Raw genomic sequence first — 72,089 nt, forward strand, 5'->3', positions numbered from 1 at the left:
GGTCACTCGATATTATTATTATATTCTTATTGTATTATTATATCCTAGATTTCCATTTCGTCTACGTATCTCACATCTTATGACTCTATGAACTATATTTGAGTGTAACATGAAATATTATAAAAAAGTGAGAGTATAACTTAAATTATTACAACTTACATTTTTAAATTATAGATTTATATTAGATGTGAACAAAGAATAAGAAACACAATGAATATTCTCTTATTTATTTTATAAACATCTATAGTATATTTTCATAAATTAGTACAATAGAATACAAAATGAGATAAAAGTAGGCTATATCAGATACAAACTTCTGGCTAAACTAAGTAGCCTGTAACTATAATTTTGTTGTCATTCAATCATTGAGAATCATAAAGACGTGGACATCAACACAAGTTCCCATTCATTTATTTACACATCCTGTTTAATCAACAAAGTATTTTTAAAACTATAGATCGATGATACATCTAAGAAATATACGTATTGCTATTCCTCTAACCATGGATGCACCTTTAAACTTATCCAATATATTCTTGCTGGCTTCAACTCTCTACTGTAATGCAAAAAGGTGATTGAACTTTGGAGAGATAATCATCTTGATGAAATGCCTTAGTTTATGCTCATCCTGAGCATACTAAGAGTATACAACTGAGAAATATATGAACTTTCATGTTTTCTCCATTTACATTGAACATTAAACATTCAAATTTATTTTTCTAAAGAATTTCAATATTAAAACATTATTACTCCCTCTTCAATACTATTTGCTCATATCATATAATATTTCTCCTATATTATTTAAAATATTTAAATAATATTCTCTCTTTTTTCACGTTCCACGTTATATGGATTAATTACAATTCGAATAGTATGTATAACATCCAATACCCAATATATAGGATAAAATGCATGTCAGAATATGCATATTGAGACAGAATTCTCAAACTTATACTGTATTATACCAAAGCAACATTGGAAACTGACGATCTAATTGGCTTACAATACATTGGCTGTACATGAATCAATAATGTGAGTTCTGATTAGTACAATGAGAGAAAAGATAGCATAAGTAATGTACTTAACATTATCTTATATAGCCTATATAGCATATATAGCCTATATAGCCTACTGTATATAGAATAAGAAATAATGAAAATATACTCATGCTACCTACCTTTTTCTATGGTAATACTGTTCCTTATAAGTTTTCGAATCAATACGAGAACTAGTCACTCTATCATTCGCAGATATTTAACTGATTTAAATATTTAACTATTTACTTATTTAACTAAATTCGAAGTCTATGAATACAGAGTTTTGCAATTTAAACACAAATTTTCTTCGATTTAGCGACTGAATAAGCGATGGCACAGAAGATGATTGTCCAGATTGTGCTGGAGATGTATCCGGAATATACATTGGGGTGTGTGATGTCCCAGTTCCTGTCCAAAATACTTCTGAAACTCTCGACCGTGGGTTGGACTGGGATCGCCCAGGCTATCGACCGCAGAACTGTGTTCATACCTTCGATAGGCCACACCACTCCTGAAAAAATACAAATCATCAATAAGTTAAATATTACCTATAAATTAATTAATTGCAAAAACAGAATCCATATCACTTCCCAACCCTGCCTATAACATTCCATCAGAGACGAAATAGGTAATGTAAAATAATTATTCAACGGAATTTATTAAGTTTTTAGACCAATATTTGCAGTATCAGAATTAGTCTTTATAGTTTTTATTTATATAGCTTCCATTGGATGTTTGAAATAATAATTATGCAGTAATAGGAATGCATTAGCATTTGAACAGTTCGAATTAGCATTTCTATCAGAGACGAATAACTATTTATACAACAACAACAACAACGACAACAATGATAATAATAATAATAATGATAATAATAATAATAATAATAATAATAATAATAGTTACTGTAACAATGAAATTCAGTCTGCAGACCAGATTGTGGTAGTCCTGCTTGAATTTAAACAAAAAAATGAATTTATTCAAGCACCAATAGGGCGAATTGTTATAGAATGAAAAAGACTAAGAAATTGTCAAAAAGCCACTGATTTATTGATAATTAGAAAGATCGGTTTCGGTTATTACACCATTGTCAATCTCTGATAAACAACAATTATATTGAGTTTATCAGAGATTGACAATGGTGTAATAACCGAAACCGGTCTTTCTAATTATCAATAAATCAGTGGCTTTTTGACAATTTCTTAGTCTTTTTCATTCAATATGAATAATTACCACAATATCAACTTCTCAACTACACAAAAAGCGAATTGTTATGGCACACCTATCTTTCTAAAGTGGAAAAAAATGTTAAAACTGGATTGGGAAATGGAAAATTGTAGGCTACTAGAAATTTGAATTTCATATTGCCAAATGTAATAGGCTACCTAGGATTAGAGAGGCTATTGGAAATGGAGATCTTAAGACTAAGAGTATTAGTTAGAGAGCTATTAATTTATTATCAGTAAGACTCCTGAAAGTAATAGAGATATAATGATGTCCATATGAATGCTCTTCTATATCGACTACCTGGTATTGGGAAAAATTAATTCTTCAATTATTGTTATTTTATATTGCTGGTAATATTCTTATAATAATAAGATATCTATAATATAATACTGACCGCAAGTCATAAACATCATGACGACTGTTCCAATGCCAGCATACGTTGCAATAGCTTCCTTATCAAAAACGACGGATAACATAAAACCTGAAAATAAAAAAATTGATTGTAATGGGTCATTTAGAAAACTAATATCATTGATATATTTATTTTACAATCACAATATTTTTTTGTACGGTATCTGACGTGTTTTCTGCACCCAAACTTCAGATAAGCAACATTAGATACATGCATTTCAATCAGTCCATAGGCTACCTACTGATTTCAAAAATTGAAAATCAAAATACCTATTTCAATATAATATTTTCATTTTTCACAATATGTTTCGGCTTTGAATTCATTTTCAAGTGAATGAACAATAAACGAAAGATGTAAAATAAATTAATGCTATCATCAACTTTTTATTTATAACCATGGCTTAAAAGCCCAGACATCTTGTATTTCAGTTGTATTAATAAACATTATTAAGAAGGGTAGGTGGACTTCTTTGTTTTTCAATTAAATAAAAGTAACCCTAAGCAAGAAAGTAGGAATAGATTTTAAAAAGTATGTTATTTTGGTGTATTTAAATGCTCATCACACACTGTTCGTTCTTGACTATCAAGTCACACAATATTTTCAATTAAAAACAAAATTCAATTAAATTGAATTTGATGAATCTATATATCATGGGAAATTATAGGAATTATTAATTAGTAGCCCACTTTCCAAATATTTAAGGGCTACACTCAAGTCTAAACCAAAATTTCAATTGAAATAATTTGTTTACACAATATTTTGTGTAAATTATTTACAAAAAAATTATAATTATATCTATTTAATACTCATTTTCAGACAATAGTTTTGTGAGCTTCAAGTTCTTTTGTACAATTAATAATTTCATTCTTGTAAATATTAGCCTATGTGATTGTATGTATGAATTTCTACAAGGAACAAATAAATTTGAATTTGAGAAATTCTCCTGAAGCCGAATAGACAATAACTTACACATACATGTCTACTTAATTTTTATTAATTTCAATTTCTATATTTTTTATAATACAATTCAATTTTTACAAATTTTCATTACATAATATTCCACATGAAATTGAAAAACTTTACAAAATGAGATCTTTAGGTACTTGCGAGTGAAACTCACCGTAAGCCATTCCCATGATCTCGATCAAGAAGAGAAGTATGATGGTGAGAGTGATGCTGCCGTGGAATGGATAGCCAAACACATAGTAGGTCAGGAACATGGTGATGAAGCTCTGTGTGCCAACCAGCATGAACATGATCACTCCGTGGGCAGCCACCACCTCCAAAATAGTCATACCTAGAACAAGCAAAATCAAAAGTTAAATTATCACAGCTCAAACTACAATATAAATAGGGAGTAAAGACATTGGAATGAAAAATTGTATTGTTGAACTGAAGGTAGTTTTGGAATCAACCGAGCTGAGAAGTTATAGGCCTACACCTCTATGATGATCGACCTACACTTTTGCAGATCTACTCTTCCATTATAGATAATAGTAATATAATCATATAATTAAAAACAATTAAAAAGTATTATTAAGTAAGATGAAGAGAGATGCGGAGCTAGTTAGCAATGAGCTACAAAGTAATTACATGACCAAATGATTACTATTTATATGGAGAATGAAAATCATAAAACATCATGTTCCATAGCAGTTGAAGTTATCTAGCTTAATGATGTAGGTACATTCAAGTTAATTTCTGCAACCCATTATAGAATGGATTGCAAAAACCATTGTATAACTTATATATCGTGTGATGTTTCGAGAATAAATGTTTTTAAATTAAGATCACTTTCTAGACTACCAGTACTCCGGGAGTAGTACATTTATGTTTTTTTTTTCAAATTTACATTGATAGACTATATTACGAGTATAATGAATTTTTTTGAACATTTCAATGATTAAACATTTATAAATTCTATTATTTCTTGTTATTTTGTAATACTTCTCAAACTGTTTGAGTTTTTCAACAAGAATTTGGATTGCCCATACCCATACAGGTATGATGTTAAGATTCTATCAATAGATAGTATTGGAGAAAAAAATGTAATTTATCTAATTAAATAAAGCTGGATTTGACTTGACTTGACTCTCTTCAATTGAGATCTGCATCATTTTTGGTGAAGAGACCATTCCTGTTTTTAATAAATCATTGATAAATTATCATTTCAAGATATTTTTAGTTATAAAAAATACTAGAGATAAGCTCATATTCTAAACCGTACCTGCTACAAGGCTTCTGTCCAGCCCGACAGAGATTTCAGTCATGATCGATCCAACTGTGAACAACACTGCCAGGTAGAACGTGAACCTGCAACAAAATTGGTATGGTGAGTGAATATTAGTAAATATAATAATTTAATGTACCGTAGTGGCGTAGCCTACGATATATTGTCAAGAATTGGGAATATCTTATGCTAACAACTTACAGTTTCAAAGAGATACTCTTGTTATAATATTTAGAAAAAAAATCTATATTATTTTTACTTGAAAAAGAAAAAAAATAACATCAAGCACCCTTTCATATTATTCTATCTTATAAATTTTACTCCAATTATTTGTTCCATTTCCACTTGTGTACCGTATGCATTTATTGATTGACATATTTTCAAATTGGCAGTGATAAGTAAGTGGATTAAAAGTAATAATGATTCAATAATTCTTCATATCATGTGAATATAATTATGTTATTTCTAACAATATGACTAGGTTTACCTCATAATATGCTAGTTGAGCCACAATAATTGATATAGCATGATTTTATTTTCATTTGGCACCTTCCAAACTTTTGTACATTTTTATGCCATCTTCAAACGTTATACTATAATTATAATTAAGCACTACTATTTTCATGTATCTATTCATAAGTCCGCTGCATTTTGTCTATTCGATTTGTAATTTCATGGCAAATAATTGAATTGGAATTCTAATATTCAATTACCGTACGGTAACTCACTATCATGGAATTCTTGATAAGCCTACTTACGTGCATATGATTCCTGCCGAAGTATAGTGACCAAATACAGGGATATTATCTCCATATATGGCTTCCTCGAACTGAAATTAATAAAGTGGAATATTTTTATTCAACATAACCATGGTCTTACTAATTTCATTCTTTTAAATTAAAATAATAAGTCTTTGGAGCAAGTAGTATCGTATTTCTAGAAACAATTGAGATATTTGGTATTTCATTTTACAATTAGAATACATATTATATTTGTTAGTACATCGTAGCTCAGAATGGATCAAGAAACCATCACCTACAGTTATAATTTTATCATGTCATACAGTACGGTATAAGTTTACAATAAGATATGTTCTAAGAGTCAAAGTTGTGTATTCTCTTTTTCCATTGGTGATTGTATAATTTTTTCTTCCTTTGTCAACAAAGATTCAATTTCATCCAATTTTATTAATGGAGAGTTCAAGGTGATGTCATTCAGATAGAAAAAAACACTTTTAAAAAATGAATAATAATCTTAGAAAGATACATGGGAACTTCATGTATAAAAAGTGAATTGAATAGACTATGAGTGATTAATATTGAAATGGGGAGATCATTACACCTACAAGATACTTTTGTAGCTTTAAAATAATATACTTACTCTGACTGGAATATAGGCAACCTGTGGGCTATAACCACATTCACTGAGTAGAATTTTGGAAGAAATCCAGGGTCAAGAATATCAAATCTCGTCTCATCAAGTTGCTGATCCATTGATCTGAAGAATACAAAGGAAAATGAATAACTTTTAAAAAATAGTTTTCCCAGTTTATTAAAGCGTGTAACCTGCAGTTCATTTTAATGAATTTATTAGCACTTTATTTACTTTAATCTTATTTCCAACTAACTAGTTTTACACTCAATATAATCTATTTCCTATTAAAATTGAATAATTTGAATCGAATACTCTATTATATTTCAAAAATCTAAATCAAATATTAAACACTATAGTATCTTTCAGAAATATAAATCACACTCCATTATATTATTTCAAAATCGACATCAAATTTATTGAATAAGTGGAATATGATTATTCAAGTGAAGAGAAAAAAGTAGCTAGTCTGTTAGTAGACAGGATAGCTTCAGAACGAAAAATTGAAATGAATGTCTATCCATTATTTTCTGTCTATTGTTTGTGTTGTTTGATATTTGTTCAATTATTTGTTATTTGATAATTGATTGATATTTTGATGCAACTTACTTGACATATCCAGCCACACGTCGACAGTACTAGCATCAACCACCCCATCAGGAGTAGCCTGTCCCTCTTCTATCCTCTTGATGACAGACTCTGTGTAATTGCTAGCAAAGCGAAGGATGCCCCAGATTTTGCCTCTCCTCAGCGACTCTTTCGCTGAATCGAACGTCTGATGGTGGTGCTGTTGGGAATAGTTATGTGATTAGAACATCATTCTGTGGAAGCTGTAGCCTACATTCACATGGATTATGACTATGATCGATCTTATGAACGCCATGAGAAAAGTGTGTGGAAAATTCAAGGGATCCAGATGAAAGTGTACAAAAGTAGGTGTATGAAGATTTTTTTCGAAGTCCAGGCCATCTATTGACTCGGTACAAATGAACTATATATGAGGTATAGGCAATATATTCAGGAATAATTTATTATTTTCGTCCGTTTACTTGTATTTTGATATGACGCTTTCCACTATACCAATCCAATCATAATATAAATTGAAAAAAATGGTACCTATCAATATATAAGATAGATGTTCAAGATGCATTGGAACCTAGGAATTAGGAGACTCAGGAATATCTTACATATTTGAAATGTTGAATTTTCAATAAATCAACTTTTTAAATGAAAAGGATTTTATTTCTAATATATCTTATTTAGATAAGGTTAAATTCTTAATAAATCAAAGCCTTTCAAATGAATCATGTCCCCCGGTTTGAGCGCTCTTTGGTATATTGAATTTATACAAAAACACTCTCTCAGGTTCTCAGGTCTACTTGAGGGGTACCTGAGGGTTCTGGAAGTGGATAATATCAACAATAATCGTATTCACTGATATAGTGACGATACAAAAATGAACTTTTGATTCTATAATTTGTTTTGGAAAATTGTACTTGAACATGTTCTAAGGTTTGACTGCAGCAGCAAAGACTTGTTTTAGCGGCAGTGAATAAGATCTGGATTGCTGTGCTGATAGCGGACCTCCGATAGGAGACGCACTAGAAGAAGAAGAGATGTTCTAAAAGCAGAAAACATACATTGATGAACATGCTCATGAGTATCTGGGTATGATCAAGGAATGAGCCAGAACAACCTCTCCAGAGCATGAGTTTGTAGTATGGAAAACACTCATCTCAATATTAAATTTTCACAATAAGTCTTCCATGTCAACCTTCTGCTATACGAGTAATCTATAATGAAACTCACTCTGAACTATCAGCATTGATTGAATGAAGAGCATCGATGCTATTATATAAAGAATATTGCAAGTTTTATAGTCACCTCACTTATGATAGGAAGTATAAGAACACTTGCTCTAAATATCAGATTATCCAATACAAATGATGAATTCACTCAAGAAAAAATCAGAGCATATGAGCATGTACCTAGGATATAAGGATATAATATACTCAGAGGATATATACTCACTTCTTATTTATACAGCTCAATGAGGATTTATTGAGATTAAGTCTGTGCAAAAAGCTTAAGAAAACATTTTACTGGCGATATTTTTCAAAGTTTCTCGATTTGTATACTGGCAAGCTATCAAAACAAAAACGTTTTCTCAGGAAAACATTTTTTTCCGAACATTACTTTTCGAGATATGAGCGCTAAAAGTTTAAATTTTTGGGACAGATCATTTCAAATTGGGTAAGAGATAAATAAATCCATGAAATTTTAATGATAAATTCTTCATGGTATTGTTGATTAAATAAAACGAAAATTTTTCGAGAATATCAATTTTTGAGAAAGTTATTCAATTCACAAAAAACAACTCAACTAAAAGTTATTTTTGGTCTTTTTTAGTAAATGAAATAATTTCATAACTCTGCAACTTTGCCCAGCTTTAACTATCAACTATTAAATTTTTTTTATTTATTATTATTTCATCCACTAACCTCCTAAATAAGGGTTATTTGGACTTGTCAAAATCGTAAGTCGATAAAATACAGAACATAAATACATGAAAAATCAGTACATTTTTTTATTCTCTCTAAACCCCATCTCGACGCTCGTAGTACTCTCTGAACTCTTTACTTGAGTACGCGCATATGGACAGCAGCTCCTTCTTTAATTGATCTCTGAATTTTGTACCAGTCATTTCTTTCATATGAGCTTTTAAATTATACAACCGAATACCAGAACTCCTAACACCTCGCTCATACATGGTTGTCTGGTGTGTGTCGTCTCTTAGGTTGTTCCTATATCGTGTTGGGTATTGATCAGCATTGGGTAAAGTGTCAGCATTCCTTGTATATAACAACATATCATTGCTTCTCATTCAATAAATGTAATAATTCAAAGTGAATTAAGCATGAGGAACATGAGGACATGCCATATACAATTTGGACACTCACAATTTCGAAAGTTTTGTCTCTGAGCAGGTCGATGTAGGTGCAGCTGAGCGGTCGACCCGAGTGAGTGCAGTTGTAGTCTTTGGGCACCTGGCAGGATGTCTGCTCGTCGGAGACCACACCTATCGACAGACCTGTCGGGTTCACGGTGGTCACCTCGTGGCAGATGAATGACAGCGCGGCTGGCAGAGCTAGTAGCAGCATTAGGAAACTGAAATTGCAAAGAAAATCCACTTATCTTGTTAATTTACCAACTGGATGATCCATACTAGAAGCAAGGATCATCCTGGAAGACATTGAAAATAATAATAATCTATTCCAATTAGGAAGCTGGAATCGAAAGGGAAAATCACTTGTTAATGGACCAACTAGATGAGTTAGGAGCTAGGATCATCCTACAAGACATTAAAACAATAATATATCCCAATTAGGAAGTTTCCAAGTTGGAATCGAAAGGGGAAGTCACTTGTTAATATAGGCTATAACTAGATGGGTAAGGAACTAGGATCACCTTCTTCTTCTTCTTACAGCTCAATCGTTTGATTGGTTGGCAGCCTTCCATCTAAATCTGTCCATTGCTACTCTCTTCCATTGTTCATAGCTCATAGCACCCAGATCCTTCGTCATTTGTCTTAAGTACTGTAGCCGGGGTCTCCCACGACCCCTTTGTCCATCAACTGATGGACCTTCCAGAATGCTTGACGTGAATGCGTCGTGTCTTATTATGTGTCCAATCCGAGAATGTCGTCTGGCCTTGAGAAAATTCAGAAGAGATCTTTTTTCTGCCGCCCTCTGGAATACCTCCTCATTCGTAACTCTGTCTGTCCATTTTATTTTGAGCATACGCCTCCAACACCACACTTCAAAAGCATTCAGAGTCTTTTCCTCAGCCTTACCAATAGTCCACGTTTCAGACCCATAAAGAGCTATACTCCAAATGCAACTCTTTATTAGTCTCTTTCTTATTTCCAAGGTTAGACTATTTGAGGAAAGAAGCTGCCTTTTACTAATAAAAATACCCTTAGCTTCTCTGATTCGGCGCTTTATATCCAGTCTATATTTTCCATCTTCTGATATAGGTAATGCTTCCAAGATATTTGAACATTTTTATTTGCTTCAGGGCGTAATTATCTAATTTAATGGACACATTCTCTGGGACTTTTGAGCAGACCATTACTTCTGTCTTTATCTTATTTATCTCCATATCATATTTATTTCGTAGAATCTCATGCAAGGTGGTTAGAGCTCTTTCTAAACTTATTTTATTATCCGCTATTATAGCTATATCATCTGCAAAACGAAGCATCTGAATCCGAACTCCATTTACCTTGATGCCACTACAGCACTCCTTGCATTCATTAATAGCTTGCTCTATATAAATGTTGAATAACATCTAGGATCACCTAGAAGACATTAAATAACTTATACCAATCCGTTATTGATTAAGCCTACTAAAAATTGGTCTCTTTGAATACAAATAGTTGAATAATTCCATTCATATAGTTCTGTAAATCTTGAAAAATGCAAAGCTTATGTGTAAAAGTTTCTGTATATCATATGATAAGCTATACATAAATGAGAAGAATCACATAATATAATGGCAATATTTTTTCCGACAAAAATTTGTTCAGTTTACTCACGGTATATTTCTCTTGTTCCATATTAGATGCTTAATTAGTTGTGCTAAAAACCTCTGCGTATTCCATACTTTATTCGTTTCCAATAGAGGTAGTCGTTTTTGGTTTTCATCGATAACAGGATAGGGTTCTTCCACCTGTAAAATTCAAATGTTTCAATAATTTCAAAATTTCTAAAATAAATTTTCCTTTGGTTCTGTCACCTTGAAATATAATTTTCTCACATCTAACTATATTTCAATCAACTTTATTCATCGGTGAAATAAGATGAATTAATAAACAGCAAATACTACAAAGTTATGAATTTTTATAATTAAATTAATGTAGGCCCACTGTTAGTAATAAGATACTTGTATATAATAAATACTGTATATAAAATTTACTTATTGCTTTATCAGCGAACTAATTATTCTTTTCAACTGAAGTTTTTCAACTTTTCAACTAAGGTTCTTTTCTGAACCTAAAGTGAATAAAACTTAATTATTATTATTAAACGAAAATCCAAATTGAATGCTGTAATTCACCCCGAAGACGTCTGCTATGTACTGCAAATATTGACAACAGGGTAAACAACTAGATGAAAATTTAAAAACTTGTTGTCATTCCCTGGCTGACAACAAATTTTTTTTAATAGTAGCGCTCATCGAATTTCCATCTAGCTGTTTACCCTGTTGCCAATATTTGCAGTAACGGCAGAAGTCTTCAGGGTGAATTACAGCATTTAATTTGGATTTTCGTTTAATAATAATAATTAATTAATTAGCATTATTGATTAATTACAAAATATCTCAGTAATTTCCATCTGTGAATAAAACTTATTAGTGAATAAAATTTCTTAAACCAAATTACTGCATTCCAATTCCAGGTCTATCAATCAGAATTGGGATAAATATGAAATAATTTAGATGCTCACACCACCAACATGTCTTACTCCTAAATCATATTGTGAGCTACAATAAGTATTTTCTAAACGTATTCTTCGATTCTGTTAATTTAAAAGTATAAAATGAGAAATATCTTACCTCTTGTAAATCTAATTCTTTCTGTTGTCTTTCACTGAGGACTAGAAACACATGCTCTAAATGTGAACTATTATGCTTGCGCATTAGTTCTGTAGGTGATTCTTCGGCTAATAAAACACCACTTCTCATCATACCAATCTGAAATGGGAGAAACACTTGAAATAGTGTGTTATTGTATTATATATATTATAATTATGTATTATATATTAACAATAAAAAATTCCATGAATAATATGCATTAGTAAATAAAAAAAAAGTAAATTCGTATGGCTTTTGTTGGTGGGGAGTCCCTTGCGGGAAGGTTCCACCGCCTGAATATATAATTTGAGCCGTCAATAGGCCTTACGACTGTCATACTTCAGCCGGGACTGACAGTTTAACGTGCCCATCCGATAACACATTAATAATATGCATTACGATTGGAATACTATATACAAGTGAGTATAGGATAAATTCATAAGTCATATGTATCATACTCTTATTTATTTATTTATCATTTACAATCAACTCAAGCACAAAAAAACAGACTACAGTCCAAAAATTTTCTTCATCCCAATTTCATAAAATTAATTATTGTCCAGATAAAGGTTATGAGCGACTTTCCAATTCTCCACTAAAATTCTCTTGGAGAAGATCATAATCTATGAAAATAATAATTAATCACTACTCTCTGCGTTTCTTAAAATTCTCCTTTACGGTACACGTTAGATTATACGAATAATATGAATTTTATGAAATCAAAATTTTATAAAATAACTTGATTAATTCAATATGAAGGGATAATTAAGTGTTATATTAAATATAGTTTGGTGTTTTAATTTCTCTAAATTAAAAATGTTTAGCTTATATATATATATATATATTTTTAGACAAAAATTGAACTTTAACGTTTTACAGTAGAAACATAACCTATTTTTTGGACATTTTATTAATTTATCAAAATTTGGGGATGGAATAGAATTGGGCCAAGCCTGTTGTTCTTTCCTAATTATATTTATATGATTTGTGACTCTGTCCACGAATAAATAGATAAATAAATTTCATATCCATTTGGTAGCCTATGTATGTGTAAATTTCTGGATTGAAAAATCCCTTTAAAACATAAAGGAACCGTATAATGAGGTGTATTACTTTTGCAATTAAATTTTCCCAGTGTCTTCAAAGCTTATTCATAATAATTAATAAACTACTGTATATTTGAATTATTACTTACTATGTTCGCTTGCCTAGCTTCTTCTATGTAATGCGTTGTGATTATAATTGTTTTCTTATGGAGAGTGGTAAGTTGAATTAGATGGTTCCAAATCCTGAAAGAACACAATACATTCAATCTCTCGAAACTCAAAATTTGTTCAAATTGAATTTGCAAATTGGCATATCTTCATAAATATAACAATCGGTGAACAGATTTCCAAAAATTTGTGCGAATACATGTATCTGGTTCATATTCTGAGTTTGGAAGCTATAAAGTGTATAAACATATAATAAAGTAATTAATAGGGCTTTTTTCAGGGTTTTCTTAGGAATTGTTTAATAATTATCATTGAAATTACTAACACCTACTATTTTCAAACATTTTTACTTGAACACAAATTATTTAATTTTGACACTTGAAAATTGTATGAGTGCTCAAAGCAAGTTTGTGTTTATGTGAAAAAGTTTAAAAAGGGACTAGTAATTTCTAGAACATATAGAATTTATAGAATATAGTATTTCTAAAATAATTGAACATATTATAGTCTATCAAAAATAATATTGAATTATGGGATTGAGACTAAATTAATCTTCGATCTTTTATCGAGTTGGTACCATCGTCGGTATATCATCAATAATCTTTAGTACATTAGACAAAGAGTTTTAATAATAATTGGATTATGATATTAGTAATCATTTTATTTACTATTATAATTATCATTATTTTATTGTTATTGTTATAATTAAATTTGAAATTTGAATTATTGTGATAGGTACCGTTATTCATCTTATTCCTTAACTCGGGACCACTACTGTACAGGTCTGTAAATGTCTTTCAAAGGTACCATAAAACAGTAGTTGACTGCCAACCTCATAATAGAGAGCAACAACCATCAGTGTCAGCTGATATCCCCAATTAAAATGTGTGTCCAAGGATAGAATGGCCGTTTTCAGACTCACCGATCCCTCGACGGCACAATACGACAACGACAGAGCTTCCTGTCCTGTCGTGTCGTGCCGTCGAGGAATCGGTAAGTGTGAAAATGGTCATTGCCTTGTTATTTGCCACTTATAATATGGAATATAGATGATAAACGTAATTGTAGTTTTCCAGTTATCTTACGTTTGGCTGAGAAGAGGATCGACTCCCACAGTGGGTTCATCAAGGATTAGCAGTTCGGGATCATGGAGGAGTGCCACAGCAAACGATGTTCTCCTTTGTTGTCCCCCACTGGAAAAATTGAATGAAATGGAATTATCACCAGGAAATAGAAGACATACAAGGAATAATACATGTAATATCGAATCGAATAATAGATAGGTGATAAGCAAGGAGATCGAAATCAACAAAATTGATCAAAATGAAACATCAAGGTGAAAAAGAAGGGATATTTCAAATTCCACATTATTTATTTGAACCAAACTTGAGTTCCAATACACTAAGGCATCATCATCAGTGATCGTTTTTGATTACATTCTGATCAGACCAGACTTGGTTAGACCACTGATGCATTGCCTTAGTGCATTGAAACATTTGGCTGAAATAAATTACAATGAGCTGACAATATCGCTTTCATTTCACCTTAATATGGAAAAATTCCACAATATCTCTGTTGATTCTACAGTGAAAATCTTAACAAAATTAACTAGTCAATTTTGATTGAATCGAAACTGAATCGAATAATTTAATACCGTAATTTATCTCAAATAAATGTTCAATGAATAATTTTGTTGGAGGCCCACCTCATTGTTCCAATAATACTGTCACCAGGAGGCAAATCGAGGAGTGGGATGAGCTTCCTTTCTTGCTCCTTAATTTCCGCGTAGTTCATATTATACAGTCTTCCGAAAAATTGAAATGTTTCTGATATGTTCATATCGTTGTATAGGCCGAGTTCCTGTCAACAGAAAATAACAATAATTCACTATTTATGAATAATATAAAATAGATATTTGAATCACATACCATAAAATGAAACAGTAGAACTATCATAATTCAAATTAACAGTAGCCTAATTCAGTACAATACCGTTGGAGAGAGCACATTACATTATTTTGTAGTATTATTGTAGTACGGTACCGTCGACCGGGGTGATTTTGTCTCATCTCGTGGAAAAATATTCAAATCAGTTTATTTCCTATCTCGGTATTAAAAAGAAATGTTTTTCTAAATTTGTGAAAGGAATTCAATTTTCTAAGTAGCCTTTATAACTTCAGTAGATCTGTTGGTTATAGCTGTGTTTTTTAAACATAAATTTTTCAAAAATTAGAAAATTGATTTGAATTTCTAAATCAAATTCCAATATTTGGAAGGATGAATACTCTTATTTCTACCTAGAATGATATGCGATCAGTATCCTGCTAAAGACTTCATTTTATCTTCAACTGAATGTTATCAAAAAATCAATTAAATAAAAGTGTCATGTAATATACTGAATACTGATTACTTCCTGTTTTGAAATTGAAATCTGCAAACATAGCTCCATATTCACTCTATTTGGAGCATTTTTATGGGGAGTAGAGCCTGATTTATGATTTATGGTTCGTTATGTTTCATTTTTGCCGAGCAAGTCTGTTCATCTCCTGTTACCTTCATTTCCTGATAAGAATACCTGTTTTTCTGAAGTTGATGCTACATTCTGATGGCCTCAAATTCAAATATCAAGGTGCGATGAAGAACACGGTATGGAACTCCTCTAACAAGATTATTTGCATAGCTATCGAAGAAGTAGTAACAATTCAATGATATTTAACAAAAATGGCACTGGTTCTCTATAAGTTATTTGTTCTACTAGGTTTCATCAATCATTGAATACATTTTATCGTGAACTATAAGTACAGTTTACATTAAATTTTATTCTCATTCCTCTCAGAATTTTATAATAAAATGGTTTTATTAAAATAAATTATAATTAATGTCATCAAACTCTATCCTTTCGTTATCAACTTGTTTCGAATATGTTAAAATGACAGAAATTGTTTCCCTAAAATTGCAGTAGGCTACGCATTAGCACTTTGGTTGAAACAATGAATTATTTAGTCTATCGTCATTGCTTTCCATACCAATATCAAAATGCTTTCCATCTTTCCTATGATTGTTTGGATGAAAATGCCACTTGATAGTAGGCCTATACCGAACAGATGTTTGTGTACCCCCATGTATGTTCATATTCCAATGATTCTTATGATTTATTAATCATGATGGTACTAGATTATCAACTTCTTATTATTCATTGGCCAGTTTCGTGAGTTTAACTTGTGAAATGTACTCATTTGAAAGGATTCTTGCAAGAGTCTATCAAGTTCTCATTTATTTCAGAATAATGTTTCTAAACCACCTTCAAAGAGCTGACCCACTTAAAAGAAGCTCAAAGTAATATGTATTTTCATATTTTATAGGATTCTTTTGATCAAACAAGAATACAGACCTAATTATCCATCAACCAAACAGTGGCATATTTTGAAGTTCTCATTTGGTTTCAGATGGTGATATTAAAGTAATCGTATAAATTTATCGTATCAATCAGACAAAATAAGTTATCAAGTCTTTGAGAGCCCTTAGCCCTTAAAAACCAGATAAGGGGAAAGCAATAAAGGCTTAGCCAGAAACTGCTCTTCTCATGATATTCTTAATAACTATGCAGTTGAATAAATAAGACTAATATAATTTGAATTTTCAATTGTAATGTCGTGGTTATTGAAGTATTTGTCTCCTCACAAACATTTCAAACCTGAATAATGTTATCCTGATACAAGCATACATATAATAATTGTATTCATGAATAATGAATAAACTTTGCATTTTGATTGGATTATTTTATTCGCTCACCTGAGGCATGTATCCAACATTATCTTTTCTTTTGGCAGCCACTGCGATCATGCCTGCATCTAGAACGGTCCTATCGACTAGAGCTCTCAACAGGGTTGTTTTGCCACAGCCACTTGGTCCTAATAAACCATAACTGAAAGAATAATAACATAATTCAGTTGTGAATTTCAATAGAATATGGAAAACAATCTATAACAACAAACAAATAGAACTACAATAAGAAAATAGGTATAGGTGAAAACCCAGTAGGCTATAGATGAAGAGAATTCTTATCATTTTTAAGTCTCATTTTTGGTAGAAGGCTAATCGGTTGAAAATTTATCAGATCAATCAGACAAAATATGAAGTCTGTGAAAGCTCTGGATAATAAGGCTAATTCTGTGACCTCTCTGATACAGAATTTCGTGGATAGGAAAATAACAACACTCCAATATATCTCCACCATGTCTCAACAGAATCAATAATGTCAGCTATGATTATAACTTTCTGGTACTTTTTTGATATTGGAATTTTGGCTCTATGCAACCAGTATTGGCATATTCCAACTATATAACAATACTGGTAAAGAGAACGATCTTTACTCAGAGAAAATAGAACTAATAGATCATTTTGACTCTCAAAAAGACTCCCAAAGACTCTTTGGGATTTCATTGACAGACTCTGAAAGGTTGAGAGTCTAGTCTTCTCTAAGCTTTTTAAGAGAGGATTAGACTTGACAATAGAATAGGAATTGGTTTCTAGATTTCTCGTTCTATTATAGGAAAATAGCGCCACTCCACTATGTCTCATCGGGATCAGTTATCAGCTGTGGTTATAGCTTTCCAGTATTTTCCTGATCATTGAATTCTGGCTCTATGCAACCAGTATTGGCAGAGAGAGGACTAAGTTTAAGGCGAATCAGCATGGAAAAAATTGTGATTCTAGCCCTATAGATAGCAGCACTGTTGGGGTCAAATTACTTTATGTGATTACTCACTTATTTTTAGTCCAATATGGTAGACCAAAACTGTTTTGCAATCAGCTTAAAGGTTTGAAACTCGCTACCATATGCTTAATTTTTTTTCCAATTTGAATAAGTTTTTACAATTGATAATTTTTATATTAAGAAAAAAATTAGGTAATGAAGGTAGTCATTTTAAAGGCAAATTTTTTCAAGAATTTTAAAATTAATTTCAAACAAATCGGTTGAACGGTTCTGTCGGAAGCGCGTTTTTAATTCCAATGCATTGTTCAATTGGATTGTATTGTTCACGCGGTCAGAACAGCAATCAGGACAGGTCAGTTCACTGCCTAAGCCTAACGCACTGATTGAGCGCCTTCTCACTCATTCTCTCTCTCTTTCTATCTGACTAGTTCCAGAGCTTTCTTTCTTCGGAGCTGTAGTCAGTGACCATATCGTGGTTATTGTTGTGGGAGTGAGTGATTGACATAGTTTGCAATTCACTTAATTCATTTTTTTTTTAATCTGAATAAGTATTTACAATTGATAGCTTTTATAATAAGTAAAAATTTAACTAATGCAGGTAGTCATTTTAAAGGCAAATTTAAAATTTTAATTTCAAACAAATCGGTTTAACGGTTCTGTCGGAAGCGCGTTTTTAGTTCCAATGCATTGTTCAATTGCAGTGTATTGTTCACGCAGTCAGAACAGTAAAATAATAATGATAAATAAATAAATTTATTTGTTTCAAGCACATATGCTTGATAATACAAACGAGTTGAGTTGAATACAGTCATTACATTCCATGATATCAAATTACTGGTATGTCTTAAATCATATATGCTTTAAATATATATCACAAGTAAGAGTACTTTAGTAAGTATATGTTCCTAATATACAGAAGAATATATCTATTACAATCAAAAAATTTGAAATTTTAAAATAAAATATCAATCTGTACATTTTCATTTAATAATAATTCCATAATATCTATCAATCATAGCATTCCAGTATTATATATCTACCTATACATATTTTATAAACGTGCAATAACAGTTCAACTACGAAAATAATGAATTTTACATAAAATTTATCCAATACTACATTTCTTACATACTAATAAAATACCATTTATAGTAATCAACAATAATAACATTCTAGTTTTAAATATCTACCTATTCGTATTTTATTAACAAAACGAGTAATAACAGTATTAACTTCAACAATAATAAATTCTAGACAAATAATACATTTTTATATAATAATCCATCACACATACAATAATCTTTTCCAACTATCTAATTTTTAGAGCTCAATCTATCCCCATCAAACTTACTTTATTCAGCTCAATGCATTCCCCACTTAACCGTCTAAAATGAGCATCGAATACTTTTAATATTTTCAATGATATCCTCTGTTTCCTGACTATAATTATCGGACATTATTCAAGTGCTTATTTTCATAGATCTGAATTCGATTGCTTTCATTGTATACACATACAAACGGTTGATTTTCTGCTCCATAAAGTTCGAAGTAAAACCATGAGTTTGTCATCGTCAGTAACTACATTTGTAGTGAATTTTTCTAGTGTCTTCTTATTCCACCATACATCGGGCACCTCAACAGAAAATGCTCCACAAATTCACAAATTCCTTCTCTTTCATATTACAAATAGGGCATTCTAATGAGCTGTTAATCCATATTCCCAGGTCTCTATTATTATATAAATAGAAAGAGTCAGAACAGTAGCACACGGTCAGTTCACTGCCTAATGCATTGATTGTGAGCATTTTTACTCGTTCTCTCTCATATTCTCTCACTCTCTTTCTCATTTCCTTTCTAACTAGTCTCAGAACTTTCTTTCTTTGGATCTATAGTCAGTGACCATTATCATGGTTATTGTTGTGGGAGTGATTGACAAAGTTTGCAATTCACAAAATATATTTCTTTGCGTAATGGTTCAATCAACAATTCTACGATTATTGTGCAATGACAAAAATAAAACAAATGAATAGCTGTAGTGTGAACTTGAGTGTAGTTTTGAAACATCAAAACAATGAAGGTGAGCCCTCTTATGTCAACATTGTCCTACTATAGCATTGTCCTTCGTCCTAACTTCTTTCAGTTTCCATTGTCATTGCAAATTCAACCCTCAATAGTTGTCACCACCTACCCATTTCACACCCGCTCATCCTTTGTCTATCACCACCTACACCTCTAATGTCTTTCTTTCCTTCACATGACTGTAGTGAACCTCCCGAGCTGTAAAACTCACTCAGGAAGTATTGTACTAATTTTGAAATCCGCGATTCGTATAATAATATTACTCATCATGTGTTTGTGAATGTAACTTATAGAACTTTATGAATACTTTATATATTATGGAATAAGTCAGAATCAAAATTCAAGACAGACAGCTGAAATCACGTGTTGACACATAAACGACAGACATTCTGTATGATTACTCGCAAAACACAGACACCCATCAACTGGTTTGGTGATGTCACCACACATTTTTTCTTACACAATAATTCCAATGTTACCCTGATTCAATACCCGCTATTACTTAGTAATAGCTTTCTATTTAGTAGGTATGGTTATATCCTCAATAAATGTCGTCAAATCATGTTATAGCTTTCGTTCAATAACTGCAAATATACAGGTTAATCAAGTTGGAAATCGTATAAATTCGATTTGTATACAATGATGGAATAGTTTATGATAAGAAAAGTTGTACATACTGCTGATATTTTCAAATATTTTTTGTATATAATTTCAATAGAATAGTGAAATAAGAGCGATATTGTCAGTTCCACATCATTTATTTGAGCCATATTGGTTTAGTTTATTCGTTCAAAAAAAAAAAAATTATGTGGAACTGACAACATCGCTTTCATTTCACCTTGATATGGAGAAATTCCACAATATCTCTGTTCATACAGTAAAGTTGAAAAAATATTATTATCTTGATTTAATTTTAATTCTAACTATATTAAGTTCGTTCATATACCTTTAGGTCTTTACTCTTTAAGGTGTGTGGTCAACGTTTTTAATCCATGCTCTTAATTTTTAATGTTATTACAACTGTTTATTTTATAAGAACCAAGAAGGACAAACAAAAAACCAATAGATGTGATAATTTTCAATGAGACTTTATTTAAAAATGAGAAAAAGGGATTGATGGCTCCCTGATTGCCATACTTCGACAAGTTCGAGGATCCAGTATCTCTGGCAACAAGGCGTGATGGTAGAAATAAATTAATTTTTTCTCCATCTTCTCGGTCCAAAACCAACACCCCTCTCGATCTTTTCAATATGGATATCTTTTTTGTCCATACTACAAAATAACAGATTTTTTCTCAGCTACATGTAGTTGCCCTTGCACCTGAAAAATCAAGAAACAGCCCAACTTAGAAAATTCCACACATTGTTAGGTAAACGTGCACGTATGAAACTATTTATCATCCTATGGTATCATGAGGGGCTACTAATTTTTTTAATGAATCAGCCAGTACCTTATTGTATCTTGTTATTTAGGCTTGCTCAACATTTTTCGAAAAATACTGTCACTTTCAAATGTCAATTCGATGAATTAAACCAGAGAGAAACAATAGCATAATTTACGCTATTATTATTTCTCTATGATTAAACGTAGACAAACTAGGATAATAGTTATTCATCCTTGGTAAAACAGCTGATAATTTAGCCCTCTGTCAATAACTGAAGATGGGAGTGCCTGTGTAGGAGTGAGACAGAATTATGTTCAGCTGTTGAACTATTGCAATCAATCAGTTTATCCCATGAGAAGTATTAGCTTGCAATATTGATTACCGTAACAAAATATCGGGGCACCGAGCTTCGCTTGTTATTTATTTATTTATTGATAAACAGAACTCAATTCTCCAAAATGATTGGGGAAGGACTAACAGGCATAGCCCAAAACGGTTTCTTCCCCGAATTTTGATTTATACACTATAAATATTCCAAAAAGTAGGTTATGATCCATACACTTGAATTCAGGTCAAATTTTCAGTTCAAATATTTGAAAACATAAACGTTCTAACTTAGATTATTTACAAAACAAATTGAATAATAAAATAACACTCACTTATCACTTATGAATATGATAAACTATGCGTTTATGCTTATATGCTTTTGTACTCCAGAGCGAAGCTCGGTGCCCCGATATTGATCCCTAAGTGGCAAGTTTTTGAGTTTTTTCTGTCATAAATAAAATTATTTTTCTCATCTCACGTTTATTTCATGACGGTTTTGAAAGTTTCCGTTATTGTGGGTTAGATATATCAAAAATTACCTATGAATTTACCTGGTAATAATAATTGTGGTTTTTCTTGAGACGGACGTTTCCACAACGTAGTTTTTCCAAGCAGAATGATTTCACTTTGATCACGGCTTCGCTGATAGTGAGGTTTTCAGCAGACTTCGGACATTTCACCTCAATCAGATTATCACCTCCGACCAGTCCGTCAGGTGAAGCCGCCAAGAAGTCATGTTCTTTGTCAACAAACAAACCGCAAGGCTGAACTTGAATTTCTTCCATTTCTTGAAACGCATTTATGGCAGCTGGTTCGTGGAGCTGTCCATACAACGAACTTCATTGTCCATTCTGATGATTTTGAAGTTGAAGACACCAGTGTCATATAACCATTATCACTTTTTTCACACTCGTATCTATGGTAGTCCAAAGATCTCAATTCTTGCACAAGATGTTTGCTGTCCACAATAAATCGGCCAGAAATAATATTAAAATCGTCTTTGGGTGGTCTTCCATCCGGCTCAACTATTAGATCTGGATACTCATCATATCTGTAATTAAATGGGGGTGATAAATTATCGAAACATGCTGAAAAATGAGTGAGATTTTGTATTTTATTGGCGCACGCACATAGCAGCAGACAGACGGGAGAATATCAACTTCGGCATGCCAGAGTAAGCAGACATAATAATGTTTCTCAGCCTATGTCTGCTTTTGTGTGCGTAAAGAGAACTAGGAGAGCATAGAGACTCTTTGACAAATTCTAGATCTATAGTAATTAGACCAATATCATTTTACAAAAAATGTCAACTTGGAATTATACTTAGTTTTAGTATTGGAATGAACTTCTCTCTCTGAAGTTTATAGCGATGAAGAGTAGGTTTATATAACACAGTATGTCGATAATCTTTCTCAGAAATGATAATCGTATGCCTGTGAATATCTTGTATCTATGTATTCTTTCTCCCTTACCAATTAGTAATTCTAGATAGTAATTCTATATGATTTATATATATATATATATATATATATATATTATATATATATATATATATATAATATATACTCCATATTGACACACATATATAACTGTATACTGTATTATATAGCCATTGACACAGCAGACAGAACAACATGACAAGCAATACTCCAAATCCAAACAAAACCTAACTCGCACTCTCTCTGACAATCGCTTTCTCTCTCTTCCAACCCCTAAGTTTGGAGAAGCTATACAGCTGTGAGAGAGAAACGCGTTTGGCGAATGATAGTTTCATGCTTTCTCCCCTATCCCTGTCACACTCTTTCTCACTTCAGCCCATTGTAATATTTTCTGTTGTAGAACGGTGTGCAGAAAGTCTCTTCAGGTTTGGAAGAGGCGCCTATTGCATGAATGAACTAGTAATATTAGTCTTATTAACTAGTGTGGAATTTATTTATACTGTACTAAAATTTCAAATAAATATTAGTCAGGTGATCGAGTCATTATTGCTATTTTCATATTGTAGGCTATATTTGTTTTTTTAGCTTCGAAATACTAGCTTGAAAAAATATTTATCTTACTAAAAGTATCAAATATTAACTATGAAAAATTATTCTCGTTCTTGTTTAGCATCTACAAACGCCTTCAACACAACCTAGCTGAATCATTCAACTTCTAATAAAATTGATCTTATTGTGAATCTTCTCTTGCAAGACAATACTAGTCCAAAATCATATTTCTCAATGAGTAATATTGTGGGTTGATCCAACAAAGCTTTATATAACAGTTGAAAAAAACAATAGAATATAGAAAAAAGTGGACCAGTGACCAAAATACATTCTACTTGTTAGGAAGTATAGAGAACACCATATTCGTATATATGAAATTAGTTGTAAGTTGAGATGATGACATACCTTGTTAGTAAAGTATCACAGACGTTACTCTCCACGTAAGAAACTCCACTATTTCGCATTGAGGTGGTATCAATCTCATGGTTCAAAGCTGGTTGTAGACCAATTGAGGGGAATGGTGGCACAATTGTAGCAAAATCAGAGGTGCCATCAAGGACGCTTTTTTTTAGATTTGACTATAAGGTGGAAGAAGATGTTGATGGCCCTGATTTTTCTTCTCCTTTAGATTTCCTTTACAAAAAAAGAAAAGTTTATAGGTCTGATGTATTAATTCTCATTGAATTAAATTTTAAATGAATATAGTTTGGGAAATAATTGAATCATAGTTAAAGAAATGCCTGGAAACGTTATGTTTGTATAGAAAATAATATTATATAACTTTGAATGTGAATGTCTATTCCAAGTATCATTATTCAAATATGTGTTTTTTATATTATAATGTATGTGTTGGCTTATTCGTTTTTTCAATTGTTATTTTTATTTATCAAAAAATAACCGGTGGTTTGGTAGATACAAGGATATGGACCATAAAAAACTTCACTTCTTTTTATAGAGGGAAATAATAATTTACTATACTCGCTGATAATTATATTCTGTAAACTATTAAGTTACTTACTTTTGCTGTAATCTCAATTTCATCAAATGCACTGGTACTTTTCTGTTGTGTGGTCTTCTCTTCTTTCCTTTAGGAGTTGACGTTGCACTGCAATTAAATTTAGAAAAAAATTATTCTGGAAACTTGTGATTATGGGATATGAAAAGAAAGTGTATGAAGCAAATGGATTTGTAAATTCATATTTCCAACACAGAGAATGGGCTACTGTGATACTAAATATTGTCTTCGTAAGGGTATAATTGTATTTATGGTGGAGGGTGAATTCCTATAGGGAATATAGAGAAGGATCAGACAACCATGAGACATACAATTTTAATTGAATACATTTGACTATTATTAGCATCTAATTACTTTATTAGAAGTAATGAGCATTGGGATCGGGAACATTTCCAATCACAATTTTCTCTATTTAATTCACTTCATGTATAAGTGATGCTTATAAATTCTTCAAAGTTGAATATAAAGTGTTGTGAGTCGCAAACTATTCATTGTAAATTCTTAACCTGTCGTAACATAATGCAAGTGAGATTGTGGAAATTCGAATCTTGAAATTACAAAGTTTACCTGGGTTGAAAGTTCTCAGTGGATACAGAAATGGCATCTGCTGAAACACTGTCAGCCTGGGAAGATGAAGGCGCTTCGAGCGATAAGGTTTGTTCTTCAATCCTGAAATGTTCAAAAATCACTTTGCAGACATTTTTTCATATATAGTCTACATAATTTGCAATTTCTCTACACTCTTCTCACTGGTACTTCATTTCCACAGGAATCACAATGATCAGGAGAGAAAAAAAGAGCTTACATTGAGCTATTTTTCTCCTAAATTTAGATAAGATTACAGAATTAAAAATAGGTTTAGTCTATAAATTCAATTTAGGTCACATCGTTAACAGTATGTTCTGAACAAAAATATTGTACAAAACCGATTCTTGAAATATCTAGTCGCATTTGTATCACCTCACTATAAACATTACTTTTAAATAATAGTGTACTGTGAGTTTTGTAAGATCAATTCAAATTTGCCATGCTTTTCTATCACCCGGTTGCTCTCTGTACCTATCCATTCAGACATATATCTTGAATAATTATGCGAATAGCGTTGTCAATAACGTTGACGTTTGTTCATATTAACAAACATAAAAACATACATAACGAAATACCTCTCTTGAGATAATACGAACTGAGAATATAATTATATTTACATAATAACAATATTAATTATTCAAAGCATGATTTGCTTCATATTATAGTAGGCCTAAAGTACGTGACATTTTAATTTATCTAATTATATGAAATGAAATCAACTAACCTTCTACGTCTGTTAGCATGAAATTCTGGTGGTAGCCGCCTTTTCATTCTCCTGGCTGAAAGAACCAACTTCTTCTTTCCCTTCACCGTATGTCTTGAATCCATTTTACCGGCCGAAAATGCCAGAGAAACATATATAATACGGAAATCTAAATTATATGTGAAGTGCGTCTGGAAATACTATGTCCTAGGACTAGCCACGATCACTGTCAATATGACAAGTGAACAAGCTGAAGAACTAAGAAAAGTTGTGACCAGCCTGAGCACTAAGAATGAAGGCTGACTTGTGGGTGGGGTGGTGGGTGAGTGACTTGTGTGTTGGGGTAGAAGGTGCCTGAGTGACGTTTGGATGGGGTGGAGGGTAGGAGCGCATAAAAAATCATAGAGATAAAACTTGTAAATATGATTCCGATGGAACCACTGGTTCGATTTTCAAGCTGAAAAATGATAAAAATTTTTTATCATCAAATCTTCAAAATGACTACCTGTTTTTCTTGAAAAAATGGATCCCTTTGAAATTAAAAAAAATATTTTTGTTTAAATAAAAAATAAAAATAAATCGACATGGTAGCGACATGGATATAGATATTACAAGAATAAATCAGTTTTCAAAACAAGTTTTACTCTAATAGTGAGCGAGTAATAGCATAAGGTATTTCGCATGATTTTAAAGCACTACGTGGTGGCAATTTTTGAACTAGGGCCTGTGGTGTTTCGCCTTAACAATAGAATGGGAATTTGTTTCAAGATAATAGGAAAATAGCACCGCTCCACTATGTCTCCACGCTTTGTCTCAACGGGATCAGTTGTCAGCTATGGTTAAGACTATTCAGGATTTTCCTGATATTGAAATTCTGGGTCTATGTCTACATACGCGCCACACCAGTATTGGCAGAGAGAGAAGTAAGAGTTTAGAAATAGAATAGGAATCAATTACTATATAGTTTGTTATATCATAGGACTTATTAGTTCCCTTATTTATTCCCTCTGAGTAATGATGCAATAATAATAATTCTCAACTTAATAATAAGTATTGTTCTAGTTCGAAATATTAAATATTTAATCTGTCAATACAACCAGTATTGGTAGAGGGAGGAGTAAGTATAGCAGTAGAAAAGGGATAATTATTTTTCTAGATAGTTTGTTTTATTAAAGGAAAGAAAGGATTTATTAGTTTTGTTATCTCTAAGTATTGGTGCAATTGCCAACATCATAATAAGTATTGTTCTAATTAGAAGCTCTGAATCTGAATCTATATCTGTAACTAATAGAGGAATTAGTTTAGCAATAGAATCTACATATTATTAGTATCTACATATTTAGTTCTAATACAGAAAAAAAAGATTTATTAGTTCTGTTCTTTCTGAGTATTGGTACAATTAATACCAACATCATAATAATTTAGTATTCACTTTTGAACAATTAACTACGACATAGCAGTCAGGTATTTATATAAATAAAAGCTATTAGCTTATACTCACATTTTATTCATATAAAATACCTGACTGCTATCTCGTAATTAATTGTTCAAAAGTGATTATTTAACAAGCAGTTCGTAATGGAATCAAACATTGAAGAATTTAGTATTGTTTTAACTCTAAGACTAAGTGCCGGTTGCACAACAGCCGTTAGATTTTAACCGTGATTAATTCCACGAGAACCAATCAGAGAAGCCGTCTTTTCAAAAACGACTTCTCTGATTGGTTCTTGTGAAATTAATCACGGTTAAAATTTAACCGGCTGTTGTGCAACCGGGCCTTAGTTCTGAATCTATAGGTATGGAAGTGAACTGACATGGTGCCCTTTGGTACAGTCATGTTGAATCCTTTGAGGATGACGGTTGAGTCATCGAAGCGCTTGTAGGCCTTTCGGATGAGGACGGCTGCATTCTGCGCCACGGCCTCCGTCACCACCGATCCAGGAGGCTGTGCATTCTCCTGCAGCTCCATGCTGGCGCCTTATTTGGGTGTGTCCTGCAAAAAAAGGAGAGAAGATGATCAGTGAGTGAGAGTGGATGGTTTTTGCGGGGATGGAAACGTATAAAGAGAATAGTTATGAAATTGATGGATAATATTGTGAAATTAATGTGACTTGAAAATACTGTATTATGAAGTGAGTTAAATTGAGCTAATTAAAATTCTAGATTAAGCATTCTTCCTACTACCCTCATTCTCCTCCTCCCTCTTATTTTTCTTCCCCTCGTTTCCCTCATTCTTCTTTTCTTTTTCTCCTTCTTCTCCTACTCCTTCTCCAACTCTTCCGTCTCCTTCTCCATATCCTCCTCCTTCTCTCTCTCTCCTTATCCTTCTCCTCATCCTCCTCCTTATCCTTCTCCTCATCCTTCTCCTTCTACTTGTATTTCTCCTGCTCCTTCTCGTCCATCTTCTACTTTTTCCTTCTCCTCCTCCTCATTCTTCTTCTTTTTCTTTTTCTTTTTCTTCTTCTTCTTCTCCTTCTTCTCCTTCTTCTCCTTCTTCTCCTTCTTCTCCTTCTTCTCCTTCTTCTCCTTCTTCTCCTTCTCCTCCTTCTAATCCTTCTTCTCCTTCTTCTCCTTCTTCTCCATCTTCTCCATCACCTCCTTCTTCTCCATCTTCTCCATTTTCTCCTTCTTCTCATCTTCTCCTTCTTCTCTTCTTCTCCTTCTGCTCCTTCTTCTCCTTCTTCTCCATCTGTTCCTATTCCTTCTTTATCTTTTATCTTCTTCATTCCTCTTATTCCTTCTTGATGAAAAACTGAAATTTGGATTTTTCCAGATATCCTACTGTAGAATCGTCAGGTACTTACGCCGTACAGTATTCTTTTACACAGTGAAAAACTATTCTGTACACTTTTCTGAAGAAGAAGAAGAAGAAGAAGAAGAAATCTCTCATTCTTTATTCATAGACAACATAGAACTTGAACTTTCATATACCTACCAAATCCGGTAAAAGAAGAAATTAGTCCATTCAGTGAACTACAATGATAAATTTCTTCTGATATACGATACAGTGTATTCCAAAAATTCATACTAGAAATAAACCGCAATATGAAGAGTTTTAATTCTTCCAAAGAGATACTGTACTTGAGTCATGCTACGATAGGAATAATTTTGAGTATGTTTCATGTTTAGGATACAATAACCATTCTTAATTAAGTTTGTGGCGTGAATGTTGATGTTGTGGAACTTTTCCATAGTTGAAGAGACTTGAAATGTTGCAAAAAACCATTGTTTCAAGTCTCTTCAATAACCATTTTGATTTTATCAATTCCAATATCAATAGAATATAGTAAGATGTTCCAATAAATTATACATTGTACATGTAAATTGTACATTGAAATTGAAATAAGAGAAAAAATGGAGTGCCTAACACAATCAAGGCAATATTACCTAGAAGTGTGTGTGTGTAATAGGTTGAATTGAGAATTTATACTCTGTAAATTACACCTTTTATCAACACATTTGTATTAGGACGACGGAATGTTGATCACAGCCTACTAATTGGTGTAGTTATTTCTTTGTCTACAAGAAACTCAATCGAATTTTTTGAAAAAATAAAATTTGATTGGATGGAAATGGAAACTTCAATAACTATTATCTAGCTATCAGGATAATGGAGTTTCTGATTTGATCTAAATGACAGAGCAAAATATAGGTCCAGATATTAGATCACATTCATATTATAACTTGTAGAGTAAATTGGAACTCCATCAACAATATCATTATAAGAGATTGATGATGTGTTGCTGATTTTAATCTGGATGACACATAACTCCTAAGAATAAGTCAGGAAAATTCCGTAGAAATGACTTATTAACTAGAAATTGAAGAAATTGATTATAAGCTAATTTTGATATGGAAAAATGAGATTCCTAGAAAAAATCGTTGAGAGAAACAATTTCAAAATGATCAGCCGATCTTACAATAATTGAAATAATAACAGACTTGAGGTCTTGATAGCTTGCAAAACAAGGTCATTACAGAGGGATGATCATGCTTTAAGAATTTTATGACCTGTCATTCAATTTTTCGTATTCTGTTACAATTTTCTCATTATCTCATTGTAACAGTAAAATCCTAATGACCATTATCATTTAGTGATTTCATTGGGTATAGAGTTCAAAGCGTGGTTTGGGCAGCAGCTTTCATCAACAGGAAATTTCGTACTAGAGTTGTTTTAAACCAGCTGAGTCCATTTGTTCAAACTGGTTTCAAGATATAAATCTATTTCGTGGACTTATGCTTCACCTCGTGATTGCAAACTTCGGAAGAACTTTTATCATTTTCCATTCAATTTATTTGATTACCGTGCAAAACTACTTAAGTTCATGATCAACTATTTGCGTTACTATAACCTGTTGAACAACTATTCTGCAACTTTCAGCTTTATTTATTATGATAAAGCTCTTCATGATTTATTGACAAGTTAGTTAATGTTCTAGTACACGACATGTTAACTCCTTGCTCCTTAAAAATCCTTGACCTCAGGCTCTCATTATTCAAAAATAAATTTATCCACATCATCGAAATGCTTCATGTTGGACATTTCTATCCCATATTACTTCCTTATCTAGTAAGTAATCAGGTACCGTTTCTAAATCGAATTGATTTCTTGTTTGAATTCTAGTTTTATGATGTGTTATTATAGTCTTCAACTTGTTAGTCTTTTACAACGAAAAGTTGTGCTACAACATTAGTGCACATAGTTTGTAGTCTGTCAGAATTTTATGACTGTTTTCATGTTACCGTTTACCTTCCACTTATTTATTCATACAAGTGTAAAGCAGTTTCTAGAAAGCTTACAACTAATAAATTGACTAGCATAAAAAGTCTCCTCATTTAAGTCTCAAAACAATATAGTCCAGTCAAATGGTCGTTTTTCAGGAAACAGCCCCGAAAGAATTTTTTCTGACGGTTCTATGAATGCATTTTGGGGCGCTGGATTCGAATGTGAAACTTTCTGACACGCCAGAGGGCGGCTTGACCCCCAAAACCCTCAAAAACCCCTAAAATTTGGGACTTTTTTTAATTTCTCCATATAATCTCGAAAACTTCAAGACTTTGGAGAAACATCATTCTCTACAAAATTAAAGATAATAAAATTTCCAATAAATTGAGTGGTCACGCAGGATTCTACCATTTTTGGTTCCGGAGCTACAAATTTCAAAAAAAGGTATTTTTCAAGGGGTTTTCAAAATTATGCAAACCTACCACTTCTACCCTATACAACTTGAATATTTTTCTAGTATGGTTAAAAAACCACACATCACGTGAAAGAACAATTACCTAATTCTGAACAGGATTCCTTGAGAATTTACGAACTTAGTAGAGATGGGAGGGGGAATACACCCAAAAATAGAGAATCATGTCCTACAGCCAAAATACATTCTTTTTATTATAATACCTTTTCAAGGCCTTCCTAACAAAAAATACATATTTCGGCTGAAATAATCTCACGAGGGTTATTTTCTATGAAAATCACCCGTTTGAAACATTCAATTTCAGTATTTCCTAATTTGAGGGGGCCCCCCTCAAATACGGGGGGGCCCCCCCCCGTACGTCATATGGATACGTCAAGGATCAAAACTTTAAACACTTATAACTTTTCTAACACTCATTCTTCTCAGCTCGTCAAGGCGGTTCAAAATCATGTATCATAACTGAAATTTGATGAAAAAATAAAAAAATCCTCCTTTAGTGTATTTTAGCCCATATTCAAATACACAGAAAAATTGCTAATTTCTATATTCAAAACTGTGTATCTCGGTATATAATATAGTCATATAGCCCTAAAGTCATATAGTCATTATAGTGTCTATAATAGCCCCCTTAGCTCCCCCTTAAGGATCAGTCATGCCACGAACAAATCGGTTACTCGACAAGGTAGATGATCATTCTCTATATGGTTTGAAAACTGGTCCTTCATAATTCAAAAAGAATTATGGTAAAGCTGTATTATCATTCGAGAAGGATTAGCCAATCCTCATATAACTCAGACAAACTTGGAAAAAATACTGCGTAAAAATAACTTCATTGTTCCCGTAAATTTATGAGACGTTTGACTCATTTAAAAGAGAAGTTGTGAATACCATAGGGCTTAATGTAGAATGTAGAAGAGAACAAAAAGGGAAGTGATGATATTATGTTCTATATCTCAAAAAATAATAAAACGACAAAATACTCGTGTATATTTCACACTTGATAAGCACTGTGACAATCATGTGGCTTTATTCTGATCCAGGAGAAGAGGATGTTATAAGAACATGACAGCATATATTTAGAAATGAGAATCCCGAGAAGAAAACATGTTTATAGGGATAAAATAGTTATTCCACAATATTATAAAACTGTGATATTATAATACAAAGCTGAGAAAGAAAACATTAATGCTGAATGAGAAGTGAGTAGAAAGAAATGGAAAAGACAAGAAAAACATACATGATTCGGACTTGTTCTCGTAACACCATTTCAAAATTACAATTTTCTCAGTATCGGTCATTTTCGGATACGGAAAATTCCGACTCGAAGAAGAGGAAGGAAGAGAGGAGAGAAAGAGATGATAAGTGATAGCAGTTCGTGCGTCATCGCCAATAAAACTGTAGAAACAAGTTCCTGAAGCAGATGCTTGGAAATCTGGCTCACTTTGACCTACCATAATAATAACTCCATGTTCATCCTGCTTGTATACAACCCAATGCAACTCTCCGTCAAGTATCTAGAAAGATTGCCTTACAGTCCGTTGAAGTTCAGTGAGATTGTTCTAGTATAAAAGTATTTTCTCACTTCAGTATCACCTCTTTCTTTGTGTTTTAGTACCTGAATTGTGCAACACAGTAACAAGAGAGTATACGTAGAGGAAAAACGATTGAAGAGAATGAAAAATAAATCTGATTTCTGGAATTAGTAGGCTGCTTGAGCTGTGATAATCAGTGGATATCACATAGTTTCGTTGTTTTCTTCAAATGCGGTGTATCAAAACCTGAGACGCTGAAGCTCTTGTTGTGGTTGGGGTCAAGATGAAGTATCAAGGCCGAATTCAGTGTGAGCCAGTTGAAGGTGAAACAATGCTAATACAGGTTTGTTTCCAGAAACAGGTTGAATGTCAGCTTTTCCAATATCCGGTAATTTGAAGAATACTTTAACAAATACTCATCTCGTCTAGGAGTACAAATTTCAAGTTTGAAAGAACGTGGTAGCATTTTAAAAGGATAGAGGGAAATGTATCGGAGTATCAGTCTCATATAATTTACCACTGATGAAACTGGGAAATGAATCAATCATAAAATGACAATTGGAATGAAGGAGTGAAAAAATCAAATTACTCGTATATTTATATTCTTGAATGGCAGTATTTCTGATCAAGTAAACGGGTAGGAAATTGGAAATTCATCCATAACGGAATTGAATTCAATTTTTTCATTAAAAAAATCCATAGAGAAATTGATCATTATATTTTTTCAAATCAATTTTCATTTTAAAATGCTGGATTAAACACTATAGGCTGAAAAATTATTTATTCTGAATATGAAATTAATTATAAAATAAATTGTATTTCGTTAACCAAATATGATTGTAATAGGACAAAATAATTTGAAAAGCTTTAAAATCATCTTAACAAACATTGAATTCATACTCTTCTGAAGTCAATTTACCATGCTTCACAAATGTTGTTTCGTGTTTTATGCTACAGAATTCGAGCTAAAACTCAATGCTCGTTTGCTCTAACCAGTAACTATATACTGCTGTATACTACTATGTCCTGCTGTAACCTCAGCCTTATAAGAGTTCATATACATGTAGATTGAGAAGCTTTGGAGAAAGAAGAAATGGATGAAATTATGAACTAGAGAAATATAGATCAAAGATGAAACACTTTTATTATATTGGCTCTTCAATATAGAAGATAATATAATTCTCACAATTGACATACCTGAAAATACTCGTAAATTATTTCAAATGAAAAAGGTTATTCAATTGAAATAAAGATATTCAAAGTTGATTTCGTTGTATTGATAATACATGCATTTGTCAGGTACCTCGTGTCTAATACGAAATAACGAGTCAATTTCTCACTATAATTTGTCAGTGTTTTAGTAAAATTCTTTGAATTCACTTCTCGTCAAAACTATTAATCAAGAGAATACATTTTAACCATAACCAAATTACTTATCCCATAACTTGTGATAAGAATCAATGAATCTTTCACGGCGATACTTTGCAGATGCAATCATAATTCGTATTTCAATTTTCTCCGAAAACTCAGTGATGCTTGTCCACAGTTATAAATACTATTTTTTTAATAGTGCAGAATGCACTTTTCCTCTTGACTATCATCAGATCTATCTCCAACAACTACGTCAATATTCAATCCGGATTGTAATGTAGAACCAAATTGTAGAGAATTATATCAATCTTAGCTCTAGCCTACCTGATAATAAGACAATGATGGTGAAAATAGAATAATTTATTCTCATATCTATTCAAATATGTCCAGTATGAGCTAGTTATTACGGTATTAGTCCATGCTTATACGTTGGAAATTTCACATAGAGGTTTCAACTGAAGGTCAAAAATGTCCTTAAAATATTCCCATGAAAAATAACTTCATAGAGGCTCTAAGCATTAACTTTGATGTTGAAGATAATGTATTAATGCTAAGTTATGAACTCATTGTTACGTTAGTAATTGTTACGTTACGCATGAATTCATATACTGTATATTGAACGGGGTTTTCCATTGTACAATGATGCTGAAGACTCTTTTTTCCACTTGGCCCCAAGTCTGTACCGTATCTTATATTAGAGTAACAAAATAATCTGAAAAGGAATATCTTACTAACTGGTATAGGAAATAATCAGCAAATGCAATACGATAAGAGGATCTTGAATACATAATCAGAATGATTTAGTTATAAAAATCAATTTTGGTTGAAAAAATACTAAAATCAATTGAACATTCAACTAACAGTTTTCGAAAAACGACACCAAAATCATCCAACTTTAATAATAATACATTAACCTGTGGCTCGAATCAATCTAATAAATAGAGAATTTAATATATTATTTGTTTTTCAACTTTATCGTCAACGTGATTCATGTTCAAATAATAGACATAAGAAATACAGGCCTACGACAGTTTCTTCATCGAACACTCATGATTATGAATCGAACTTACTTATTATAATGGATAATGGATATTGAGTAACAAAACAATATCGCACCAAACTATAATGCATCTTCCTTCAAGCATTATTGCTATTTGTCTGGTATTACATCTTTTTCGTGACTCCCATTGACTATCCCAATAATAATTATTACCAAAAATACCATTTAAAACTTTCCTCATTCAAATTATGAACTTCCGGAAGTCTGAAGCATTCTCCTCTCTGTAGGAACCGGTTACTCACCCAAGTCCAAAAAATAATTATCACACACAAACGTAGTTTTTTCCTTCCTAACACACTTATGAGACAATATTATATCAATGAGATACACATACGCACACGCACACATGCATGGTCAAAATGTGGCTTGACACTTGGTTGTATAATAAGTGGCTGAAATGTGACAGGACTTGGTCGGGTGTAATGGAATACTCCTCGAAGAAACGGTTGAGTAATACGCTTGCAGCTTATTTTCAGATCAGTCTTTACGGTAATATGCTGTTTCCTGCTCTGAAACGATCGTATTGAGATTTTGAGGTTGGAATTGGAGTTTCTTAGTGGGAAGAAGATGTGAGAGAAGAGAAAGGAAGAAGTAGACCAACGTTAGTAGACAGACTGCTATGTCTAGTAATCTTGGAAGATAGGAGATTGATACTTGGAAGATATGAAGTCTTTAAAGATGGATATAAGAAGAGACTACTTAAGACTACTAGTACTGTACTATATTATAATAGGTAACTAGTAGATTAGTAAGATGTTAAAGGAAGTGAGGAAAGGATGAGAAAAGGGGAAGATAGATAAACAATTTACAGCCATGGCCACGCTATTGATGGATTATATCCTGAAGATATAAAGCTGAAGATATAAGCTCATATAAGCTATAGCTGATGATAGATCTATAGGATACACGATAGCCGAGACAACTATGGCGTTGCACCCTTCAGTCTGCTAATAGCGATACCTGGTCACGGGTTTGAATCTCGCCGGTAGTCATGTAACCGTTTGGTCGTTTGAATATCTCATCGAATCGCCCTCGCACTCTCCATTACTCAAGTACAAGCAAAAATAAAATCTTATAAATGGGCATGATGCGCAATAGTAACAATGTGAACGATGTATAGATGATACATGTATTACCACCATAGTTCGGCCATGATACAAATAATAAAAGGGGAAAAGATCGATGAAAGAGGATTTGCACATTACAAACTTTGGAAATAAGTTTGTGGCAAGGTAACAACTGAATAGATCGTTCTAATATATCAGATAATATGATATATCTCATGCCTCAAGGCTAAGTAATAGAATTTATTATTTCTCAGTACCATTTTCATGACGTAACTTATCGTTAATAAATTGAACATTTTCTGAGTAAAAATATTCTAATAGAAAACATATCTGGGTAATACTGTCACAATAATGTGAATGTGCACTTTGTGAGAGTAAACTACAAAGCAGAGTAATCGAGATTATAGTGTGTACTACCAAAAAGGATTCGAAAATGTGCTGGGAAGGACCTCTTTAAAATAGAGTGGGATACGTGATGAATTGGTCCTTGAATAGAGTAACTAACATCCTTTGCATGTGCTTCCTATAAAATGAGATGCACAATAATTATTATTTTCGACATCTCTTGAGAGATGCTCCAGGACATTGACCTTGTGATGAAACTCTGAAATAAGAAATTCTAGGAATGCCATGCCAAAAAAGAAGAAAAACGCAATACAACAATTCGATTCTACTTCTTAATATTCCTAAGCTCAAATTGCTGAGAATGTAATTTACGATATTTGTAACCATAAATAAAATATGAATCTCAGTACCTTCTTAAATTATTTTATCACAATATGTTTCGGACATTAATTCCATTTCAAGTCTTATTTATATTGAAAGTAGCCTTTAGGATAATTATTTGTATAATGGGAATGTAGGGTCTTACAGTGGAACCAATTGATTTCAGATGAAAGTGACAAATTACTTACGAACATTATTTCTAGGATTCAATGGTCATAAATATGAAGTTAAAAGGTTTCACTGTACAATAAGTGAAACTCTTTTTTTTTTTAAATATAACAAACAAAATTCCAAATGTTCTCTATTGAAATCTATTGCAATTCTTGATAGTCCAGGGAAGAGGGCATGGATTTATCATTCCCTGTTTCTCGGAATGACGTTGCCTGGAAATAAAGCATTCACAGATTCACAGCGTTCTTGGGAGCTCATGTAGTGTTGTTTTCGGAGCAACAACTCACACTACTCGATCCTGAACTCTGAAAAAAGTCTATCTCAGCCCAAGAAAATACGTATCAATACAACATACGTTGATTTTTCAGCTAACTTCTGTTCCCCTATAACTGTAGCACCGAAACCAGGTCCCCATATCCAGCTGTGCTCGGTATGTCATTAGTTATGTATTTGAAGCCAGTATGGAGTAGTATAGGTAAGTTACACAGTTGTGAGGACTGAGAAGTGAGGAACTTTCTTATTACTCAATGAGCCGAGCTTGAATGGGCCTCGCAACAATCGAAGCCCATCAACAATCAACGATCACAGCGGTTGCGCGCGCCACAGTGAAAGTGGACTTGCGTGAGCTCAGCTTACAATTAAACCAACTTCAATATGCGACTACTTTGCGAACTTCAACTATGTCAATTCATTCATTCAATCAGAGTGTACAATAAAATATCGTATTTCCAGAGAATATGTGGCACTATCCATAGAGACCTCAAAATAAAACAAGACAAGAAACGAGAATAACGTCCTATAATACCATAGATAAAGGATAAGCATAACCTAAATTTCTTGTCTCTGATAATACTATTGCGCTTCCGACTCTCCTATATATGGAAGTGAGAAATGAATTCACAACCGGAAAATGGACAGTCGAATTCAAGCTACAGAAATTAGGTTTCTAAGGAGTGCATTTGCCTGCACTAGAATTGATAGAATCAGAGATACTGATATAAGACAGGTTTTATCGGTTGCTCTTCTTCATGAATATTTATACAAAATAGACGAAACTGTTGCAGTCATTTGAATAGAATGCCACCTGGAAGAATGCCACTTGAAGTCCAAAACCACAGAGGAAAGAAACACTACTTTATGCTTATTCCGTACCAAAACTATAGACCTACTGGAAAAATAGTTGTAGGAAGGCCAGGGAAGAAATGGGTACCGGAACAGGTTAATTAATAAACCTGAATCCTGAAGTGAAGATGATGATGATGATTGTAATGATAATAAAACAAATAAGGACTTTCTTTTTCATACCTACCAAAACTCAAATTGGTTTATTTCAGGATACTGGAAGACCAGTAGACCCACTGCAAAGCTCCGTATCTTAGGCTATGCTATAGCTTATTCGGAAAATACTTCTTGGTCTTCATTAATATTAACAACTATATGGCCTACATCCACAGGCCTGTATTACAAATCATTTTAGTGCGCTGAACAACGTTGTTCAGATGCAACATCTTTTCCTAATTCCATTAACTGCTTTGATTAACATTCTAAATGTTGATCCTGAAAAAGCAAAGTAACAGGAAATACCTATTTAGCGAATAACAGAAGCCTTCATTAGCTCGTTCGATGTCATATCATTGATAAAATCAGATTAAAATATTGTGAGAGGTCAACTGGAAATTTGGAGCTGACAATATTTTGAGCCAACTCACCTCGAGTTTGGCTGACAAAACTTGTAGTCAACAATGGATGAGGTGAGATAATACTGGTCACGATTTCAAGTACAATTGAAAAAGAAAAGAAGAAAAGGAGGAGGAGGAGGAGAAGAAGAAGAAAAATAAGTAGAAGAAGAAGAGTAGAACACAAAAAGAAGTAGAGTAGATGAAAATCAATGCAGATATGAATGCTTCGTTCAACAAAATCGGCTTCAACTTGTCCATAAAATTCGTCAAGTTTCTTATGTCAAATTTAGAAACTTATTTTTTTATTTTCTTTCCAGCTCATCATCTATCTTTGAATAAGCTTTTGAACGGTTCTGATGCATTGACCACATCTTCGCTACCTACTATAACAGCATCCATATGATTCTATTACTTGGTTACAATGTGGACCTCACTTTAGCTATAGGCGTCCTGTGCTAATATAGCAATCAGCAATATAGCTGAGTTTCGGTTTAGAAATCGTTAATGAATCCTTTCATCTTTTTATCAACTCTTGCAATCAATGGTTAATGGGAAGTAACTTTGGGTGAAACTCTCATAAATTGAATGCCAGTTTTTGTATAGTTTAAGAAATTCCTTGCAAAAATCTTATTTAGACTTTTCTAGTTCAATCGCGCTTGAAATTGACAAATAACCACCCTTTCAATGCATTTATTAATTATACTTCTCAGGACAATAACAAGCAAGGGAACAGTTTTTGGCTAGGCCTGTTGGTCCTTTTCCAATCATATATTTGATTTGTGCATTGGTTAATGTAAATGAATGAATTAATAAATTGATGATGTTGGACTGGCTGAATTAGTCGGCCAGACAACGCCTCTATAACTAAGGTGCTGTACGATTGGTCATTGGGTTGATAAGACGCCATTCTACCTTCATAGCTCACTACCAATCGGAAGCAAGCAGCTTGAGCATGCCACATGCTAGTCATTGTCCAATGAGGCTGTTCGTTGAATTTTGGGCGTGGCTTACGTGAGTCCAGCCACTTCAATATTTTCTGGTGCCATTAGTTCTGCCTTACTCCGCTAGAATTATCTTTCTCTAAAATTCTCGAAGAGAACAAACTAGAATTTGAATTCTTTCAAAATTTTAGATTAACTATGGAATTGCATCGATATATTAATGGTGTTCAAGCAATCAACAAAATACGCCTGATTTATTGATTTTTGAATATGTTCTACGAGCTCATCAATCTTTGATTGACTTTTTTAACGGTTTTCTAGAGTTGGGCAGGAATAATATTGGGACCATGGGAGCAAAATTGCTAAATTCAGCCCTAATACCACTCTTTCAATCATTGATTCATTCTTCCATCCACTTTTTCTTATTATGTATGAATAATAATGTTAAATAATAGTTATAAATATAATGTAGAATAATAAGGGTATGAGTTGGGATGTCATTACAATGACAAGAAATTGAAATCTGCTACTGAAAAAGCACACAATTTTCAATACAATTTACATGATTATGTTATAGCAGTACCTACTACATCCAAAAGCCAGTGCCAGTACAAGAGTGTAAATTTTTTCGACATAGATTCCGTAATAGATTGTATCACATTATAGTACTGACAAAAATGTTTTAATTGATACTTTTACATGTAATAATGAATGTGTTTAGAAGCGTGTAAATTCTTCGATGGAATTCTCTGTGAAACAAAGTAAGAAACACGCAATCCACTTACATATTCCAGCAACGTTTCCAATGATTGGCGTCAACACCTATCAAGTATTATTTTTGCATATCAGACATTTTGTTATTATGTAACCAATCAAAGTCTCATTCATGCAATCAAAGTCGGTATGATAGGGATTGTCAAGTTGATAAGTACGGTATAATAAGTAAGATATTATCATGGAAGGAAAATAAATCCTGAAGAAACGAGAAAAACAGATGAAAAGTGAGAAGAGCAAGGGAAAGGAGAAGAAAAAAGAGCTAAGAAAGAAGGAGAAGGAGATTATGGAAATTGAAAGAATAAGAATTTGATGGGAGGGAATTAAACAGATTAGTACCGGATGAGTGGAATTTTCCTAATTAGACTAATAGACAATCCTTTATTCCTAATAGACAATCATTGTATCAGTAATGAGATTTATCCGGTTGAGCGTTTTCTGTTTTATCTACTTTTATCGGTCAGCTATAGCTGTACTTATCTAACTAACTACTTCTGTATCACACACGCGAGTAACTAGATCAAGAGACATCAAGTCTCCTCTTATTCTTCAAGCTTCAATCTATTCGGAACATTTTTACACATGATATTAGATTTAAAAAACTTACAATATTGTTTGACATGATTGATCAAATGGCTTGAAGGTTGGAAAAATAGCAATGGTGAAGCTATAATATAGAATTTATTAAGGGGCGTGTGCCATTAAGTTTGTATAACGGTAAAGGGTGTAAGAGACGTTTCCTGTTTAATAGTCACAGTCAAATTTTTACCAGTACTCTGTCTGTCTTCTAATATTGAAAATTCATGGGCTTAGAACGCATATATTTATTTATTCAACGATGCACAGAATACAATATGCATTGAAATAATTGGGGAAGGACCCAAACAGTATTGCTCAAATCCAGTAAATGAGGGAGAGGGGTGGTACTCCCAGATGGGTTTCCTTGTAGCTCTATGGTGAACAAATTTCTATGTTTCCACTTCTTTCATCTGTTTTCAATGCTTCTCCAAAACAATCTCTCATAGTATACAGTCCAGTACAACATTTTCGATCAAATTGACTTTTGAAATTATTAACAAACTAAAGCTGCGTTTACACCAAAGTTAATAACTTAAAATATAACACCAAATGTTAATAGCTTAATCCTTATAGATTCTATTGATTGAACATAACTTATCATACACATGATGATCATATGTGTTTGTCAAGTTCCATTCAATCTGATAGAATCTATAGGGATTAAGCTATTAACATTTTTTTAATAACTTTGGTGTAAACGCGGCTTTAGACTATTTCTTCAAAATAAGTCTATTCCTATAAAATAAGCCTTCCTCAGCTACAACTATCAACTAATCCCACTATACAAGTTTAACAAATACGTTGACTGCAGTTTAAATAGTACTGCTAGTCTGTAACTAGAAGATTTCATACGTTTACCTCGAAAATGCAATTTCCTTTTAATGTTCAAACACATTTTCGTGAAACTAAAGGCTCCGAACAGCCTTACATAGTGTGGATGTCAAGGCTCGAATAATTTATGCTAGCTAAAATGTTACAGCACTTAGCTAGACTTATATAATATAGTAGATATGTTGTAAACATCTATGATTATTTATACATGCATTTATATCTACATTGCAGTATCATCATTAGAACCTGATTCGCACTCTCTATAGTGAACTAGACGGAATGTCACAGAAAAACTTAATACTATTAACATATAGAAATACTATCAAGGAAAGCTTTTGCATTACAGAAATTCTTAACTACTAGTCACAACAAAACTACAGCTATAGACTTCAGCAAAACTACATATACTTAGATATTAAAGAAGGCTTTCTTGGATTTTCTATGGAGAATATCAAACATCTATACAGGCATACAAACACACACATACAGAAAAATGCAGTTGTAAATCATGACCTCAATTTGATTCACCAAACTAGGTTAAGTCCACTTTGATTAACCTTCCGCCTTCTGGCTCATAATCTGCACTGAGCGTGCGAAAAATTAACGTGTTGTTTGTTCCAGGCGGTTGATTTTCACCGTTTACTGAACTATGTCTGAGAAAATAATTTTGAGTCTAGTAAAAAGATGAATTTAAATGGAAGTTGAGGAACAATGTTCCTGTACGTCAGGAAGTAATTGAAAAGAACGATTTTTGAAACGGTTACAATCAATTATCCATTGAGAAATTATATGTAATGTCATATCACTAATGTAAGTAGTAGACTACCATTTGGTATTCATTTGCAGAGAATCTGATTTTCTCTTGCAATATGGAAAATTCAGAAATAATCACATTGATTATTCATTTTTCTATTTAAATAAGAAACATTTTCACGCAATTCATTCCCCATGGTCATGAAAAGTGTATAAACATTTAAAGCCTAGATATTCTAGTTCTACGATGATTATTGTGTAGTGGATTTCTACAGAGATAATAATATCTCACGAAATTGCTTTTATTTATTAGGAGAGCTTGTGATTCTTTATTCTACAAGCTAATCAAGAGAACTAATAGTTGAAGTCATTTTGAGTTCATCTATGGAAATCACAAAATCATGAAGAAAATTATAAGTTGAGCGATAAATAAAAACTTAAAGATCAGCGAATAATGCTGTATGATATATTCCCTCTGAAATACAACGTGTGCGAAGTTATAGAATATAAAAATTCCAAGGATTCAAGCAGAACCTGTATAATATGTTCAAGATTTTAGTTTGGAAGGAAATGATTGGAGAAATAACACCTTTTACCAGAACAGGATAGAACCAAGCGATGATAAGCCCATCAGATTATGGTGTTTCAGAAGCAAAATTGTGAGAAAGACATTGAAGTCGATGAGACTTCGAAAAATTTCCATTTCAAATACAATTGTGTTCCTTAGTCCTACGGAATATGTCTTATAGATTTTTGAAGAGATTAATCTTATCAGAAGGTCATCAGTCCAGTGGCGACTGGAGATTATTGAACAATTATTCTTACCACAATTGCAATATTTCGGCTTACATCCGTATTCCTTAGGATAAAGGAAATAGCATCAAACCCCAGAGAATGCGAATGAATGGGAGGAATATATCTATTATTATATCTGCATTGTATCTATTATGAATGAATAAATTAAATTAAATATAGTGGAGCAAAACATTATAAGCAAACTAATTAACAACAATATTTTGTAAGTCACTATTCTTCATAATCTTCTTCTTCTTCATCTTTTTCACTTCGTTCTCCCTTTCTATTTTTCTTCTTCTTCCTCTTCCTCTTCTTCTTCTTCTTCTTCTTCTTCTTCTTCTTCTTCTTCTTCTTCTTCTTCCTTTCCTCCCTAGTTCTTCATTTTTCTCTTCTGCTTTCTCTTTTTCTTCACCTATGCTTCTTTCTCCAAAACTATTTCATCTTCTCCATTTTTTGTATTAGCTATTGAGCCGAATACGGCTTTACGGTGCTTTACGGTGCGAATCTTAGTACTTGAAATTTTGTCCAAAGTATAATTCTCTTCAGATGTCTCGATCAAGTTAGAAAAATTCACTAATACGTCATACTATTTCTCAATTGCGTGATTGTAAATGTGTAAATGTGTAAATTGCAATAGTGTAAATGTGATTCTGTGTAGATTGAAGAATGTGATAGTGCTACCTACACACCTGTGCTTCAAAAACGGCCAGACAAAGTACTCTACTGACTTACTTACTTCATTCCTCCTATGACGAGTGACGAGTCCAGTTTGTGACATAGAGACAGACAGACCAGTTACGTTGTCAATTCCGACATTTTGCAATACACACATCGTCTTTCCAGATAAAGATGGAGTTATTAGTTGAGATAACGATGGAGCGAACAAGAAATAGGGTAATAATAGTGCAGCAGTTTTTCAGAGCCTTTCATTGCTTTGTCCCAGGAACCAATAGAACTAGTTCTACATCAACATTCCTTCAAATGCACTAGTATTATTTGTGCGGTGGTTATTTTTCATTGTACACAATCACTGATGATGTACGAAAAAAGTTACGTAAACTCCTGTTTCCTACTGAAAACCTTTTTACTATAGTTGCTTACAAGAACCTGGACTGCAATACTTGTGGATGCAGATAGGAAATTAAGTTCAATTCTTAAAGAAAAACTAGAAATACTCACTTTTCTTTTTATGGCTACTGAAATTATTGAAACATAATATAAGTAACATACTTTTTTATGTATTTCACACGACATGCAGTCAAATAAACACTGCAAATACACTGTGTCCCTCCAAGAGGTTTACACGTTTAATTCTATATTACGAGCCCATTCATGTACCGACCTTTTTTAAATTTTACACAGTTTACAAAGTAGGCTCTGAAAATATTCTGGGGAAGTTTCAGCTCCCTAACCTTCGTAGAAACAAAATGGCGGTATATTGAACATTTTACCAATTCGCTTCCTATAAGAACTACTTTTATGAGTTATCTGATTTGTTTACTTCGTTGCAGTAGTCTTGGCTCTTTTGATTGTACTAGAAATGGATTGAGCAATCTTCCAACAAGATGGTGCTCCACCTCATTCCACAAATTATCATGTCAAGCAATTAGTAAATGACAAAATTTATGGCCATTGGATAAGTCGTGAAGTAATTTTTCAGATTAACCACCCCGATCACCAGATTTCACTGTTTGTGACTTCTTTTTATGGGGTTACTTGAAGAAAACGTTCGTGGTAGTTATTTTTTAGATTAACCACCCCGATCACCAGATTTAACTGTTTGTGACTTCTTTTCATGGGGTTACTTGAAGAAAACGTTTATACCTATAGCTTCAATAATGATGAGGAACTAAAACGATCAATAGAATGGAAACTTCTCCGTTTAAGAATCATTTCTTAAGCGCTTTTAAGTGTCAGCAGCATCCAGTGTATTGCTGTGGATGGATTTCAATTTGAATAATTTTGGACTTCAAGGTTTTCAGGCTATGTTCTAGTTTTTTATTAGAAAATCTATATTAGGCTATGTTCTAGTTTATTCATTTAAGAGTCATATATTGCCCTAATGTGCAACAATAATAATATTTTATAAAACCAAAAACATCTTTTTAATGTTCTTAAAGTATCGTTTTTCAATATGCCGCCATTCTGTTTCTACGAAGTTTAGGGAGTTTAAATTTTTCCCAGAATATTTTTAGAACCTACTTTGTTAAATTTGAAAAAGTTCGGTGCATGTATGGGCACGTAACATAAAATCAAACGTGTAAAACTCTTCGGACCTCTTGGGACACGGTGTATTTGACTGCATGTCCTGTGAACTACATAAAAAGAGAGAGTAATACATCGCGTAGATGGTAGAGAAACCATCATCTACAATAGAAGTTATACATTTTTAATAATTTGTTATTGTATTGTATCGTATTTTTAAAGAGTTTCTACTCGTCAACTCTTGACTTGAGACTAGTTGTGCTGTGATAAAATAGAAGGGTAGGCCTACTTGATAGTTTTGTTGTGTTTCAAAAACTTGAAATTATACACTTCTGTATTCTTAGTATACCTCAGCTGTTTTCTACGAGGTTCGTACTTACAAATGCTCCTGAAACTAGTACTCAGAAGGGTTGAATTGGGAGGTGTTTCTCATTCTAAAGAACAAATTGATGTGATAATTAATTTAAATTTGATATTACTGAACGAAGTTTGTAAATAGTAATCATAGCACGCAGCAAGTAACTAATTACTTATACCCCAAACACATATCATTTATTATAGTGGGGTGTATATTCAAATTTGATATCACTGACTGAAGTTAGTAAATAGTAATTATAACACCCAGCAAGCAACTAATAGCTTATACCCCAACACATATTATCATTTATAGTGGAGTGCATATTATTATTCATTGAATTGTCTATGCCTATTAAGAAATTATTCAATTTATTTATTTAATGCATAAAACTTCTTTGTTTTATTTGTATTAAATGTTATAGTATTCAAATTTGTATTGCAATTGTTTTTGATGAATAAACTACTATTTGAATTTTAATTTTTGAATAGGAAGTAGAGCAAGATGGTTGTCCTTTGAAGAAAGCTTGTTCAACCATCCAACAGTCCTATGAACGAGTTGAGAAACGTTCATGTTTATAAATATTCTTCATAGAAATGGAATCCAATATTAGCCTACCTTACTCTAAAAATATTATTTCAATGGTTTTCCATGAAAATATCACAGTCCTCTCAGCATGAGCCCTATTGGTAAGTCCTATGAACATATTATCAATTAAACATATTCTCTATTCTTTGTTTATGCCTATTTTATCTTTTCTTCTTGAATTCTTTAGTATTAGTTACATACGTTTTTATTTTTATTCTATCTGCTACTATAAGTTTCATATTTGCAAGGTTTTCTACTATTTTGTTTGTATCTTGTTTTTAGTTTTATTTTCTAAAACTCAATAGTATATTAGTTAAGTTATTTTATTTTCATTTTAATGTATTGTTTTTCAAATTGTATGCTCAATGTGCGTTATGAGGGCAATAATGGGATTCAGTTCCTGGTGCCCTCAAATATGAAAATTTTCAAATAAATAAATTATATATACCTCATAATGACCTTATAAGATAGTATACGTATTTTCATCATCACATGACATTTAGGAGCAGATTATGGATATAGAAATGGTCAGCAACAGTTGAGTTTAATTTGATATCTGAGTCTAGATAACAGCAACATTGTAACAGATCATTGCTCTTGAAAAGTCAAGCGATGCATGAGCATGACAGACTTAGCTTCTCTTCTCAGAATAACAGGAAAATAAAGATTCTCCTTCATGCTCCATGGAAGGCAGTTGTGATAACAAAAAATACATGACAAAGAAAATTGCGGAAAGTACAATGTTTCAAGTCAAATTTCCCAACAATAAAAAAACAAAGTAATTTTAAGAAAACGTAACGCTAGATAAAAAGTATTTGAAGCATCAGAATGTACAACGGTACTGTAATCAATAGGCTATTGACTGGGCTCGTTGTTATTATGTACAATGTGTCAGCACCTCTACTATTAATAACAGGAGTTTCTTTCACCTTTATTATGAGGAAGGACGAAAAATGTTTCTCTTCACCAATGAGATCATTCTTCTTATCAGTTCGAGAAAGCTTAAAACTTTATGAAAAAAAGGGAACTATAGAACAATATCTGCTTGAAATTAGTGACTTCCTGCAAAAATCGATTCAGGAAGATCATGAAGCATACAACTTTATTTATTTATTCGTGGACAGAATCACAAATCATATAAATATGATTAGGAAGGAACAACAGACTTGGCCCAAATCTATTCCATTCCCAAATTTAGATAAATTGATAAAATGTCCAGAAATAGGTTATGTTTCTACTGTAAAACGTTCAAGTTCAATTTTCGTCCAAAAATATATACAAGCTAAACATTTTGAATTTTTAGAAATTAAAACACCAAACTATATTTAAAAATAACACTTAATTATCACTTCATATTGAATTAATCAAGTTATTTTATAAAATTTTGAACCCTAAAATACACACAACTTATTCAAATTGGATGATATATCACTGCAATAGTGGGAAAAAATTGAGTTCACTAGTATTTTTCAACTATTACCTACCAGGATCTCAAATTCAGACTTACTCTTAATTTTCTTATACCAATTAATAAAGAAGGCTTCTCTTGTTTAGTATAATAAATACCAGGATCTCAAAGTCAGATTTACCGTCATTTTCTCATACCAATTAATAAAGAAAGCTTCTCTTGTTTAGTATAATAAAATTGGAACAGAATTAAGCTCATTCAGAACCATAGAGTACTCTAGTAAAAAATTCATAGTGTCCTTGATTTGTGCTAGATCTTGTATCAAGTCTTTTGGCAACCGTGTTATTTGAGTTGTGTTATTTGTGCTATCTAGTCTTCAGTCTAGAATTCAATCATTAAGTGTTGCAATTCAGATTTTCATTAGAAGACTTAAGATTTTTTCGATCTATTTGATAGCAACCAATGAAAATATTCCATTCGTTTCGTTGCCCACGCAAATCATCCTTCAGTTGACAACTAAATTTTTCGCGTCAAACAATATTTTGTCGATTTGGGGTAATGCTGGACAGACTAATAAAGATTATAGAGGTATAAAACGTTTTAATATTGTCATAAATATGACTGAATAAGATTCAAAAACGGATTATTTTGGGGGGAAACAAATTACAGTATGCAAAGTAAACAATAGTATATATTATCATAGAGAAACGATAGCATAAGTAGATATCCCATGGTATTGAGCGCTTATGTCGCAACTTTTACTGTTATCCCAAGCCGATAGTTCACGTAGTTCTTTCCTATGCAGCTGTGTGACGCTGGTAGTCTCTCAAATTGTGCCGTTCATACACTATCACCCCAACAAAACAGTAAAAATTGACAATAATAGACAGTAATCGGCTTGAGATAACAGTAAAAGTTGCGACATAAATTCCAGTACCATGGGATATCTATTTACGCTATTGTTTCTCTATGATATTATTGAGACTTTTTTGAGAGTAGAACAACAAAAAGCTGGGAAGATGCATCAAAGAGGAGCGTGACTATTATTTCAATCCTAATTTCAACTTCAGATACATTTATCTCAGCCCACTGATAGATTCCAAATGATCAATTAATACTCTACAGATTTTCTTCAAAGAATGTTGCCCACATTACATTAGTGCCATGGTTTGGGCGGGGCAAAGAGTCGAATCGAATATTCAATGTAGGAATCCGAGAATTATTCGACGATATGAATAACAAATTTGGACTCCTTTACTTCTCAATTGTCTTGAATCTACATGAATCAGGGAGTATAAACGTATGAATTCCATTCTTGGAAAAGGATATCCAAGCTCCACTCCATAGGTATATCCTTTCCATCAACACTTTACCTCAGGAAGAGGTCACTTCACAAAAAAAGAAGGAATCCGAGAATTATTCGACGATATGAATAACAAATTTGGACTCCTATACTTCTCAATTGTCTTGAATCTACATGAATCAGGGAGTATAAACGTATGAATTCCATTCTTGGAAAAGGATATCCAAGCTCCACTCCATAGGTATATCCTTTCCATCAACACTTTACCTCAGGAAGAGGTCACTTCACAAAAAAAGATTGAATTAAATATCATTATTCGTTAATGATTGATGTTGAATTCCAAATGAATATAGTGAAGCATATCGACAAGCTAATTCACAAGATACGGATTCAGTACATAGCCTACTCCCACTTGATATTGAAGTCTCAATTGAATATTGAATTTGGAAATCAAGACCAAATACCGGTAAAAGAGTTTCTCTATTTTCATAACAGAGACTTGTTCATTTAGATACTTCTTCAAATAATTTGAAAGTACAAAACACATACCCTATACACAGTTTCCATTCCGGCATTGTAACGATTGGACGATTTCAAATTCAATCTGCAAGTAAATCTTCAAAATCAGCTTTCAAAACTCCTCATCTAATATTCTTCTTTGAAGAATTACACCAACAAAATAATTGAGAATATTTCAACCAAATAAGATGACTTAATCAGTTTTCATGAATTATACTCAAAATTAACAATACATCATTAATTATAATTTCCCGTAATCTCCATGATTTCAATCTTCCTCATCAAGAAAATAACAATTTCTCCATATTTCAAAAGAAAGAATGATCTACCCTTCAAACAGCAAACTTCAAGCCAATGTAGCAAAATGAGATTTTTGTATCATGATTCAAACAAAATATCATGTTTCCCCAATTCTCTCCTTTCAAATAGAACGAAAAAACGTGAAATTCCCAACTAGCCATTCTATTACAGTAATTCGGCCCCTCAGAAAGAACGTTTCCTTTATTATGAGAGGAATATCATACACGTCAGGAATACTTGACTTTTAAGAAAAACTAAAACTAAAATGTTTGTCAATTGGAATGGATCAAGAAACCATAATCGTATGTTTCTTACCATTATCTCTAGAATAACATCAAAAACATGCCTCTTTTTGGAAATAACTAAAATTGTTCTAAATTGGATTGGATCAAGAAACCATCATCTTAAATATTTCTTACCGTAATCTCTAGAACAACATCGAAACCCATCAAAAACATTCCTTTCAGGAAACAATTAAAATTGTTGTAAATTGGATTAGATCAAGAAACCATCAACTAGAATTTTCTTACCGTAATCTCTCGAACACAATCCAATTGATTGACCCTCAATCAGTGTAAATCCACGCTGAAGTTGACCATAGTTTAAAAACGCAGCAGACACAAAACAGAAAACAGAACAACACTTTTTTGCAAGAAGCGCGCAAATCGCAGCAGACAACACACACACACTGACCGAGTACAGGCAACAGCAGTCGACTCTGCGCGATTCAGTCAGAGACAGCTGAGAACAGACAAACTGGTTACACGACGCTAGAAGAAGAGGATGGAGAAGAAAAAGAAGAAGGTGAAGAATAGGATGGAGAAGGCGGCGGTCAGAGCGAAGAGGCGCAGGTGAAAGAGTGAGAGAGAAAAACAAAGACAGCTTGCGAGAAAGTTGGCAAAAAGTTCAAGAAGTTGAACTGTTGTATAAGGCAGGGAAACGGTAAGGTTTCGTGAATGTAGGAGAGGAGGAAGAGGTTGATTTGTGGGTGATAGAGGTGGTGGAGGAGGTTGACGAGGAGGAGGAGGGGGAGGAGGAGGAGGTTGAAGGAGGAGTATTTGGCGAGAGGAAAAGAGGGTGAGAGGTAAGGTGATGAGGATGAGGAGGAAGAGGAAGATAGAGGTAGTGGAGGATTAAGATGAGAAGGAGAAGGTGGAGGAGGAGAAGAAAAAGTTTGATGAGGAGAGAGGAGGAAGAGAGAGAATACAAAAGAAAGTTGAGGATGAAGTGAAAAATTGAATGATGAATGGGGAAGATAGAGTGAAGCAAGTGGATGAGGATGTGAGTAGGACGGAGGATGAAGAGAAGAGAGGGGAGAATGATAGGAGAAGGAGAAGGAGTAGGAGAAACGATAGATTAAAAAGAAATAGTATAACGAGAAGGAGAAATAGGAGAAGGTAATGAAAAAGAAAAAATAGAAGATTAAATAAAAAAAAGGAAATAGAAAAGATAAAAAATAAGAGTCGATGGTGGTTACAGGAGGAGAAGTAGGACGAGAAGAAGTAGGAGGTAGAGAAATAGAAAGATGAGGAGAAGAGAGAAAAGATAAGTTAATAACATAAGAGAAGGCAAGACAGCAAAAAACTAGAAAAGGAGGAAGAAGACAAGACAGTAGAAAAAAGAAAAGAATATGAAAAGGCGGAAAACTGCAAGGGTCATCAAGTGGAGCACAAATTGCGAAAGATAAGTACTTCAATGAATAAGGAGAGAAAAATAAACGAAAAAGGAAAGGAGCTTGCACCATAATTTAATGCAACAAAAGTGGATAAGTAAGTAAGAGGTGAAGAGACTCAACTTATTTGAATTAGAGGAAGAGTTCTGGTGGAGTATATTATACAGCAATCACATACAACACATGCGTAAACTATAATATTTTATAATACAATATTCGCAAGTTGCGTGAAATATACTTAGTGTACTCGATTCCAATAGTATACTCTACTGAATAGAGTATAGATATAAGTAAATAGTACAGGTGGATGGTATAGTGCCTGTGACCACGATTCTGCTTGACCTTTGACCTCCAGGATCGCCAACAAGTCTCACATCTTATCCTGGTCTAGTCATTACGTCGAAAAAGCTAGTTTGGAGTTGAACATTTTCCTCTATACACTTTCAATGTAGCATAAACGTTTTGAATGTGACTTACTGTACAGGAAAATATTTGCTTACAGAATTATCTCATCATCATCATACATTTATTATTTGGTTTCCTTGTTGGCCTGAAAATGTCTGATATAAATCAGATTGTAATTAGAATTTGGTTGGAGCGATAGAGCACTCTATAGGACTATCTACTATGATTTATTGAGAAATATTAATTGGGGATCTTATTTTATGAGAATCTGATTCAATTAATTTGATTTGAATCTTACAATCTTTCAATGTGTTATAAAATGTGATGAACATTGATTTTCATTAAAAATATAAGAATGTTATTGATGAAATAAATTAAACTCCTCAAAAATACCGTAATAGAAGAATTAATATTCAATTGCAAAATCAAACATCTCTAATTAATCAAGATTAAATTAGCATTATAAATCTAATATTTATTATTACTATCGTATTTCATAAAACTTTAAAGTGAAAAAACACTAACATTCTTTGATGTGGCTAATATATTTATTGTGGTGTAATATTTATTGTTACATAATGAATGTGATTAGATATTTCGATCTCATATTGGCTACGTTATCTCAAACATCAACAGCCTTCACGAGCCGTAATTTTTGTGGTGCAGAGGAGTAGGCCAAGTAAAATCTTCAAAATTTATTATTGATTCTTTTAATGTGATTCTTCCAATTCCTCACTTCAATCCATTTTCATAGACAAAAATATCACATAATACATCATTACAGTGCTATTCTTATTTCGAAACTTTTACACGAATATGAAAAATATTTACGAGGATTTCAATTGCTACTTGATTAAATGCTAAAATCCATTAATTGCATAATTTTACGTTTCAATTATCCACAAGAGATCTAGAATAAAGAATGAAGAAAACAAGTATCCAGTGGGTAGCAAGGACCTTACAAAAAAGTTGATCCGTTAGATATATTGCATTACGTACCTATCTGAATAATAGGTGTAATTCAGTTTTCATAACAGAGTTGTTATCTTTTTTCAGCAGATAACAAATATCAAAGCATTGATTCTCTTTGTTTCAAATAAAGTGGGTACGGTTATGTATGCAAGAAAATTAATCTATCCAACGTAATAACAGAGCAGAGACTTCGCTCTACTCTATTCATATTACTGTCTGAATAGGTGCTATAATAAAAAATCGACCTTCTTACCTTTTTATGATGTGTTACTACTTGTAAATTACAGTAATTACTGACAGATATCTTGCTACAGATATTCAATCATCCATATCTATTGATATAAAGAGTGGGAGATTGTCTTAAAAAACAGACCGTAGTTGCTTTCAAATCTTCAAATTATACTGAGCTATTATTCTCACTTACATAACGTGTTTTTAGTTGCCAGACATATGTACCCATAAAGTACGGTATAAAAAGAGGTGAATCCAAGACCTTTCATTAGGAATAAGAAGGGCTTCTATTTCTAGGAGAGATTAAAAAATCATAAACAATGACATAAATGCTTTTTTTAATCTCTCCTAGAAATAGAAGCCCTTCTTATTCTTAATGAATGGCCTTAGATTCACCTCTTTTTATACCGTACTTTATGGGTACAGATAGATGTCTGGCAACTAAAAACACGTTATGTAAGTGAGAATAATAGCTCAGTATAAATAATGAACAATGACATAAATGCTTTTGTTCTCCAGTAGGAGTTTCAAATCAAGTCAAGTGATTTGTAAGTTTTAGATAACTCATAGATTGGTGACGTTCGGTTTTTGGGGAAATGATTGAACAATTCACATGATATAATTAAGTATTTGTTCTCTTATTGATCCAAAAGTCTAACATACCTGAATGTTAATATAGGGAATATATAGTGACCTTTGATATCCCTTAAGCCTTAAAAAAGACCCCTAAAAGCTATTTAGCTATAAAACTGTAGCATTTACCATTCCAGCCGATGAAGGCAGTAGACAACGAATTTTGAGCAATCTCCAAATGACTTCATCCTTCTGTTTGGATAGATAAAACAATCGAACGTTATATTACAATAAAGGAAAGTGAACTAGTGACGAAGCTGAAATTATAGCTTGATATCTTGAAATGAAAAATCAATAAAGTGAAAATTGCCGTGATGATTTCCAACCTCCGATAGAAGGAACCAGAAGAAGAAGAATCTTGAAATGAGTAAAAATGTTAAAGAGAATGGAAAGTTTATTAAAAAGATCGAATCATTGAATAGCTTCCAGGTACTCACAAAATTAATTCAACTTTGAAATGACATGCAAATTGGATTTGAAGAGTATCCCACTTATTCCATCAAGTTCAAGAATGATTGATAGCCAAACTAACTGAAAAAATACTACAATCAGAACATGTATGAATAATATATGTTTTTTTTTCAAACAGTTGGCAACATTTCACGGGTGATCAGTGTGTATGGCACATGGTCAAGACATTCCTGACCACTCTTCAATATATTAAAACTGAAACTGGTTTTCTAGAAGTTCACAAGTTGAGACTCTCGGAACAAATAGTTCTTCACAACCTTCATCTTCGGCAAGAAAATTAGGCATTCAGGATATCTGCTCATCTTCAATCCGACCAGAGATTTTGGGAATTCCAAATGATCATTCCCTCAATCTGCATTCCTTGCTTAGTTCAGGTCATCGGCAATGGCAAAGTGGCTAAAGCCTTGAAAAATTTAACAGTGAAGCTCTATTCTAAGTCTCTCTCCCTTCGGCTTCGAGATCGTGTCTGATAACTGTATAAACAATTTATAGGAAATCTATCACACAGTGAAGAGTTATACATTTTAGTAGAGATTCAGAGATTGTTTTAAAGATACACTGCTTTATATATAACGGTGCGTAAGGTATCTATTTATTTAAGGTAAATTTCTCAAACTCTTTAAATAAGGATGATATTGAGAAAGTGGCGGTTGCTTATTGTGGTTCAACTGTATGAAAACTACCTGTAGAGTGGTTCGTCACGGATATAATTCAAATTTACCCACTATTTTACACCTATTTTATGAGAAATATGCCGGTCAACACTTAAAATTGGAAAATTTGAATCTTGCAACCATACGGCTATGTTTCAGTGATGTTCATGTTCTCAATCTATTCACATATAGAAACAAAGATGCAAACCATAGAATATGGGAAGTTAACAAAAATAATAAATTAACGTCTTTGTTCTTCTCGTTAATGGATTCTAGAATTAATTGATAACAGTTAAAGAGGGCATTGTCAATTAAGATTTGAGTCAAGAGCTCCAGCGAAATATATTGAAGGATAAAAATAATTCTTCCTGACCATTCAAGTGTCTTGGAGACACCTTGAAAATTCCCATTCAGCCGGTTTCCCATCAGATATTCTGACTGATTTCAATGCTGGTTAATCAATGCTATCCAGCACATAAAAAACTAATCTGTACTTTCCTCCTGAGAATTCCTTTATTTATTTTTACTCCTACCCTTTCATCAAGTTTCCAGTTATATCTATTCCAAGTTAATCAATTCCGTTCTTTTTAAATTCGAGTCACAATTCTCTGCAAATGAACAAACGCCCCTACTCTCTCTTACTGTATCACCAGTTTATGTCCAAAAAATTGGAAAAACTTAATTTCAAATTTTCCTTTTAGTCTGGAACAGAGACAATCCACCTCAATTAAAATGCAGAGACGAATTTAGACAAGACAAGACAACAACCATTGATAACGAAAAAACTTGTGGGGCGGGGGATGAGGGGAGCTGCTCACCTTGACGCACCGATTCCACACATTTTTAATAAATGAAACAACAAAGAAGGTCAGTTGAGTCGAAGAATGAAACTGAACAGAGACAAAGACTGAGAAATTAACGTTTCCTGAAATCGTGAACTGGTAACTGTATTGTGACGAATCCGAAAAGTTGTCACTGAATTATGCTGGAGTCACTGCTTGAAAGCCAGCAAGAGCTGAAATGTAGGCCCATAAGAAACGGACTTCCTGATCTTATCCAAATTTATTCTGTTCCGATCAGTGGTGAATCGGAACTCAAGGTTTACTATAAGTATAAGTTTCCCTATATACCGTATATAATAACAGAAATTTGTATAGGTGAGACAGTAATAAGCTATTACATTTTTAAAGAGTGCATTGAAGGTATCGTTTTTATCAATTTATTACGTTGGTCAATAGTCGAATTATTTGTGTAGAATAGAATATTATATTGAGTGGATCTTCAATTTTTCATTTGAGGTGGAATTAAATTTAAACTCTAATCAGTTCTCTAATAAAAGAAAGGCCTACTTTGTGTTTCATCATACTAAAGGAATATAAGTACAGTGGGCAACTGATTCCTCAGGGGGGTTGTGAGGGAAGCAGAATATCAAACAATTTGAAATTATTGCAGATTATTGAAGAAATCTGTGCAAGGAATGAGTTGAATATATATATATATATATATATATATATATATATTATATATATATATATATTTTGACTCGAAAACTATGAGGAACACTCACTCACTGTACGTTAACTGATAAATATAATAGAGTGAAATTTACATTTAAAAATTTCCTATATCTCGAATGAAAATAAAAAGAAAAACGGTTATGAGCTTGAGGGTATGATCACGTTGGATGCGTCTATGTACAAGTGCACGTCAGATTATGCATTAGCCGAGAGACAAATCTGGGAAGAGCCATTGAAACTCTGTGATTTCTGTAGCTGCTTACACAAGTGTGGGTGTTTCTATTAATATTTTCAGATTTTGTTTCTCATCAGCGTGCTTACACTTGCATTTGCACATAAATACGCATCTAATGTGATTATACCCTGATACCTTCACAATCAAGGAATCGAATCTCTTGATCTATTACGTGCTGCGTTGTTTATTAAGTTTTTACACCTTACAGATTGTAATTATTAACAACAATTATAGTCTAGTCCATACGTCATCATTAAAACTTATAATAGAAAAGTATATTGATTCGTCGAATCAGTCTCGAAGATAAATTGTGATAATAAAGTATTGTTGGAAGTTGATTGATAATCACTAGATTATACAGCAAGTAATTGAATCATAGAAGCGATAAATATGACAAAGATTAATCAAAAATAATGAACAAAAATGTAGGAGAGTTCAATTTCCTGTTTATTGTTGTTTGACTCGTCAATGTACATACTTCAAAACATAAATGTTTGTTCTTTCACATACATAATAATGATGATAATAATGAATGGTATGAACTGAATAGTGAAAGATGACAGAATATTTTTGTTTATCGATTATAATACTATAGAGAAGTTAGTACTTCCCTTATCTTCCCTTATCTCTGATAATAATTATGTTCACATATAAGTGCTTATCATCAAGGACAAAAAATGATAGGTTGTTAAAATTGTATACTCAATATTATTGGAAGATTACCATATCTAGTTAAGTGTGATTATAACTGAAAACTTGAATCATTTATCATTCTTCGTGTATGGTGATTGATATTTAGGCTAGGCGCACACCAGTTAGTCAAGACAAGACAAGACATGATCAGACACTTTTAGTCACAATACTTCTCATAGTTTCTTGTGACGAAACTCACACTGATTAGTCATTGCAATTGCACATGTATTCATAAGCAAATGTGAAGTATTTTGACTAAGCGTGTCTAAACATGACTAGTCTTGTCTTGACTAACCGGGTGTGCGCCTAGCCTTAGGCTGGTCACTCACCGATTAGTCAAGACAAGCTAGTCACGTTTAGTCACAATACTTCACATGGTTGCTTATGGAGTTATGTCTAATTGCAATGACTAATCAGTTTCAGTTGCGTCATAAGCAGCAATGTGAAGTATTTTGACTAAACGTGACTAGTCTTGTCTTGACTAATCGGTGTGTGGCCAGCCTTAAGGCTGGTATTCACCATATTTGGTGGTTGATAATAATTTGTTTTCAAAGGAAACAATAATCTTAGTCATTTTATTCAGTGTGTTCTCATCTATTTAGTCTGATTCTAAACTGAACAAAGTTTTTGTAGCTCAACTTATTTTGATGCAACATATTAATAACCAACTTATATTCCAATATCCTTGATTTGGAAAATATAATCACTAAGTCTTATACCGTAAAAATAATGGTATTCCGTGCTCTACTGTCATGTTTGCACAGGTTTAGTATAAGCATCTTCCAACTTTATTGATTGCTATTTATTATTCAAGCAATGAAGGATAAACTGTCGAAACTGATTCTTGGGTCTTGTATAAATTACTGTAATTTTTCGAAAATTTACAGGTCTAGAATTTATACTCCTACTTTCTTTGTGCAATAATAAACACATTACCAAAAATTATATTGAACTATCTTCAAGTCCTATAGATACAGAACTTTTTGGACAGGCCAAGAAGCTATGAATCAATGATTTTCGTATCAATCAATTATATAAAAATAATGGTAATTCGGGTTCTACAGAAATGTTTTACAGGTTTAGTATCCATTTTCCAATTTCATTGATTTCTATTGATTATTCAAGCAATGAAGAATAAACTGTAGAATAATATAGTATTCTTAGGTCTTGTATACTGTTCTTCTTGAAAAATGTACAGATCTAGAATGTATACTCCTACTCTCCAACTTTTTTGATGTGTGCGATGATGAATGACGATATGACAATGATTGTGGTCCAGATGAAGACGGAGAGGTAGCCCTTGTAGACGAGAGGGTGGTCGATGAATCGAGATTGCACCGAGATGGCGCGATAACTCTCCACAGCCGGTTGCACGGGCAGAGCCCACGCAAAGTACTGCAGAACTGGGTGCATCCCTTGTACTGGCCACACTATTCCTGGAACATTCACAAATTGATCACTGTAAATTTATAATTCACAATTCACAATTCACAATTAAAATTGTTACAAGATAACAATGAATAATAACGAATGAAGTTACTCCAACATGTAATGCAGTGAGCAGGAATATATTCCCAAAAAGGATAATATTAGATCATTAAATAAATGAAAAGAGATGGAATGCAGAGGTTTGCGAGAGGATGACTGGAGAGATAAGGAGCGATAGTGGAGGGGATGCGAGAAGCGACTCCAAGTTGCAAAAATTGCGGAAAAAACTAAACTAGTATATTCAGTTAAATTTATATAAAGCATCGCAGTTCCATTGAGTTATAGTTTATAGTATATATTTCAACAGTGAACAATATGAAACAGAGAGTTGTTATCAAAAATTAAAATGAATAGTAGTCCAGTCAAGGAAAGGTTATAGAAGGAAAAGTTTGGAAGACAATTCTTGACCTCGCAGTTTTGTTTAGGGTAGTAAGGAGGTAAACATATCAAAAGTCCCCATCCCTACCCCTTGTGCTAAATGGGTGGGGGTGATTCAAAGGGAAATGCGTAAAAGTGTAAAATCATACATCAAATTTAAGAGAATTCCATGCTCTAAAAGCTTATTATCAGCATGGATTTTTCCCATCGATTTTTGAAAAGTTATAAGAGCAAAAAAAAAATTGGAGGCAAACGTGGCTTTTTCAAAAATGTCACACCTTCAAGAGCGGGTATCTCGAAAACTAGAAAATATATAGAAAAAGTTGTGAATGAATATTGTAGACAATTATGTAAGCTTCAATTTTATATGGAACAATTATGTCCGTAAGATACATAGTTTTCGAGTTATCTGCGAGAAACCAAAAAATGGTACCTTTCAACCATCCCCGCCCCCTTAGCGCAAGGGGTAGCGATGGGGACTTTTGATATGTTTAGCCTACCTCCTTACTACCCTAAACAAAACTGCGAGGTCAAAAATTGTCTTCCAAACTTTTCCTTCTATACCCTCTTTTGAGTATTCATTACCTGAACAATAGGGAATGAGGTGGATAATCGATACCTTTTGTTCACGAAATTCATGACAAATTCAAAAATAGGATTAATACGGTAGGCTATATATAGTCAATGCTTTAAATGCGTTGAACAAAATCAATTATTGCAATATATAGGATTTATCCACAATATTGCTTACCGTATCATTACCAAAATCCAACTAGGGTATGGAATAAACCAGTTGAAAACTATATAGAACTAAGACAATATTATTTAATATCTCCATTTGATACACATTAATTATTCAAAATAATATTGAAAATTAACAGAGAATGTAAAAGTTGGATCGACGAAACACTACTACTGTTTATGAAAACTCATTTTTTAACAATAATGATTGGACTATAAGTAGTAATTGAAAAGTGGAAAGTATAAAGCATATTTTTTCTGAGGGTGATGCCCACATGAGCTCTTGGCTTGTGCGAGAGTAATGAGGCGGATGATAATGAGAGATGAATGGACCTACAGTTTTAAGTGGGTCTCGAACCACAGAGAAGCGATTTTAAAACTCATGAACCATATTATTTAGAAGAGTTAGTAAATGACTCTCCATATTTACATTTTCCATACTTTTTTAGCTTTCCCAACAAATATATAATTATGCGGCATTAAATTTTCAACTACAAAGCATGCATAGGAATCACAGATTCTACCTACATGAATATTATTGACCAGTGCTTCAAAATTTTGAATTCAGGTTGAATTCATTGTTATGATGATAGAGGTACTGACTGATACGTTAATAAATTAAGTATAAAATCGTATTGTTATTATAGCCTATTCATTTTTCATATAGCTTGCCTGGAAATATCGATGCAGGATATGTCAGAAAAATATGGAAAGCATTTTCGAAAGAATAGAAAAGGAAAGAAGCAATAGAGATTAACTATTGAGATGGGAAATTTAGAAACGAGGGGTAAAACCTATCTGGATGGGGGCATGGAACGGTCAAGAGAGAACAATACCCCTCCTTCAACGCTGGTTGAATGGGAAACAATAACTGTCAACCCATGTCAATGCTCAACCAATATTCAACAATAGATCTCTAATTGCCCCCATCCAGATAGGTTTAGCAGCATAAAATATATTTTCAAAGCCTACTCCAAAATTCAACACTCTGGTCCGCAACTTGCAACTCAACATATTATATGTATTAATTGAAAAATATCAAGTAGCACTAAGAAATTAGTTTTAAATAGGAATGTATAAACTTATAAGTTCATCATCAATGGAGTATTTTCTTCACGTTTATGGTTAACCATAATAATTTATATAAACATAAAAAACTCACACATTCATAATAACATTCACATAATTATAATAAATTGTAAACGCACTTGTGCTGGGCCGCTATGCAGTGATGCTGAAGTTCTATTAGTCTGGGCCACAAAAAACATGAATTGTTTGACATATAATATTAAAACTGCCCAATCAATCCATGGAAGCAGCGGCCCAAAGAGACTTGTCCTGAAGTTTTTTTTATTCGATAATTATATTATACTACACTATATACAATATTATAAACCCTCTACAATTCTACCTATACTACTCTACAATCAATTTGATAAACACTATGATTCTACCTATGCTACACTATATACAATACTATAAACCCTACTATACGTTTCTATACACTTCACACTACTATATACGATGGAAATGGTTAATAGCATTGACAAAGTCGATGAAAAGTTCTTCCATTTGTTCACCATTACAAGTTCACCATTTGATTGCAGGGTTTGGTTTTTACCACACGACGGGCATATCCTTTGATTCGCGATTAGATTGTACATTAATAAAAACTGGTATATGCCTTCACGGTTTAGATCGTTGTCGCATCTTGATAAGCTTTGCAGGAATTCCATGTTGCACCAACAGCTACAGAGTAGAGACTGTCTAATAGTTGGAAATTACAACCTCGATGAAACTGTGCAGACCACGGAAATGGAAATCCCCGAGTAAAATTCCAAGTGTGGAATAACGTCACTAGACATAACGGGATGGGGCCATACGCTTCATTGCACAAGGGTTGGGAATGTGCTAAATCTACCTGCCAAAGGGTCTTGCAGTTGTATTGTTCTAGCTTGACCGTCCCATGCCCCCATCCAGATAGGTTTTACCCGAAACGAGTATGAAAAGAATAATTAGTTAAGATGAACATACCACAAACTGTGAAAAGAACAACGATTTGTTCCTGTAGATGCGAAAGAAGCTATACTCTCCGAATCACAAAGGACTGACAAGAAGAAAGCTGGAATAAAACAAAATTAATGTATAGATAATTTTTTCAACACAAAAATCAGAACCATAATAGAATATTCATCCATTCACAAATAATTCTCTATTTTTATTAATTTCCACTAGTCATTCAGTATCAAATGGGTATGCTGAAGTATTGATAGAGTTTGTTGGGTTCTTCTACCACAGTATTAGTATAAGAAGAGTTTATGACATTCTGGTTTCAACTGAATAATAAAGTGTAGAAATTACAAAATTCCTATTTTCAAGACCTCTATCAAACATCTTCAAACACTCAATTCGAGTATGCCTAAAGTACGTCTCATTTGATCATTTTCTCAAGAAATTATAATAGTATTCATTGTCAATAATTAAAATATTGTGCCCTATCCAACCACATAAGATTTGGATAAGGATTGTAAAGCTGAAGCAGGCTCGAATGATTGAACTGTATCCTTTTAAAGATTATCGAATGGGTACTTTACACAATATTGTTGGAGCAAAATTTAATCAAATAAAGCCTAAGCTTCTATTCAGATTGAACTCAAAATATCCAGTTCATTGGAAAAATTACATAGACTCACTAAATTGAAGTAATATATTGGATAGATTGATAGGAGTTTTTTTCGAAAGCTATTTTCTGATAATATCTTTAATCTGTAACTTATAAAAATGTACTTACCATAGCACATGCCAAGATTTTCAACCATAAGTAGGAGAATGATGAGAAGTGTGACACTTCCACTCAGAGGATTGAGGTAGACGACATAGGTGACAATCATCATGAGAGCTGTTTGAATGCCCAAGATCATGAACTGGATAACAGCATGAGCCGCTACCACCTCCACCAAGTTCAGCCCTGTTAAATTATGATTGAAAATTGAATTTAAAATATACGAATAATAACGATATCCTACAAATTAATATAATAATAATATTTCTAAAGTACTGGATAAGATCAAATCACAATATAGTTTAGTGTCTCAGTGAATAGAATAAGGTGGAATGGAAAACATAGAATAAGGTTGAATGGAAAAGAAATTTCAAACTTATATATATCTAGTGTAAATTAGGTAGAATATTCATAAAATAGAATTATAGTACCCTTAAAAATTAATAAAATAATTTAATTTTAAAGGGTAGGTACTATAATTCTATTTCATAAATACAAGAAAGTAGCCCTGAATTCATAGGTAGAATTTGCATACAGGTAGGTGTATATGCTTTCTTTACGTTCATGCTCAGGCTTCTTATGTTATGTTATATGATCTTATTTTGCTTATATTATCAAGTGTTCATGCCACTTATTTCTTGTGAATTTTATGAAAATTCAGAAATCTTTACATTCATCAAGTGAAGCATAGCCTACATGAATAATTATGATTGAACCATAATCAAACTAAAATTCAATTTTATCAATGTAGAAAATGCTAGAATTTTGTTGCTTCAATGTGGTATTGCTCATCTATTCAGTAACCTACTGGAGTACAAGTTTGGTCAGAAACCATAAACCAAAGATTTTTTATACCCCTACTTCCAAGATCCCTACAAAAATATATATTACTTTTTATGCTTTTATAAGTAACAAGTTACTTATACGAATTAAAAAAGTAGATGAATATCAAACCAACAAACCAACATGTTATCTGAGCTGAAATGTATGAATGTCTGAATAAATAGCTTGTAGGAAAATGAAATTTAGAATATATCCAGGACCTCCTAAATACAGGAATTTAGGAGGTCCTGATATATCCTATAGGATAAAAACACTTCATTGGCATGGGCTACTTTTTAAGTTAATAAAACAATATAAAATTTGACTTGAATAATCCTATTTTTGATAAAATTAAAAGTCAAAAAATAAAATTTAAAATTTTTAAAAATATAAATTTAATAACTTTAACCAGAAATAAATTAATCATATGAAATTAAGCATTATGTTCACTTTGTATCAATTAGTAAACTTTTATTGAATTTTATTTTATCTTATAACCTGACGATGGTGTGATATCACCGAAACTAGTTGTTAAACTATTTAAAAGTTTTTTTTAAACAAAGGGTGTTATAAGATTTTATATTGCTTTATTAATCCTATAGGATATTTACCAGCAATAAGACTTCTTTCCAGTCTTCCAATGGATTTCTCAGATATAAGAGCTCCAGTCGTGAACATCACAGGCAAGTAGAAGCAGAATCTGAAACAGAATGAAATAAATCTTGAGTCTGAATAGCTATGACAGAAATATGGTAGATGATTTCTATACGAATATCCAGTGATACATAAGATAATTCTTTAGAGAATAAATATGAGTATTATACCGCTATGTGTAATATTTTAATTTCAAAATTGAAAGAAGTTCTGTTCTGTTCAGAATTATCCAAGTTAGGACAAATGAGTGGATGAAAAGCATAACATTCAAATTTAGCAGGTGAATATTATTTTAATTAGCCTAGAATAATTAAAATTAGATGGTCATAATTATTTCAATGGAATTTAGAGAACAAACTTGTAAAATTCAATGCAATTATTTATTTATTCTTTCATTTATTAGAGCATAGGCTAAACTATATTAATATGATGAGCTATTTGAGCTGTAAAACTTTAAACGTTTAGTGACAGTGGAAGCAAATTTTGTTAAATATTTAGTAATTAACATTTCCAAATTGAGAGAACCAAGTAAAGAAATGGGAAATAAAAATTGTAATTTCTATTCTGTATGTCAATGAGACGTGAATCTCATGAAACATTGCAAAGGCTTAAGAATTTAAGAATAAATTTGAACACTTTACAAGTTTGAAATAAATAATTATGAGAAACTTACGTGGTCATCAGTCCAGGTATTGAGAAGTGAAGAAAAGATGGGTCCTTAGCTCCGAAAACTGGAGTCTCAAACTATAAGAATAAAGTTCTCAATATTAATAACAAATACAATAATTATTATTTCTAGTGGAAATATCACACACAACACAGCTATTATAGTCTTGAATATAATTTGATCTAGGTGAATAATATTGACCCTCATCAAGAAAAAATAAATTTTAATTATTTGAACAATAATGTAGAAAATGAGGCAAGAATATTACCTTTACTGGAATTGTAGCAAGCTTCACAGGTGCTTGGCAGTTGGCAAACAAATCTTGAAGCAGTTGTAAAATGCTGTAGATCAAGTCTCGCCTCAGTATTGTACTAAGCCATAGATCTGTGAAACAATTTTAACAAGAACAAAAATCAAATTTGAAGGCATAAAATCATTGATTGATCATGAATCATACATGAAAATAATTAACGTTCACAAAAGAGAACCAGTATAGACAACATAGAGATGAAGAATCCTGAATATTTGGCAAGCTTGTTTGGATTCATTCTATAAAATAGGTCTGAATAAAGATAATAAACTATTTCAAATCTACAATAATTACCCTATTCTTTACAAATGATATCCTTTCCACGTACAGTATGGAGCATTAACACTGGAAAATAATACAAACTATACAGTTTTTTCAATATTTAACTGTGGTACTTCATTTCTTGTTTTTTTCTCATGACTAGAATATTCCAAGTGAGAGTATTAGGCTATACCCAAACTCAATTGCACCAATTTAGTTGTACTAATAAATGGCAAATTATTTACCCATCAATTTAAACTCAATAATTGGTTCACCGCAAAAACTACATCGCTTACATACTTGACATGTCAACCCATGCGTACATTGTGCTGCTATCCACAACATCTTCAGTTGTTCCTGAGCCATCCTCTATCCTCTGAAACACTGATTCAGTGTAATTCTCCGCAAAAGACAAGTAGGCTATTATTTTCCCTTTGGTAGCCGCTTGTCTTGCTTCTTCAATATTTGAAAATTCTTTCTGAAAAAATAAATCATTATTGTTATTTCTTATAAATTATGTTAAAACATGAATGGAAGTTGGAGTAAAAATAGATAAAACAATTTTGCCAAACGTTCACTCCTATAAAACGCATTTCTTTTAGGATTAATTTCAATAAAGTGCAAAAGAAAGAATCATATATTGAAGTGAATAAAATTTTCATTTGTCTCGAAGGCCAACATGCCCTATACAAAGAGTTGCCAACAAATATTGATACTACCATTATTAAAATAATAGAAAAGCTATATTTCATAATATAAGTATCAGATACAAAGCTAGATAGAAAACTGAATAATAATGAAGACACAAGGTAATAGCATTAACATGAAAAATAACTAATTACAGAGAGTAATAGAATAGAAAAATATAGGAACATAATGCAACAGTAAGCCCATCAGTAGAAAATTTCCGAGAAATCGATCTTAGCAAACAAGAGTGTAACATAAAAATTGGAAATCAAACTACTCTTTCAATATTTTAGTTATAAAGAATAAATGTTGAAATAGTATTTTTATTTTTAATTTGTTTGTAGTAGAAGTACTCTTAAATAAGGAAGCAAACATTGAAGAGAATAATCTCTTCTACTAATCAACAAGTTGAAAAATATAATGTATTTTCGCCTATAAGATATAAATTATTTTTGCCCATAGAGAAATCGAAAAGTTGAACAGCAATGATCTTATCTAATGAGAACAGATTGATGGTTTCCAATATGCTAAATTTTTAAAAATAGTGTAAAAATCGTTTATAATTAATGAATATTATTGTTATTTTTATTATTTTTTTATTGGTTATGAACTGTTATCAAAATGAATATTTTTTATTTATTTATTTTGTAGATACTCCCATATGCGGTCAATCTTTGAAGCTTTGTATATGTGTAATTTGATCAGAAGGATTCATTAATATTAATTTTCAATTGTTATTATTTTGTGTATTGTATTATTAAAAAAAATATTTTATTATGAATTTTTTTGATAAATAAAATCATTATTTCATTATTATTTATTTCATTTCTCTGTTATATGCCTGTTTCCCATTCCCCATTCATTTTTATGATTATTTGTTTTTGTCTTTTGTTGAATAAATCAAATAAACCTTTATCATTGATAATATTGTAGACATACCGTAGGCTAAGCTGCAATATGTAGGTTAAATAATGATTTCATACACAATATTCAAAATTCAATTCAATTCAATCCAATTCGTTTATTTCCACTTGGCATACAATACATGTAGCTTACATATTTATATTTGATATTCAACAAAATAAGAATCACATTTTTACAAAAACAGTAGAAAGAACATATTGATTGAGTGGAATTCCCCCAGTAAGACTATGCGTCTGAGATTGGGGGACAGTTCCTGCAAGCAGTATTATTCAATAAGTAGTTATATGGTATTATATTTACTATAAATTACAATATGTGTGATTAAAATTACACAACTAATAAGATTCAGATAACAGTAGGTGAATTATAAGTGACAACATAATATAGTGTTGGGTGTAGCTTGATATCTAGAGTGGGAGAGCAAGAGGACCCAAAAACCGGAGGTAATTTATTGTTTAATAAGCCTCTATTATGTTTTGGAACTCTAAATACTTGAACGTGAGGTATGAGTGTATAAATGAATTTAGCATTTCGAAATATTAATGTATAAAGTTATTCCCTAATGCATTTACTCTTGCTAGGTGTAAGGTGAGTGAATTAGCCTCTCAGCTCCAATCCAGCCTATGCTGAAGAGCCATTTCTTCAACGAGCTTTTAAACATCACATTAAATTCAAGAAGGAATTGAATTTAGAAATTGAATTCAAGTTCTATTATTGAACATATTGAATCAAAATTTGATTATCTATCAATGCTTAACCAACTCACCATCACAAAGGACTTATCTCTGAGCAGATCCATGTAGAGACATGACAGAGGTCGATTTGTGAATGAGCAGTTGAAATGCAGGTCCATCGTGTTGCAGTCGGCAAAACCGTTTTTCAGTTCCAGCGACGCGATTCCAATGGCCGAGTGGAACCTCTCATTTCCAATCGTCTCGTTCACCAGGAAAGCCATGGCGATCGGCAGCATTAAGATAAATGTGAGCATTCTGCAATTACAAAAGATGTATATCTATCGGAAAATAATTATAATTATTATTTAACGAAAATCCTAATTAAATGCTGTAAATCACCCCGAAGACTTCTGCTACTGCAAATATTCACAACAGGCTTAACAGCTAGATGGAAATTCGATAAGAGCTACTATCCAAAAATTATTTGCCAGCCCGGGAATCGAACCCGCTACCTCCTAATTGCCAGTCAGAAATAATTACCCTTACACCAAACTGATAATCTCTGGATAGCAGCGCTCATATTGTACGAAGCCATATAATAGTTAGCCATTATAGCGGCCAACCATTCTACAGATGGAATTATAAATTAGAGATATCATTTGGACAAATGCAATCTCTAATTTAATTCCATCTGTAGAAAAATATTTATTTTCTTTCTTTCTTTCTTTCTTTCTTTCCCCCTTTCTTTCTTTCCCCCTTTCTTTCTTTCACCCTTTCTTTCTTTCTTTTTTCTCCCTTTCTTTCTTTCTTTCTTTCTTTTTTTTCTTTCTTTCTTTCTCTATTTCTTTCTTAACTATGTGGAGAGAGCTGAATCAATAGGGAGGTGAATTCGAATTTGGTGGTAAAGACTAAAGACTGTAGACGTAGTAGGAGTAGAAAAGCATTCAATGCCTTTTTTGAAATGAATAGGTAATAATAATAATGAGAGGATTATAAAAATGTTCAATGTTTTTGTCAGGTTTCTTGCTAGCTGCTCCAAGTATTTTCATGGATGCCTTCATGAGGTGAAGTGATGGATCATTGTAAATAAATCAACTCACTCACTGATAGTTCCTCAAGTTCCATATGAGATTTTTGACTAGTTGCGCTAGGAACCGCTGACCGCTCCAACCGCTCCGCGTCTTTATTGGAACAGGTGAACGTTGGCTGCTGCTTGGATACGATTTCTGAAATAATTAAAAATCATAGTTATAAATTAATGGAACATTTTATAATCAATCAATCAATCAATCAATCATAGTCTTTTATTCATTAAATAATGTACATGTACATATGAATAGTGTCAAAGATTTTACAACTCTAGGGCTAGGCTATCTCTAGACTACAAAGAAATTTATAATTTATTTAAAAATTAGCGTCAAACTCATATAACGAATACAACGATAAGTTCACCAGATATTCCTTCAAGTTCTTTCTAAATATTTGAGAATCTTCTAATACTCTTAAACTAGTTGGTAGCTTCAGAAAATATTTCTCTCCTCTGTAAATTGTTTTTTTCTCAAAGATATGTAATCTGTGTCTTTCTGTAATTCGACCGAAACGCGTATTATAATTGTGTGTATTATTCCTTAAGTTTGTACCAGCAATGTTCTTGAAGAAGATAATAACATCAAAAATGTATTGGCCATAAACTGTCAAGATTCCAAGTTGTGAGAACGCTACTTTTACTGAGTCAATTCTATCGAGGTTGAGCATGATTCTTATAGCTGTTTTCTGCTGTTTGAGGATTTTATCAAGATTATTCTTACTAGTACTGCCATAAATACATAGACCGTAAGCTAGATGCGCATGTATTACGGAGTGGTATATTGATTTCAGTGTCTGTATACTACATAAATTAGACATTCTACGCAAAGCATACAGACCTGGGGATATTTTTTTTATAACTTGGCAAACATGATTATCCAATGAAAGATTGCTATCTATTAACAAGCCTAGAAATTTTGTTCTCTCTTCTGACTCTAGAAGCTCGTTATTCACTGCTATGCTTGGGCATAATTCATTCCTACTTTGCCTAGTCATAAAAGGGACAACTATAGATTTACTTGAGTTCAATAATAGATTCCGGCTATTCAAATATTCATTAATCGAGGACAGGCCTATAGCAGATGAGAGCTCCACATCTTCCGTCGATTTTCCAGTAAAGATTATATTGGCATCATCCGCATATAGGCATACAGAGGCTTGCGGTTGAACCACATTGGGCATACCCCTGATATAGCACAGGAATAATAGCGGACCCAAAATTGACCCTTGGGGTACTCCATACTTTAAACTTTTCAGGTCAGAGCGATAGCTTCTCTTACATATATGGTTACTGTTCTCTTGAGTATGCTCTATTTCTACAAATTGCTGTCTACCAATTAAATAAGATGAGAACCAAGTAAGCTCCTTTCCATGTACTCCTAAATCCTCTAGCGAATGTAACAGAACAACGTGAAGTACACTGTCAAATGCACGAGTCATGTCCAGAAATGTGCCAACAACTTTCTCTCCTTTATCTATACTATTAATTATTGTATTTATGAAATCCACTCCTGCTGTAATTGTTGATTTTTTTGAACGAAAGCCATGTTGTTCTGTGTCCAATAAATTATTTATTTCTAAGTACTCCATCAATTGAATATAAACCACTCGTTCAATAATTTTTGAAAATACTGACAATAATGCTATCGGCCTATAACAACCAGGATCTGTGATACTGGTTTGGAAAAATAAAGCTTTGCGATTCTCACAATAATATTAGATCAAAGAATTCAGACATCTCAATAAAAAAATATAGAATTTTATTATTATTATTAAAATCCTAATGATATGATATATACAAAATAGTTTGTTTATTCGAATTACAAAAAACTTTTTTGAAATTTACAATAGTTATTTTATTAATAGTAGTGTTTATGATATATAAAATAATCTATGCATTTGAAATTTCAAAAAAAATTAAATTTACAATAGAGAATACTGAATTGAAAATTAGGAGATCTATAGAGATCTTAAGAGAGTATAAACCTATGAATTCTAATGAGGTCAATAGAATAAACTTCTACTAGAATAAATACATCATAAGAGTTCTTCAAGTTATGATGATTGAAATTGAAATACAACTTGGAGTAATTTTATAAGTTGGTAGTTTTAGTAGTAATTTAAGTAGTACGGTAGTAGTATAATTTAAGAAGTAATTTTATATTGTATTCTTATTTTATGGAAAAATACATTTTTTGACATATGAGTTTTAAAAGCAGTTTATATTTTTCACAATGCAAAATGCAATAGCATCAAATAAAATAAACAATTGATAGGTACTCCAAGAATTAGTAGATTAGATACACTCTAAATATTTCTATAATATTTGCTACCAGCAGTATCAGCATAATGTTAACTGAGACTATATTCTATATAAAATGACTTCTCTATTCCTAGTTGTAATAAAAAAACTGGTAGGAAATTTTTAACATAAACCCTACACTCTGAAGAGTGGGCTATACCAAATGGATCACCTTCAAGTAAAAACTTCATACTTCACAAGAAAAATGACTGAAAATAGGACAGAAGAGTTTCAAATAATATTGTCTCTATGTACTCCTCTTTCCTCAAAACCGCGAAAATTCTGCTGATAAAATGTAATAAACGTTAAAAAAATACAAAAAACTGGCAAAACAACTTATTACAGAGAATGGTGAAAATACAATCTCAAAATCGATTTGCAATAAATGAAAAAACTTACAAATTGTACTTAATATATTAACACTGTTTTCAGACATGCTGTAAGTCTTAGTAACTTTTGTAATTCTCTGGCAAATAAATTTAGAGTTTTAAATACCTATTTAATTACTTAATTGGAAAAGACACCATGAAATCACACCATTATGATAATGTTTTCAATACGCTTCTCATATTGTTCCCTGATCATGTCTCTTGAAGTTTATCAGTTTATGGCATGATAATTTCAATAGTTGTGTTATGTTAAATGATTGAATAAATAAATAAAAAAATAAAGAGATAAATAAATTGACGTTTTTCAGTAGCCAGGCCTTACCAAAGAGCTGTCATCTTCGGCACCTTATATTGGTCCCTA

The 72,089-nt window shown here is 32.4% G+C and overlaps 3 protein-coding genes across 5 annotated transcripts in view; all 3 read right to left on the reverse strand.

Moving 5' to 3' along the window:
- Positions 1–211: 211 nt before the first annotated feature.
- Positions 212–50,829, reverse strand: LOC111052058 (ABC transporter G family member 23). The gene is given in 17 exon segments (XM_039430188.1): positions 212–1,548; positions 2,659–2,745; positions 3,797–3,973; positions 4,904–4,989; positions 5,665–5,735; positions 6,287–6,337; positions 6,339–6,403; positions 6,887–7,064; positions 9,238–9,445; positions 10,875–11,008; positions 11,894–12,031; positions 13,107–13,200; positions 14,211–14,318; positions 14,831–14,985; positions 16,917–17,049; positions 27,741–27,919; positions 50,612–50,829. Coding segments are annotated over 16 exon segments (2,061 nt in total). The 5' UTR covers positions 27,896–27,919; positions 50,612–50,829; the 3' UTR covers positions 212–1,327.
- On the reverse strand, positions 20,993–26,614 carry LOC120351807. Of its 3 annotated transcripts, XR_005571542.1 has the most exons (6): positions 25,948–26,614; positions 25,203–25,304; positions 24,639–24,725; positions 24,026–24,253; positions 22,184–22,683; positions 20,993–21,241 (listed from the first exon to the last, which is right to left on the reverse strand). XR_005571542.1 is itself a non-coding variant. In XM_039430189.1 (4 exons), exons 1-4 carry the CDS (start codon positions 26,049–26,051, stop codon positions 24,199–24,201), a joined length of 348 nt encoding a protein of 115 aa, XP_039286123.1. In that variant the 5' UTR covers positions 26,052–26,614; the 3' UTR covers positions 23,683–24,198. The 3 variants fall into 3 exon arrangements, 1 of the variants encoding a protein (XP_039286123.1); XR_005571541.1 differs by lacking the exons at positions 24,026–24,253; positions 24,639–24,725; XM_039430189.1 differs by lacking the exons at positions 20,993–21,241; positions 22,184–22,683 and having other exon boundaries at positions 23,683–24,253.
- A 7,930-nt stretch (positions 50,830–58,759) lies between the features above and the next one.
- LOC111052681 (ABC transporter G family member 23) overlaps positions 58,760–72,089 on the reverse strand; it is an 18,178-nt gene continuing 4,848 nt past the window's right edge. The window contains 10 exon segments of the mRNA XM_039430199.1: positions 58,760–58,999; positions 62,205–62,229; positions 62,231–62,292; positions 62,962–63,138; positions 64,386–64,474; positions 65,102–65,172; positions 65,364–65,479; positions 65,967–66,144; positions 68,044–68,266; positions 69,056–69,177. Of these exon segments, the coding sequence (XP_039286133.1) occupies positions 58,779–58,999; positions 62,205–62,229; positions 62,231–62,292; positions 62,962–63,138; positions 64,386–64,474; positions 65,102–65,172; positions 65,364–65,479; positions 65,967–66,144; positions 68,044–68,266; positions 69,056–69,177 (1,284 nt within the window). The 3' untranslated portion in view covers positions 58,760–58,778.

This window comes from Nilaparvata lugens, chromosome 6 (assembly GCF_014356525.2).
Source record: "Nilaparvata lugens isolate BPH chromosome 6, ASM1435652v1, whole genome shotgun sequence".
Classification (NCBI taxonomy): Eukaryota; Metazoa; Arthropoda; class Insecta; order Hemiptera; family Delphacidae; genus Nilaparvata; species Nilaparvata lugens.

What these genes read in the sequence shown, in the direction of transcription:
- LOC120351807 (XM_039430189.1), bottom strand. Translation starts at nt 26,051, where the DNA reads ATGGATTCAAGACATACGGTGAAGGGAAAGAAGAAGTTGGTTCTTTCA. An exon ending in ACTGAGAACTTTCAACCCAG is followed by an intron (nt 24,726 to 25,202) that starts GTAAACTTTGTA and finishes ATTTAATTGCAG; the next exon opens with TGCAACGTCAACTCCTAAAG. An exon ending in AAATTGAGATTACAGCAAAA is followed by an intron (nt 24,254 to 24,638) that starts GTAAGTAACTTA and finishes TTTTTTGTAAAG; the next exon opens with GAAATCTAAAGGAGAAGAAA.